Source organism: Ambystoma mexicanum, chromosome 10, assembly GCF_040938575.1.
Source record: "Ambystoma mexicanum isolate Mex_15411 chromosome 10, UKY_AmexF1_1, whole genome shotgun sequence".
NCBI classification, from domain to species: Eukaryota; Metazoa; Chordata; class Amphibia; order Caudata; family Ambystomatidae; genus Ambystoma; species Ambystoma mexicanum.
This window is the reverse complement of record NC_090932.1, coordinates 1,126,717,363-1,126,789,125: the sequence shown is the minus strand read 5'-3', so window position 1 is coordinate 1,126,789,125 and position 71,763 is coordinate 1,126,717,363. Positions and strand designations below refer to the sequence as shown.

General features: G+C 46.9%; 1 protein-coding gene across 3 annotated transcripts; it reads left to right on the top strand.

Moving 5' to 3' along the window:
• Positions 1-32,095: 32,095 nt before the first annotated feature.
• Positions 32,096-56,304, top strand: LOC138492061 (interleukin-1 beta-like). 3 transcript variants are annotated; one of them, XM_069619014.1, is made up of 7 exons: positions 32,096-32,230; positions 33,404-33,470; positions 34,083-34,119; positions 47,695-47,899; positions 54,204-54,374; positions 54,692-54,828; positions 55,635-56,304. In XM_069619014.1, exons 2-7 carry the CDS (start codon positions 33,424-33,426, stop codon positions 55,845-55,847), a joined length of 810 nt encoding a protein of 269 aa, XP_069475115.1. In that variant the 5' UTR covers positions 32,096-32,230; positions 33,404-33,423; the 3' UTR covers positions 55,848-56,304. The 3 variants fall into 3 exon arrangements, with proteins under 3 accessions (XP_069475115.1, XP_069475117.1, XP_069475116.1); XM_069619016.1 differs by lacking the exon at positions 32,096-32,230 and adding an exon at positions 32,267-32,286; XM_069619015.1 differs by lacking the exon at positions 32,096-32,230 and adding an exon at positions 32,298-32,317.
• The last annotated feature ends 15,459 nt before the right edge of the window (positions 56,305-71,763 follow it).

The following is a 71,763-nucleotide window of genomic DNA, read 5'->3' as shown; positions in this document are numbered from 1 at the left end:
ACTTGTCCCATCCGCACCTCCCGCTCCAAAGACAGATTCAGCACCCTCCGCCCCTCCCGAAGTCGAAATTGAGACCGGGGAGGCGAGAGGCGGGGCTGAAGGAACAGGATTTGGACGGGTAACTCGAAGCGCGATCAGCAAAGAAAGAAAGATTGAATTACGGCAAGAGGCAGAAATGTACATAGAAGGAAACGATGTGATGGCAGCATTGGCCTCATTGTATGGGTACCGAAGAAGCAACGAGGGACAGATAGTGTTGGAATGCATGGGGAAATTTTTGGTGGGAGAATGGAAAAAGTTACTTGACAAATTACCGCCACAACGATTGTTAGATTTGAACCAATTAGCATGTTGTAGAATAAAAGATGAAGAAGTAAAGGAACATGTGAATGGACTTATTGATCTTAAAAATGAGTTGGATAATGGATATGCCGAAATGTTTGCTGCACCTGGATACAGGGGTTGGGATATTAGAAGAGATGGGAGAGGGACGGTAGAATCATACATAAAGTGGAGACATTCAATGTCATCTGTACAGAGGGGCGACAAGCTGAAAGTGTGTATACGAGAAGCGATAAAGTGGGTGTCGAATCCTAGTATCCCAACAATGGTCATACATGACATATTTGACGAATATTCCATGCCAATGAAAAGAAAGGCACTGCAATCGATGGCTGAACATTTGATGGAGAAGGATATAAAAAATAATAAGGCCAGCCCACCTGAGATACTAGCGGTATACAAGAGAGCATTCGAGCGAAGTACAGGAGAAACGGGCCTGTCACTGGTTTTATGAATACTATTGAACCTAAGAGAGGGGGGAGGGATCGTGAGTGGGGCATTTCCAATGACAGAGGTTCCGCCCACGTTTGTACCAAAAGTAGAGATCCCTGCGACGGGTACAGTAGGAGCACAGGTAACACCAGCCCATTTCACCGCCTAGTATGTGCATGTCCCCTTTTCCAGGCAAGAGGTGAATACTATAAAACAGACGATTCCCGATATAAGAAAGAATCCAGCAAGTTTCTACAAGGAAGTAGAGTCAACCCTGAGATCAGCAGTGCTTACTATGAGCGATATAGATTTGATTTTCCCAGTCATTTTGCCAGCAGATATATGGAAACAGATGAGGACGGTAGATGACGTGGGGGCTTTTGACGCTACATGGGCGGGGTTACTATTGGAGGACAAAAATAGAAAAGTAGGGGAAAATCCGGGAACCCGCATGGCAGATCTACCAGAACGGATAATGCGGAGATTGAGGGAAATAATTCCAGAAAAAAGGATTCAGTGGGACAAATTATCTGCATGTGTACAGGGCAAGGATGAGCCAGTAACGGATTATTTCAATAGATTTGAAGGAGTATTCACAGACTTCAGTGGGCAGGATTTGAGAACAGCGTCGGGGAAAAGGCTATTTGTTGATAAATATGTGAGGGGACTAATATCACCAATTCAAGGTATGTTAATGACGTCGGAAAGTTCCTGGGCAGCAAAACCGGTGAGTGAGATATTACACATAGGCCAATATTACGAGAACAGGGTAAATGTGGCGAAAGAAAGAGAGGTGAAGGATAGAGTAAATTTAAAAACGAGGGTGTTACTGCAGCAGGTCATTGGATACAATAGAGGTAGAGGAAATGCACAAGGCAGAGGAAATTTGAATAATATGCACCGGGTGTCATTGGGATTAAATCAATGTGCCTACTGTAAGGAGGAAGGACACTGGCGAGCGCAATGCCCGCACCTACAGAATAGAGGTGGGTTTGTTCAGAGAAGGCCTCATACCAGAAGAGCTAAGTAGAGTACCAACTTGTCTGTGGGCAATGCATGATAACAATATAGGATGCTTGAAAATAGAGCCAGCAAAAATAACTTTGAAAGAAGGTGTTACACTACCATGAATTCCCCAGTATAAAATTTCTGTTGAAGGTGAGAAGGGATTAAAAAGTATTGTTACTGACATGGTGAGATTGGGGGTGGTTGAAGAAATTGCAGGTAGCACGTGTAACAGCCCGATTCTTCCAGTTTACAAGAAAGGAGGCAATGAAGTACCCTATCGTTTCATAATTGATCTGCGCGCATTAAACAAAGTGGTAGACCCATAATTCCCTTTGGTCCCAGATGTCACAACGATACTGACAATGATACCGGCCACTGCAGAATACTTTAGTGTAGTTGATCTGAAGAACGCGTTCTTTAGCATTCCAGTGGATAAAAGCAGTAGATATCTGTTCGCGTTCACTCTAGGAGGTCGATCATTCACACGCATTCCACAAGGATACACAGAAAGCCCGAGCATTTACAGCAGAGCGTTAAAAGAGCAGCTAGGCATGCTAGAATTACCCGAAGGTTGCATACTCTTGCAGTACATAGATGACTTGTTATTAGCTGCTGACACGAAAGAGATCTGCAAATAAAGTACTATATTGCTATTGACACACCTAGCGACCCATGGTCACAAGGCGAGTTTGAAGAAATTCCAGTATGATCAGAAGGAGGTGTCTTATTTAGTTTACCTACTTTCGAAAGAAGGGAGAAGATTAACACCAGAACGCATAGAAAGTATTTGTAGTATGCCTATTCCAAAAACTCAAAAAGGAGTGAGAGCTGTAATAGGCATGGCCTCTTATTGTCGGCAGTAGATCAGTGATTTTGCGTTGATTGTGAAGCCGATGATAAAGTTAACTAAAAAGGAAGCAGTGATGCCTTTACAGTGGGATGAGGAATGTCAGAAAGCGTTTGAGCAATTGAAAGCTGCATTCTGTGCTGCGCCAGTTTTAGGCACTCCTAACTATAAAAAGATCTTTAGACTATTTGTGAGTGAGGGTGAAGGATGTGCATTGGCGGTTTTGACACAGGAACAAGGTGGAAGAAATAGGCTGTGCGGCTATTATTCTTCCGCGCTGGACCATGTAGCGCGCGCACTACCACGATGTTTGCTATCCGTTGCAGCGGCTGCTGCGTCAGTGAAACAAACGGAAGGAATGGTATTGGGGCACACTTTAGTTCTGATGGTGCCACATGCACAGACGCAACACCTCACCTCAGCTAGACTGACAAGATAGGAGCTCATCTTGTTTGCACCCCACATCCAAATTATGAGGTGTAGTGCATTGAATCCTTCAGAATTAATGCCACTGCCCATAGCAGAAATTGGTGACACGAATCACCACCCCATGATTGTTTAATGGTCACTGAAGAAGAAACAAAGGGAAGAATTGACTTGAGCGACATCCCACAGAAAGAGCCAGATGGGGAGTTATTTTGTGACGGCTCTTGTTTTAAATTACCTGATGGCACATCAACGGCCGCATATGCAATTACTACCCTAGAGAGTGTTGTAGAAAGCAGAAGAATCCCCTACAATTCGGCACAAGCCGCAGAAATAATAGCACTGACCTGAGCCTGTGAACTCTCTGAGAATTTGAACGTGAATATTTATACTGACAGCCAGTACGCCTTTGGCGTGGTTCATAACTTTGGCCGACTTTGGGCTGAGAGGGGTTTCTTGACATCACATGGGGCCAGGATTCAGCATGGCCCTTTGATTGTGTGATTGTTGTCTGCACTCACGTTTCCAAAGCTAGCTATAGTGAAATGCGAGGCGCATAAAAAAGTAACATGTAAAGTGGGAGAGGGAAACGCATTTGCAGACAGGATTGCGAACCAAACAGCCACATATTTGGGAAATAAAATGATGACAGTACAGACTGAGGAAGTATCTTGTATGATAGAGAATGGAGTTGCCACAGTCAAAGAAATGCAGGCTGAGGCCACGACCGAAGAGATTCAGGGGTGGGCTGAGGGCTCTGCTGAGTTAGATTTGGAGGGATCTACCAGAACGGATAATGCGGAGATTGAGGGAAATAATTCCAGAAAAAAGGATTCAGTGGGACAAATTATCTGCATGTGTACAGGGCAAGGATGAGCCAGTAACGGATTATTTCAATAGATTTGAAGAAGTATTCACAGACTTCAGTGGGCAGGATGTGAGAACAGCGTCGGGGGAAAAGGCTATTTGTTGATAAATATGTGAGGGGACTAATATCACCAATTCAAGATATGTTAATGACGTCGGAAAGTTCCTGGGCAGCAAAACCAGTGAGTGAGATATTACACATAGCCCAATATTACGAGAACAGGGTAAATGTGGCGAAAGAAAGAGAGGTGAAGGATAGAGTACATTTAAAAATGAGGGTGTTACTGCAGCAGGTCATTGGATACAATAGAGGTAGAGGAAATGCACAAGGCAGAGGAAATTTGAATAATATACACGGGGTGTCATTGGGATTAAATCAATGTGCGTACTGTAAGGAGGAAGGACACTGGCGAGCGCAATGCCCGCACCTACAGAATAGAGGTGGGTTTGGTCAGAGAAGGCCTCATAGAGGACATCAGAGATCAAACGGCCCGAGCAGAAATAGCATGCAGCAGCAGCAGGGATATGCAAATGGAGGTACTCAAAACCAATCCAATGGTCAAAACCAAGCGCAACAGAACCAGGCATTGAACCAAAGTGTTTCGAACCAAAATCAGGGCGGGCAGGGCCAACAGAGAAATGATCAGAGTGGAGGACACCGAGGGGGAAATGGGAATATTTTTGACACACAGCCAAACACGTATTATAGCAGCAGCGGTGACTACACATCGAACGATGTGTTATTTTCGCGATAGGACAGCCCACAGCAGGGGTCGGAACCAGTGTCTATTCCCGTGAATCAGAGAGGACCCTACGTAGAAATGAGAGTCGGGAATAAGGAGCACCATTTCCTTGTAGATACAGGGGCACAGAAGTATTCGATAGACCACCACTTGGTTCCGGAGATCCCACTGTCGGGGCAAAAGAATGTTTCTGTAGGGTTCGCAGGTACACCAGTAATTAACCCCATGTCCGAAGCGGTCCCAATTACAATAGGACCATTTACGGAACAGTGTCCATTTCTTTTGACAGAAAATTGTGGAGAGAACTTGCTAGGATTAAATTTGTTGAGAAAATTGGGGGCAGTCATACATTGTACGGCAGATGGGGTGTTCCTCACGATGTGGCCTCACGATGCACCGGTGACAGAATTTATGTCAAAAGCGTTACCAGAAGAGCTAAGTAGAGTACCAACTTGTCTGTGGGCAATGCATGATAACAATATAGGATGCTTGAAAATAGAGCCAGCAAAAATAACTTTGAAAGAAGGTGTTACACTACCATGAATTCCCCAGTATAAAATTTCTGTTGAAGGTGAGAAGGGATTAAAAAGTATTGTTACTGACATGGTGAGATTGGGGGTGGTTGAAGAAATTGCAGGTAGCACGTGTAACAGCCCGATTCTTCCAGTTTACAAGAAAGGAGGCAATGAGTACCCTATCGTTTCATAATTGATCTGTGCGCATTAAAAAAAGTGGTAGACCCATAATTCCCTTTGGTCCCAGATGTCACAATGATACTGACAATGATACCGGCCACTGCAGAATACTTTAGTGTAGTTGATCTGAAGAACGCGTTCTTTAGCATTCCAGTGGATAAAAGCAGTAGATATCTGTTCACGTTCACTCTAGGATGTCGATCATTCACATTCACACGCATTCCACAAGGATACACAGAAAGCCCGAGCATTTACAGCAGAGTGCTAAAAGAGCAGCTAGGCATGCTAGAATTACCCAAAGGTGGCATACTCTTGCAGTACATAGATGACTTGTTATTAGCTGCTGACATGAAAGAGATCTGCAAAGAAAGTACTATATTACTATTGACACACTTAGCGACCCATGGTCACAAGGCAAGTTTGAAGAAATTCCAGTATGATCAGAAGGAGGTGTCTTATTTAGTTTACCTACTTTCGAAAGAAGGGAGAAGATTAACACCAGAACGCATAGAAAGTATTTCTAGTATGCCTATTTCAAAAGCTCAAAAAGGAGTGAGAGCTGTAATAGGCATGGCCTCTTATTGTCGGCAGTGGATCAGTAATTTTGCGTTGATTGTGAAGCCGATGATAAAGTTAACTAAAAAGGATGCAGTGATGCCTTTACAGTGGGATGAGGAATGTCAGAAAGCGTTTGAGCAATTGAAAGCTGCATTGTGTGCTGCGCCAGTTTTAGGCACTCCTAACTATAAAAAGATCTTTAGACTATTTGTGAGTGAGAGTGAAGGATGTGCATTGGCGGTTTTGACACAGGAACAAGGTGGAAGAAATAGGCTGTGCGGCTATTATTCTTCCGTGCTGGACCATGTAGCGCGCGCACTACCACGATGTTTGCTATCCGTTGCAGCGGCTGCTGCGTCAGTGAAACAAACGGAAGGAATGGTATTGGGGCACACTTTAGTTCTGATGGTGCCACATGCACAGACGCAACACCTCACCTCAGCTAGACTGACAAGATATGAGGCCATCTTGTTTGCACCCCACATCCAAATTATGAGGTGTAGTGCATTGAATCCTGCAGAATTAATGCCACTGCCCATAGCAGAAATTGGTGACAACGAATCACCACCCCATGATTGTTTAATGGTCACTGAAGAAGAAACAAAGGGAAGAATTGACTTGAGCGACATCCCACAGAAAGAGCCAGATGGGGAGTTGTTTTGTGACGGCTCTTGTTTTAAATTACCTGATGGCACATCAACGGCCGCATATGCAATTACTACCCTAGAGAGTGTTGTAGAAAGCAGAAGAATCCCCTACAATTCGGCACAAGCCGCAGAAATAATAGCACTGACCTGAGCCTGTGAACTCTCTGAGAATTTGAACGTGAATATTTATACTGACAGCCAGTACGCCTTTGGCGTGGTTCATAACTTTGGCCGACTTTGGGCTGAGAGGGGTTTCTTGACATCACATGGGGCCAGGATTCAGCATGGCCCTTTGATTGTGTGATTGTTGTCTGCACTCACGTTTCCAAAGCGCCTAGCTATAGTGAAATGCGAGGCGCATAAAAAAGTAACATGTAAAGTGGGAGAGGGAAACGCATTTGCAGACAGGATTGCGAACCAAACAGCCACATATTTGGGAAATAAAATGATGACAGTACAGACTGAGGAAGTATCTTGTATGATAGAGAATGGAGTTGCCACAGTCAAAGAAATGCAGGCTGAGGCCACGACCGAAGAGATTCAGGGGTGGGCTGAGGGCTCTGCTGAGTTAGATTTGGAGGGATGTTGGGTGGACAAAGAGACCAAGAACTGGATGTTGCCAAATTGTTACGTAACCACAATGGTTACAATGGCGCATAGCCCTACCCACATTTGCGCGAAGAAAATGGTACAGCATTTATCCACAGTATGGAAAAATGAGCACATAAAAAAGAATGCAGAAAGGCTAGTGCAGAATTGTATTACGTGCCTGCAACACAATGTAGGGAAAGGAACCATGACTCCAGTAGGTAGTTTTGGCCCACCCTCTATGCCATTTGAGGTGATCCATTTTGATTTCATAGAAATGGAAAGGTGCCAGAACTACAAATATGTGTTAGTGGTGATTTGTGCATTCAGCAAGTTGGTGGAGGCATATCCTTTAAAAGACTGTACTGCCATGTCAACGGCAAAAGTAATGTTGAAGGAGTATTTCTCCCGGTTTGGGTTGCCCCGTGTCCTGTGGTCAGACAACGGCACACACTTTGTCGGCGCAGTAGTACTACAAATCTGTGCAGATCTGCAGATAGAGAAACGATTTCACAGTTCCAGGCATCCCAGTTCTGCCGGGCTTGTTGAGAGACATAACGGTATCTTAAAGTCAAAGATAGCTAAAATCTGTGCTGGGAGCAAGTTGAGTTGGGTGGATGCATTACCCCTAGCACTATTGTGCATGTGCACGTCTGTGCAGGCTAAAACTGGGCTCTCCCCCTATGAAATTATAATGGGGAGACCGGCAAATGTATGGTGTGCACCGCAGCCCAAAAGATTATGTGAGGTCGAGCATCCTATGTTAAGCATGTACTGTGGCCTTTTAATGCAGAAGTTGCGTTTGATTCATCAGCAGGTGCAGGAGGCGTTACCAGTGCGATACACCGGACCGGGGCACTCGCTGGAGCCTGGAAGTTGGGTCTTAATAAAGAACTTTGAGCGGAAGACAGCATTAGCACCCATGTGGCGCGGCCCCTACCAAGTACTTTTGGCGACGCAAACGGCCATTCGAGTAGACGGATGGAAGGCATGGATCCATGCAACACATGCCAAAAGATTCCCAGGACTGCTGACATCTTCCGACGACCAGAGAAAGGAAACGGTTTCGGAAACGAAAGAAACTGTTGCCGCCCATTGCCACAGCATCAGCCAGAGCGAGAAGTGAAAGTTGAAACAAAGCCCAAGGGAGAAGTGAAACTCGAAACAGAGCCTGCGGAGGCTGCCAGTAAGGGGAGAGGGTGAAAAGTGCCTCAACGTTGCTCAGCAGAAACAACATCACTGCCGAGCGACACAAACCCTGCATTGCAAACACGAGCAGAAACAACACGTGTACCCCTTTGGCGCCCACCAGTTTCTGCAAATGCACGAAAGCCAAAGAAAGAAACTACATCATTGCCACGGCGCTCATCGCTACCCATCATTGTGCCACAGGCTGACACTGAGCCTGATACTGGAAGTGCAACGGCACTATTCACAGATCATACAATATCAGGAGTGAAACGGTATAATTTGCGGCCTCGACAGGCAAAGTGATCCACAGATCTTTGGTGCTTTTCTTTTGCCTTTGGTTCCACTCACGGACGGAGTAGGAGCCAGGAGCGTAGAGGAGAGAAGTGTGAGAGTTGTGCAAGTCGGACAATTCAAGACTCACGGCTCCTCGGTGCGCTTATAAAAAGTATATGTTTCAGGAGCCAGAGCAGGACAAGCTGGACGCACATAAGTACTAAGACTGATAGAGTGCATGTGTCCTAAGCCAGAGCGGGACAAGCTGGATGCACATAGTACTCTATCAATAAAAAACTGTTCATAAATCGTCTGAGCAGTGGGAGGAAGAACAACTAATCTTGCTCGGAGTGGATAGGTGATCTAGGCTGTGAAAGGGCTGGCAGAATTGAACTGTGACATTTTTCGTTGAACTTTTCTGGCATCAAGAACGAGAGACATTTGCGACGAACTTTGCCAGAAAGAAGAAGGACGATGAAGAACAAATCAAGACCGGTTTCAGCCTCCTCCTGCACCCCTGCTGAAAAGATGATAGATTTAGAGACTGTAAATTCAGGGAAAAGGCATGGTAAAAGGAATAAGGTACTGATTTGGACATTGGTCCTGTGTTTCTTAAGTATGGTAGCACCAACAATAACAGCTATTACACTATGGTTCCTGGAGTCCGCGCACCCATTAGAAACACTTTTGCCAAAAGCAGCTACTGAAAGCCCGGTTCATGTAATCATTGGTACTTTGCCCCCAATGGAAGAAAGACATAGAGAAGGATACGGCAACAATACATTGTTGCTCATCATGAATATGACCCATGCGGTTTTAAAGAAAAAAGATTGCTGGGTTTGTGCCCATTTACCACAGCACAGTGGGAAAGGGATAGGCTGGTATGTACAACCGTTACCATTGGTTTATTCATGTGAAGTATCATTGAGTGCAATGTTCTTTGGGAAAAGGAACAAGAGTAATACGGGTCAGCTAGATGAGACCAATATGAATGAATTTGAGGAAGTGAACATGAGACCTATGGGTTGTTCCATATTCCACAAAGCTCGCGTGTTTTCACCAGATCCCATGAGGAAGAATACACGAAAGACAACAAGACTAGATAGATTACATAGGCAAAATAGACCAACCCCGCCAGCAGAAGAAACATCAGTAATGACATTTCGAATGAGGGATGAATGGAATAAAGATGCTGTGCCCCCTGCCTATACAGTGGATCACAGCCCCGAAACTGCTCCCCTATGTTTACAGAAAAAGGGTTCCTATTTTTTTTTTTTTTTTTTTTTTTTTTTTTATTTACTTGTATATAATCAAAAAAATAGATTTTTACAAGGGCTGAATCCTAACGGAGCGAATCCCGTTGACAGTGTAAAGAGTTTTGACGGTAGTATGAGTCAGAGTTTCAAGTTTCTGTTGACGACTGATCAGCGGCAATGGTGGTTCTTGTCTTTTCGATTGCCAGGTCCAGAAGTTTGGCGGCTGCTGTGTGCCATCGGGTCTTTTCGCCATTTATGATTCGGTTCCACCAGATATCTTCATTACCTGCGAAGGAGGTGGCTGTCAGAGAGCTGAAATAGGCGATTCTGGGTAGATGCAAGGCAGGGCAGCACATTAATAGATGCCTTATTGATTCGGTCTGTTCAGGGTTTTGGCAGAGTCTGCAAAATCTTTCTTTAGATCTCGTTCTAATAGCTAGGATTTCTTGTGTCGGTAGCACATTCAGACGGGCTTTCAGAAAGGTTCTCATGAGAGATTTGCTGGGGGATCTTTTGCAGTAGGCCATTGGTTCTTTCAATTTATTTGTGTTCATTGGGAGGTCGGCTAGAAGTTTGTAGGAGGTCGCTTTATCGATGGTGGTAATCCAGTCCCAACATTCTAGTTTGGTTTTAACCCTGGTAGGGTTGTTCTTCAGATCCTCTTCCGTACAGGCGATCAAGTGGAGTTTTTGTTTTTGTTCCGTGGCCCACTTGTTCATAAAGTGGTTTTTGCCCATTTCAATTTCTTCGGCTAACAAGTGATAGATTTTCAGGCTGTCTGGATGAATGATTTTCCTGTAGAGCTGTAAAGTACTGTGATCTATCGTTGCTTTGAGAGATGTAAGGCCAAGTTCTCGCCTTATCGGCGCTACTGGTGTAGAGTTAGGAAGTCCTAACACTGCTCTCCAAATTAGGGCTTCGAGTCTGAGCCAAAGATGGGAGGGAATTGATGGTGTGGCGTCCATGGCATACGTCAGAGAAGGGATGATTTTTGCTTTGTAAAAATTGATTGCTGGCTGAAGTGAAAATTTGCCATATTTGCGATCGACTGCTTTTAGTTGGGCGGCAAGGTTCTTTGCCTTAGCCCAAAGGGTCGCTTGCATGTTCAGGGCATTCTTTGTAGAATCGAGTTGGACTCCTAGGTATTTAAATGAGTTGACCACTTCGATTTTTGTCTCGCTGAGATGCCAATGAAAACGGTCTGTCTTTTTGCTCCCTGGTTTTTGCAAGATCATTATTTTTGTTTTGGATTTGTTGATCTCTAGGTTGTTGTTGGTGATGTAAGTTGTGAGATTGTTTAGTTGGCGTTGCAGACCGACCTGAGTTTGGTCGAGTAAGATCAGGTCGTCTGCATACAGAAGTCTAGGAACCCTTATAGAGCCTATTTTGGGCGGAAATGATCGTATCTGTTTCTGGCTGTCTTTGAAATCTCCAAGGAAGGATATAAACAGGGCGGGTGCCAGGGGGCAACCTTGCTTCACTCCACGAGATGTTGGTATAGGATTCGAGGTGAGGCCTTGATTGTTCAGCCGAACCTTTATGCTGGTGTTCGTGTGGAGACTGATTATTGGATCCAAAATGTTTTCCGGACAGTGCCAAGACCTCAGTTTCAACCACAGTTTGGGCCTGTCCACTCTGTCAAATGCTTGGGACAGGTCGACGAATGCTAGAAAGATTTGAGGGGCTCCTGCCAAGACTCTTTCCTTTAGTATATTCAAACACATTATGTTGACACTCGTGCTTGCGTTTTTTTGAAATCCTGTTTGTAGGAAATCAAAGCACGTCGAGGTAGAGGTCCATTTCTGGAAATGTAAGAGGAGGAGAGAGGCGAACACTTTCCCGATGACATCGAGAAGGGCAATTGGCCGGTAGTTCGAGGGGTCCTCTCTTGCTCCTTTCTTGAAGATCGGGACGACCACAGCAGTCGCCCATGAGTCTGGGATCGTTCTTTTATCCTGGCAAAGTTTGAAGATTGAGCTAATAAGGGTTGACCATTCATCTGGATGCTGTTTTAGATCAAGGTTCGCTAGGCCATCGGGCCCGGGCGCTCTTGATGACTTCAGTTTTAGAATTTTGGACTTGATGTCACTAATGTCAGTCTGGTCCACCCAGGTTGAGAGCTCTGTGCGCTTTGTTTCTTCAACATTGCCTTCTGCTGGATGAAATAGGGTCGTAAAATAGGAAGCCCATTTTTCTTCTGGGATTGGATTTATCATATGCGAGTTTGGGAACTTGTTGGATTTATTGATGAGTGACCAAAAGTCGCGAGATTTTTTGTTGGTAAGGGCCTTCATCATGTCTTCGGCATCTCGTTGATATAACCCACTTCTAGCGTTTCTCAGCCATTGCCTGAAGGTCCTCGTTTCTACTTCGAGGGCGTCCCAGTCGTTAGGTAGATTTGATGATACTGCCGCTCTTCTCAATTTCCTGAGGAGTTTCCGTTTAGCTACCAGGGTCGGATTATATTTATGGGTGTGTTGTTTGCTTCGAATTTTAGTGGTCTTCCCTGGTTTTTTGAAAGCCAACAGAAGAGGAATGTAGCTTGATCTGGCCACTCCGTTTTGGGATGCGGGTTCTGAAGTCAGGGTGGCAAATTGGTCTGTTAATTTGCGGATGTCGGGAGCGATCATTCGAAGACGAGTTTGCTGCGAATTAGTTTCAATTTGAGTTTCGTAGAGTTGCGAGAAGGTCTCTTGATTTCTGCAGATCAGGCTTAGTAAATTGTGATCACTGTGAATTGTTTTAATGACGTTGAATGACACTAGGTTGGAATACACAGGATCTGAGACGAAGATGTAGTCCAGGGTGGCAGATGACGAGCCACGTTCCCAAGTTGGTATCAGGGCATCGAGGTCTGTTTTGGTGGCTGAGTTGTGGAGGTTTTTAGATTTCATAATGGCGTTCCAAGCGAAACCTCTATCTGAAGCAGAGCCATTAGTAAGGTCTCGTCTAGCTGGAGCGTTTGCTGTAAGGCAGTTCGCGTTAAGGTCCCCGCAAATCACAATGTTCGAAGATTTATGCTTGATGGTGATTTCGTCGATTATGTTGGACACTTTTTCACACATGTTCGCGGTAGAGGTCTTTTGAGGGTTCCAGTAGACGTTGATAATTGCTACCGAGTCCTGGGTTGCGGGATTTGTTGATGAATTTTCGGTGCTCCAAGAGGTCAGAATGGCCAGAATTTCGTAACAGCGGGCAATGACTTTTGTGATGGTTATACCGGATCCAATGCGGGTTGCTATTAGCAGTCCCGACGAGGGGCGACCCAGTGGTCCTTTGGAAGCTGGAGATATTTCAATGTGGTAGCCGTCGAGGGCCGGTTTTTCACATAGCCACGTTTCTTGAAGGCATATGATGTCGTACGGGCTCAGGTCTTGGCTGTCGGAGTTAGTAAGGTGGACGTGGCCTCTGGTGTTCCATGAGGCTATGTTTATGTTTGTTCTCGAAAATGGTTGTTGGAATGCTTTAGATGTGGGTGACGCCTCTACAACATCGCCCAATGGTTGCTATTTCTTTGCCCCTAAGGTCAGGACATTGCGGAACCAGTTCCATTTGTTTAGCTCAGCTGACTTTTCAGGCTCGTTTGGGGTCTGCTTTGTGGTTTTACTTGGGGTTCTGTCAGTCAGAGGGAACTCTTTGCTGGCATGGTATCTCGATCGTGTGGTTGCGGGGTATCCATAATGCCGATTGGAATTGTGATTTTGTCTGCGGTCTTCGTTGTGCTCTGTTTCCTCTGCTCGCCTTGAAGTTTTCCTTCGGCGTGTTGTTGTAGGGCGACCATCTAAAGGCGATCTGTTTTTCGGCGAGCGCTTGTTAGACGGTGATGTGGGGCTTCTGCCCCTTCTCGCTGATCGGTAGAGGTCTTCAGTGCGTGACTTAAATCTATAGTTTTTCCTCGGAGACGTTTTGTGACTGTCTTTTGGTTGTTCTTTGGGGGTCGAGGAGGGGATCTCGTAGAGGTTGAAGCCCAATAGGGCTAGTTCGGCAAATATGTCATGATGTAATTCGTCCAGTGCAGATTTTTTGATATGTAAATAGGCCTTTGCTTGTTTCTTTCTGTGGTATGGTTCAATTAGTGTAAAATCGACCGATTGAAGGTGCTGAAGAGTTTTCACCTGTTTGAGTAATCTCAAAACTGTATTACGGTTTAAGATCATGTACCGGTCGTTTGAAGTTTTTTGTTCGATTTTGAACAGACGGGTTGGGGGAGTGATCTTCCTGCTTGAAGTAACCCGGTTCTCCAATCCGTGTCTCGATATGCTCGGGTTCAGATTTGTCCGTTTTGATTCAGGAGATAGTGCTGTTTGGTGGTTCGAGATCGTTGTAGCCAATGGAGGCTTATTGACTTTGTGGACAGTTGGGATTGACGTGTTGGACGTAGTCTTTTCGGTTCTGAGGTCTTGGTTTGGTGAAGGATCATCAGTTAGGTCCAGATGTTGGCTTATATTCATCAGTGAGCTCTGAGCCAAGAATTCATCGATGGATTTTGGGGAAGAAGAGATGTAGATGGCTGGGTTGTTTGAACTTGATTTTTGGTGTGATGTAGTTTGTATGTCTTTTGATAATTCTTTTTGTTTTGTTCTTACTGCCATCAGAGGGTCAAGGGCCGACACTGTTTGAGCCACAGAGGAGGACGTTGCGTTTGTCGTAGAGATTTTCAGCAATGGTTTGCTGTTTATACTCTGTGTTGCCTTTTGTTGGTTTTCCTCTGGTCTCTGATGTTTAGGCACAGCTCGATTTGGTTGTGTATGCTTTTCCGTTTGACTTTTAAAAATCGGTGCTGGTTGGGGAGAATGTGCCCCGAATTCTGTTTGGATCTCTTTGTCCAGTGCAGCTGGCGAGGTTGCTTTGAGATGATTTAAGATCTCTTCTATTCTACTCAACTTTGAGTCCATCATCGCATTCTGTTCTCTATTTCGTTGTTCTAGGGCTGTTATGAAACCTTCAATGAATATCATTTTGCTGTGCATCATTGCGGTAAGAACATTGCTGTCCTTCAGTGAGTCGTTGATGGCTTCGTAAAGCTTTCCAAATGGGGCTAAAGCTATTGTAATGGCGGACATGAGGATTGGGAGATCAGGTTTTTTCGAGGGTGATGGCTTTGCTTCCGAAATTGTGATTTCGCTCAGTCTTCTATTTTTTGGCGGAGATCTGGATCGTGGGGTAAAGATTGGCGGAGGGTCTGATGGTTGCTGGGGGTCGTCTGTTTGAGATGAAACCTCGTCTGAAATGAAGAGGTGATCAACCAGAGGTCGAGTTGTACAGGGCGTTGGCGATGTGTTGTCGCCCAAATTGAGCGCGCGTAAGGGAGTGGAGAAGACTTGGTTATCTTGTGGTCCCGGATGTTTAGGGGATGGGGACTTGCTTGCGTCAATGATGTTGGTTTCCAAGACTGAAGAGGGGTAGGGGCCCCTTGGGTTCGGGCTCATTTGATCGGAGGTCACTCCTTTTGGATCGGAGGCTTTATTCACAGGGACGCCTGAGGGCACTTCGTTAGAGCTGTTTGATGTTTGTCTTTGGGGGTCGGGAATCCCATTGTGTGGTTCTAGAGCAGCGTTCACTTCTTTGTGCTGGGGGGCATCATTGCTTGGGTTGGTCAAGGCCTTTGACGGCGTCAGATCAGAGCTGAGCGGAGTAGATGTGTCCATTTGTTGATTTAGAGGTAGTGGTTGGGACCAGCCGTGAGTTGGATTCCTCGGCATTAATTTTCTCGTTTTGCTCATGGGTTGGAGGTCCTGGATTGCCTCCAGAATTTCAGCATCAGAAAGTTCTTTCGATTGGTCCAATTTCCTTTTGAATTGTTTGTTTATGAAGTCTTTCAGGGCACTGGACAAAAGGGGGGCTGGTAGGGTCCGCTTCCCTGTTTTCATTTCCATGGTTGCTTTTTTGTTCGTGCTTGTTTTAGACTTTTTGTTTCTTTTGTTGGTTTGTTTACAAGCTTTTTTCGAGTCAGGCGTTTTAGGATCAGGCGTAGAGTCTGTCTCTAGGATGACGTTGGATTGGTCTGAACACCTTTCCGGGGTGAGAGTGGTAGAAGTGCCGCCCGGTTTCAGAGAGGGGGCTTTACAGGTGATGAACAACGCTGCGTCAGCTGTTTCCACATTTGGGTGTATGGGTGTGGAATCCCGGTCTGGAGGTGAAGCGGCCCGGATGGTCAAAGGAAAGGCCGTATTGCTTTGCACTTGGGGTGGGGCATGGACTAGTGCCTCCACCGCGATTGACGTTATGATCGTAGCCGAGATTTCGTCCGTTGGAGAAACCTTCGAAGGACCCTCCGACACAGATCGCGTGATTGAAGGAGGGATTTGGTCTGACTGAACGCCGGAAGCCGACGTCGTAGTGAAGTTCAGGTGCGGCTTGACGAGCGCCAGTGACAAGGGGCAGCTGCGCTCGTTTACTGGCCCCCCCTTGGCCGAAGTCGACTCACTCCTGGAGGAGCAGATCCCAAAACCCTCACCGTTGGCGGACAGCACAGGAGCCTCGACCGGCCGTCCTCCGACAGCCGAAGCCGAGGTGTCCCTCGTCTCGCTAACGAGGCGGTAAGGCAGTGCCCGCCCGGCGGGGGAAGGGCTGCAGAGCAAACTGGAGCCGGACGCCGGGCAAGAGATCTGACGGTCCGTTTGGTGGAACGTTGCAGCAGCTGACGGCGAACCGTAAGTCCTTGTTGCAGGGAAGGACGCGGGAAGAGAATGGGTTGAGGAGGTTGAACGTACATCCGCGTTACTAGACAGTGCTGTTTTAGACAGTCCAGGGTTGAACACTTCGTTTGCTGGGAAGGGTGTAAATTCATCCAAAATGTTTGGGGGGTTGTGGGGATCGTTTGATGAACGAAGTGCAGCATTAGGTACTGAAGTCGTAGCGCCGGGGGGGTCTACAAGGTTTTTGACCTTTCGGTGTGTATGATTTTGGGGTCGGCTCGGGAGAGACACAGAGCAGGCCGTGCTCACTGAGGGTGCCGTAGATGCCGTAGGTGCCGAAGGCAGAGTGCACGAAGGGATGTAAATTGATGCCGTCGAGGGAGGTCTGAGCTCTTTAGTTTTTTTTAAGCATGTCGGTAATTTTGCACTCTTACCGTCGGGTGGTTTTGTGGAGCTCCGTAGGACTCGCAGAGAAGCCTCTGAGGAGAAGTCTGTTTCGATCTGAGCAGGAAGGGTTACGCTTGTGTCGGGGAGCTCCATGGCGCCTGCAGCAGACTGCAGACGACTGCTCACCCTCTGCTCACGCTCCGCTCACCGCTCCGCGTTGGTATGGGTGTTTTTAAGCACCAGTAGAAAAGACAGAGTGGAGAGACTGCAGACGACTGCTCACCCTCTGCTCACGCTCCGCTCACCGCTCCGCGTTGGTATGGGTGTTTTTAAGCACCAGTAGAAAAGACAGAGTGGAAAGACTGCAGACGACTGCTCACCCTCTGCTCACGCTCCGCTCACCGCTCCGCGTTGGTATGGGTGTTTTTAAGCACCAGTAGAAAAGACAGAGTGGAAAGACTGCAGACGACTGCTCACCCTCTGCTCACGCTCCGCTCACCGCTCCGCGTTGGTATGGGTGTTTTTAAGCACCAGTAGAAAAGACAGAGTGGAAAGACTGCAGACGACTGCTCACCCTCTGCTCACGCTCAGGAACGTTTAGCAACTGCCTGAACACAGTGGTTTTAAAGCACGAAATAGAACCCGTGTACGTAGGGGACCCTGTTTACTTCATATGTGGGAAAAAAGCATATCCATGGTTACCTAGGAACTGGGGAGGTACATGCTACCTAGGTCTACTGTTTCCAGGAGTGTTCCTCTTGGAGACAGCAGAAGTAGCCAGACGAACAAAAGGTAGAACTCGAAGGAGTAGCGAGGATGGAATGATAGCAATAGATATAGCCAAATCATTTATACCATTCTTGTCCCAAATAGAAAATTCCTACAATATGAGAAAACTGTCTAGAATATTAAAAAATACAATAGATTCAACAACGGATATTTTATTGAATATGACATTAGAAGAAAAGGGAATAAGACTAATGGCACTCCAAAACAGGATGGCTCTCGATATAATATTAGTTGATCGTGGGGGAGTTTGCAAACTCGTAAAAACTGCATGCTGTGTGTATATAGATGATTACTCCCCTATGATATTTAAAGCAATCCGGAAATTACATGTCCTAAGTTCCACACTCTCTACTGAAGAAGGGGATTGGGGGATAGGATCCTGGTTTTGGGGATTATTGCGGTCTTGGGGATGGAAGTTAATTTCGATACTAATGATGGTACTTGGTGTATTCATAACATGTTGCTGTTGCATACAATGCTTACCAATAGTTTGCACTGAAATAACTGATGGATGTACTAAGGGATGTATGCACATGGTGTCGAGAGGAAAACAAAACGCATGGCCAAAATAACAGAGACACTGATGAAACAAAAACAGTAAAACAATTCATGGCTATAGACATTAATGATGAAGATGATGCTCATAATAGCATGAAAGGTTCAGACATAAATACCCCAGACTTATCCTCATGGGAGGAGGATACAATGAATGAATAAGACGTTTGGCATACGGCCAAAAGGAGGGTTTGTCAATCTGTAAAAGTGAATACCCTTCATTTGAATGACAGACGTAACTTGATGGCCTTAGGCCAACCGTCTTATGCACCGAATTATAGAAATATAGACTGATATGCTTGACCAACAAGCGGCCATTTTAAACGTAGCAAGAATCGCCATTTTGCTTGTTTACCATTGCTCATTGCTTTCTGTCTAAAACTGCTTTGCAGCTTGCAATTCTTGCGGATTCTGCTTACTCTGCTCAACTGTTAACATTGTTGTCTGAATATGAAAGGGCAAGGTCGCGGGACTGAGGAGTTTGTTGAAAACTCCTCATGAGTAGCCCAGAAAGGAATGCTCACGCTCCCTCTCTGTAGCCTTGAGGGAGCGCTGCAGGGCATTTAATCACTTCACAGCTGCCAGCCAGTCTCGTACGATGGTAGAATATGTTAGAATAAAACAGCTAAAGGCTTGAATTATGCTCTTCCTACGGCCCCCCCTTCGCAAAACCCTTTAGAGCGTGTCGGCTCCCAGGACACGAATAGTACCTCATAGATAGCAAAGCATGGAATGTGGCTCTTCCCCCGTGTGCAGCTTGCTTCCAAGAACAGAACCACCGTGTTCTGTTCAACAACTAAAAGATGCCTCCGCACTTTCTAAATTGCACATTGTTACTAGAATAGACATCGAAAGTGTCATAATTGTCATAACAGTCGGAAATGTCCATCGTCATCCCGAGTTCAAAGAAACTTAATAAAGGAGGGTGTTAAACATGACATAGCTGATTGTATGATATGCATTTTGTATATATGTAACTGATGTACGTAATTCGCTCTCTTGCGTCCCTCAAGGTCTAGGAAACTCACGTCGCGGGGCGTGAGACCAGAATTGGCCAATTAGGACTATTTATGCTTGCAATAAACCCTAGCATTGGGAATTTGAACCTTGTGTCTGGCGCATCTTTTCGTGTATGGTTATTGCCTTGTTTCCATATCACAAGGGACCCCTAGGAGCCCCTTTCAGGCCGACCGCCTTAAAGGACGACACAAGCCCAGTGAAGAAGCTAGGAGGAGTGCATTGACAAGCATAAACCAGTGTCCGCCTTAAATGACATTTTCGAGACAGTTGAGCCCCTCGAGCTGCAACGGAATGCACTGCTGACTGTTGTCACGTCACAGTCAATAACGGTGTCCAAGATGCCTCAAACAGTGCTTCAGACTGGCCAACCAGCACAGAGATGATTCTTGACCCTGAGCCACTGTGTAGGCCAGCCTGCAGCTGTTAATCCAGTCTCATTCGACGAACTGCCTGCCACCTGATACCCGCAGCTATCTCCAGTCTTGAACTCTGTTGCAGAAGCTGCAAAGCATCCTGAAACTGACTCTACACTGTCGAGCACCAAGAACTTCTACAAGTACAAGGTACATTTAGATTCTGTCCCTCTGGTTCTTCTCGGAAGGCCCCAAATGACATTTACGACCCATTGCTCCCTTTGTGTTGAAACTAAGTATCCCTGAACTATTGCGATTAATTACTTGACCAACTACCGTCCTATCAGCATCCATAGTGCATCACTTTTTCTTCTTTGAAACTCTCCTCTGCATTCCTTTACAAGGTGGGTTGTATTTTGTAGTGTGCTAGAACTGGAAATGTCTGTTGTGATAATAATAAAGTAGATATTTGTATACAACCTTAACTGGACAGTCCCTTTTATCATTGGGTGGTAATTGTATTTTCGCTGTGTTGCAACTAACCAACGATCCACAGCCTTGTGGAGATAAGCCTGCTGTTCTGTCCACTTTACCAAAATTGGACAAGGAGGTTTATAATTTGTTTGTGTTTCCAATCTGTTCAGATCCCTTCTGGTGTACTAGAGGTGTGGGGCTTATTGATAGTTTAGAAACCGATATTCATCCCTGGACCCACTGGTGCCCCAGAAGTTTATTTGTCACAGCACCAGCGCGGAAAGCCACTTTTTTTTATATTGACCTGTGCTGGGGATTCAAACCTGAGCCCCGCTGGTGACAGAATGGGAGATTATGGTTGGACTGCTTTATTGGTTTGGGTCTCTCACCCCTTAATGGGTCTATCTTTGGAGACACCCCCCCCCCGGCAGCCACCTGGTCTAATGGGAGGAGCTCCTCAATAATGGATTACATATTTGTGGGTCCTTGCATGATGGGGCACTGTTCTTGTTTTGAGGTGATGAGTTTGGCCTTTAGCGATCAATCTCTTTTAGCAGCCTGCTTTGAATGTTTGTTGACAACCTGTACGCCGCTTGCCACCAATTTAGGATGGAGGGCAGCAGTACCCAATACTCATGGGACCCAGTTACATTGGACACCACATCTACTGGCTAAAGCTAGCGCTAGTTTGTTGGAGAGGAATACAACTATGTCAATATGTGCGAAGCAGAATGCTTTTCTCAGCAGAAAAGTTTGAATGCTTTGTATGAAGTGTAATTGACCCGCTTGTAACTAGAGCAGGAATCAAGATGTCGCCCTTAACCTCATCCCCACACATATGACAGAAACGTAGCAGAGAAAAGAAGAGAAGTGAGACATCTATTAAGACACATTAGATCTGATTCCTCACTTACTGTGCAGACCAGGCATGTAAGGATGAAACAAATAGAACAGACTTATAAAAATTGGTTGAGATCATCGAGAGCCTCTCCTCTCCAACGGGATGCAGAAAATATGCTCTCGGTTTTGGTACAGAGGGATTCCAGAACCTTTTGGTCCCTAATTAATTCTGGGGGTAATGCACCCGTTGGAAGACTAGTTAATGCAGTTGCGGAAAATGCTTGGGTTCAGCACTTCGACACTCTTTAGACACAACCCTCTGAAATAGACACCTAATGCCAGATAAGAACCGATTGGAGGCGTGAGACAGGGGTACGTTTTGGCCACCTGCCTTTACAATCTGTACATGGCAGATATAGATCAACATCTGTGGTCAGCCGCCTTGGCATCCCCAAAAGCGCCTACCGTCAAGCCTTTATGACTGGATACGTGGATGACCACCTGGTATTTGACAGCACACCCATTGGTCTACAACGCACTCTAAATGCTTTTTCCGCTTTTGTGAGTGAGAACTCATTACATATGAATCCCACCAAGACAAAGGTTCTGCAATTACCATCAAGCCGGAAGTGGATCCCTTTTTAGTGGAGCCTTCAATCTGACCCAGTGGACAGGATCTGGGCATTATGATTAACTCCAAATCATCCCTTTCTCCTTATTATTACGTTATTACGAGGGCAGGATAGTCCCCAAGTTGCTTTATGGGATAGAGATCTATAGTCCGGTACTCATAGACTGTTTGGAAGGACCATTCGTCTTCCACCGTATGTACCGCATGCAGGTATCCGATACAAACTGGTTATTACCTCTTTGAAGGCCAGAGCTTTCGGGCAAGATCTATCCTTTTATAGGACAAATGATACTCCCAACACCTAACTCCTTGAGGGAGGACTTTGTGCAGGCATGTGAGCGGTGGGGCGAGGGGAATCTGAAGGCTTACAAGACCTTAAGGAGCTATCCCTTCTATCATTGGCTGAAGCAGGCTGCTCAGAGAGTGATCTGATAGAGAACCCTGATAAGGTTAAAAAAAGCCCTCTTTACAGCAGACTGGTCAAATACGGTGACAAAGCTACATTCATATTCCACCCTAGGCCCTTTTAAGGCGGATCATAAAAAGCAGGGATGTTTGCACCTATACCGATCAATTAACTCCAACAAGGCCGCACGAGCGATCTTTCTGAGATTTGGCCTAAATTTTATAAGAACAAAGCATACACTTTTAAGATATGGTTTACTTACGGAGGTAGCAGGCTTTTGCCGATTTTTCAAGAACGAGTCCGTGAGAGAAACAGTAAAGCACGTACTGTACGTACTGTTAGATTTCCTTGCCTTGAAACAGTTACGAGACAAAGTGCTGCACACATTCATAACTGATGAACCCATATGCATGCATCATTGTAGGCCGACCCTGACCCTCACCCGAAATGATTTGTCTCACAACATTTTGTCAAGTGTTGGCAATAAAAAGCCATAGGATTTTATTGTACAGATATGGTTATGCAGATAAACAAATAATCACATATCATAATAATATCATACTTTTGGGCACCGGGTCCTGAGGTTACCCCCTCTGGCCCGAGCCGCCTTCTCATGTCCCACGACTCGTTGTGGACACCGTACAGTGTCCTGTACTTCTTTTCCTTTGTTCTTCTCCCTTATTTGTAGGGTGGGAGGGTTTTGTGGTAAAGAAGCAAAGTGTGGAAGACGCTGAGTGAACAGCGAACCTCCTGTTAGTTTGGGTCCCCATTCAGGGTCCACAAACAGATTGTGTTTTCTTAGAGCATTCTGCTCTTATTTATAAGACCCAGGAAAGCCCTGGGTCTTTAATGTGTATAGTAGTGGGGGCTGTGCGCCAGCCCCCGGCCGGATAGCCGACATGTCTGGCCCCCTGAGGAGGGGGGCAGGTCTTTGAACCCGGGCCCTGCGTGACTGTTGGTTTTCCGTAGGTGCTTAGCACCTTGTTGTTTGGAGGAAGGGTGAGGCGCTTGTTCACACGTCACCCTTCCTCGGCTTTGTGTGACAGCGACTGCGTGTCTCTGTGCTTGTGTGGGAGAGGAGCAGGCATGGGGGCGGGAGCTGCCTCTCTCCTAGCCTGGCGGATGGTAACATCATTTACCCTGCCTCGCCTTGGGCGGCCCTGCGGCATTGCCCATAACTGCTGAACCCATATGCATGCATCATTGTAGGCCGACCCTCACCTAAAATGATTTGTCTCACAACATTTTGTCAAGTGTTGACAATAAAAGGCCGTAGGATTTTATTGTACAGATATGGGTATGCAGATAAACACATATCATAATAATAACATACTTTTGGGCAACGGGTCCTGAGGTTACCCCCTCTGGCCTGTGCCGCCACACACGGGCAGGTTACCAGCTGGCCGTGTTCCCCCGAAAGTATCTCCTAATAACAGCCTCTAGATGCGAGAGTTGCCGAGATTTCCCGAAAGAAATGTTCCATGCCTTGGATTGATAAGTGGGTTCCGTCTTTGTGAAAAAAAATCTGGGTCACCCAGGGTAATGGCCGGGTGTTTTATGAAACCCAGCCCTCTTGCTGCACAGAATTTCTCTAGTCCCCTGTTAAGTTTTCTTCTAGCAATGTCTACGGATTTGTAACAGTGGGCCCCCTGCCATTTCTTTCTGGGAAGGATGGCCGAAAAATATATTTCCGTTTCCCTCCAGTTGTGGGAATTGCCCACTAAGGAGGAGCAGATTTCCTCGAATAGATTTCTCCTTCCTGAGTTAACCAGGTCTTTGCCCCCTAAGTGTATTATGAGGAATTCAGGCGGGTCTCTGTATGCGACCAACTCTGCTAATGTTTTGTGAATGTCGGCCCACCGTAGGCCCCTGTAACCCCACCATGAGGCGATGGTATTTCTAAAATGCGGACCTTCTTTGGTTTCTTCCGCCCATCGGCCTGTCCTGAAGATGAATGAGTGGCCGACAATCCATGCTGAGTTGAGCGAGGTCTTCCCGTCGCCTGTTGGTTCTGCAGGGGGGGGGAGAGAAAAAATGGGGATGGCTATATTAGCTGTGGTCTGATGTATCTTTTGTAGCAATCTGACTTCCATCCCCCTATGTTTTTTAGCTGTGGTGGTGCCAAGCCCCCTTGCCACGCTGAGGTGGCGGCACCTATTCTGAAGCAGTGGGTACCAAAGTCCTCTGGGTCCCACCCTGCATTGCCGATTGCTTTCATCAGCACCCCTTTAAATTGGTAGCGGCTTAGTGCCGAGGCATCTCAATGAATTAAAAACCTCCCCCCAACCTTGGGCCTTTGTGCGTTATAGAGGTTGGTGATACATACTAGGCAGTTTGTTGCATCATCGATACAACAAATGTTAATGGTTCTTTTGGCCCCAGTTATTGACTGTTGGATTTATATGTTAACGCTGTCTTGTCTGACCCTGACCTCTATAACGCCTAAACCGTTTGTGGCCTTGGTGCTGGAGGCGATGAGCTCTCCTACCCGGAAGGCCCCGAAGTAGGCCAGAAAAAATGCTGTTTTGAATAGTACGATCTCATTTGGGTGCCAGCATATGGCTTCCAACTGGTCTGCTATTTTTACCGGCTTGTGGAAATCAAGGGGGTGGCGGGTGTCTACCTGGGGCCCTTCCACTCTAGCCCATCCTTTCATAGCGTAGGAAATGAGGGCGTTCTGGGTGGAATTTGAGTCGCCCTGTAATTTTGAGAAATATGAGATTGCTACTAGGTGTCTTTTTGCCCAGTCCCTCTTAAAGCCTAGCTCATGCGCCCATTTTAAGAATATTCTATGTCTTTAATCGTTATTAACTTGACATGGTTTAACCCTGTGGCTCTAAATACCATTTGCAAACACTTACTGTAATGAGTTGCAGTAGTGATTGCCAGTGCGTTCTCTGCCATCCCGGGCCAGAGTTCGTATTTTCTATGGGCAGCAAGTTGTTGGCACCCGTTTTGAAGGTGCCTGTATCATGTTGGACATCCCGGCCTGGGCTTGCTGGCGTTGATGTCGATATTTTGTTGGCACCCATTTTTTTGAGGTACCTGCTTCTTTCTGAGCACCCCAGCCATTGCTCTTGTGCTGGCGTTGATGCCGTTATTTTGTTGGCCCCCATTTTTGAGGTACCTGTTTTTTGTTGAGCACCCCGGCCATTGCTCTCTGGAACAGGCGTTGGTGCCGTTGTTTTGTTAGCACCCGTTTTTGAGGTGCCTGGTTCTTGTTGGGCAACCCGGCCATTGCACTTTGGTGCTGGCGTTAATACCGTTATCTTTTGGTTCCCATTATTGCACAGCATTCTGCTGGTATTGGCGTCATCTGTTCGTGGGCGTGCAGCACTAGCTCCCGAAATCTTGGCCACTGAAAGCGAGATAAAGCATCTGAAATATTATTGTCTGCTCCTGCAATGTGCTTTGCTTTGACCACAATGTTTTCTTGTAGTGTGACCGCTGTAATGGCATATAGGACTTTCAGCACTACAGGGCATTTAGTGGATCTTCTGTTTATGGAGCCATCCACGGCCATGTTGTCGCACCAGACCAAGAGTTCCGTGTTCGCTAGCTGCCTGCCCCAGATGTGTAAAGTAAGCCAGATGGGAAATAGTTCTAGGAGGGTGATATTTTTTGTTCACCCTGCAGCTTGCCATGTTATGGGCCAGTGTATTGTCATCCATTCTGAGTCTAGTATGGCTCCAAACCCCCTGCTCCCGGCTGCATCGGTGAAAAGGACCCTTTTTGTCGATGTGTTCAATGGCGTACGCCAAAGTGTTGTCCCGTTAAAATCTTTAAGGAAATTCCCCCAAATTTCCAGATCTTGTTTTACCTCTGCGCCTAGTGGGATGTGTAGGTGGGGTTTGGTGCAAGATTTGATTTTTAGTTCCAGACTTCTGGAGAATACCCTCCCCTGAGGGATAATTCGGGCTGCGAAGTTCAGGCTTCCAGCTAGTGACTGGATTTCTTCTACTGTGCCTTTGTCTTTTGTTGTCAAGCTTTGTATTTTTTCAAGGAGTTCTGCTATTTTTGTTTCCGTAATTTTGCATAGGCCCTTTGCGGAGTCTATTTCAATGCCTAGAAAGATTATGTTGGTGGCTGGTTCGGTCGTTTTTTCCGCTGCCAGGGGGATGCCCCACTGCGCGGCCATTTCTTATAACATCGCCATGGCTTTGCTGCATTCTTCAGAATTTGCTGGCCCAATTACCATTCAATCATCGAGGTAATGTACAATCCTGGACCCTGGTCTCTTTCTTTGGAAGGCCCATTGAAAAAAGGAGCTGAATTGTTCAAATAGGGCGCAAGATACTGCGCATCCCATGGGGAGGCACCTGTCTACATAAAACTTGTTTTTAAAAGTGAAACCTAGCCATCGCTGGGAGTCTGGATGAACTGGTAGTAATCTGAAAGCGGATTCGATGTCCAGTTTGGCCATCAGGGCGTTTGTGCCGCATTCCTGTATGAGTCTTACCGCTTCTTGAAAGTGTGTGTATGATACCGTAGATTCCGTGTGCGGAATGCCGTCGTTTAGCGATTGTCCTTTGGGATAAGATAGGTGAGGAATTAGCCTCATTTTCCCAGGTTCTTTTTTGGGGACAAGTCCTAGGGGGGATATTATGTACTCTTTGAGGGGCATGAGGTCCCAAGGTCCCGCAATCCTGCCTAGCAGTAATTCCTTCTTAATTTTGCTTTCCACCATTTGCTGGTTATTCCTGGCTGACTTCAGGTTATTTGGAACATTCTGGGACCCGATGCCCTTGAACGGGATGATAAAACCCTGGGTGAAACCCTGCCGGATTGCTTCGCTGGTTTCTCTGTCTGGGTAATTCATGAGGGCTTCTCTAAAATTGTCTGGATTGATGGGGGAGCGGCCCGGAGATAGGCATTGGGTTGGTGGGTGTATTTGACGCTATTCTTTTGTATTTTTGACTGGTATTCTGGTGCAGTTACTTGCCGTCTGGTCACCGTTGCAGTTTGTGCACGTCTGTTTTGTACCAGCATTCTTTTGCCCATGTGCACTGGTTTTCCCCAAAGTTCTTACATGGGGTGTTGGCTTTTTGAGAATGGTTTTTATTCTGCCTCTGGGTATTAGATTTAGCCGCCCATGGCTGGTTCTTCCGAAAGGGCTGCTCCCCTTTTTTGTGGTTTTCATTGTCAGAGGGTCTGGAGCCTGTGAGTTTTTGCTATTTTTGGGGGTTGTCTGCGCGGTCTCTCCTCTGAAGCAGGCTCTGCGTTTAACATGTATAAGTCGTTCTGGACCTCGTCCCATTCTATGGCTGGCCTCTCTGACATGCTTCTCCTGAATCCAATATCGTATGCTAGCCAGGTTTTCCCTTTTTGAGAGATTTTCACTTCTCTGATTTTGTCCACGTATGCCCATAATTTTATGCCATCGTGGGGGAATTTTTCTTCATAAATAGTTGCCAAGATGGCGAAAGCCTGTAACCAGTTGTCCCAATTCTGTTCTACCTGGGCGTTTCTGGCTATGGCTTTCTCCTCTATCTTTTTTGGATCCCTAAAAGCACCCTTCCCTTTGTGTTGGGCCTCTATCAGCGAAAAGATTTCGATTACTCTTTCGCCCATATGGCTTCTTTGAGTGTTATGTCAATGTTCCATGCTAAACACCTTTTGTATCTGTTCAATAATTCTGTTTGAAAAGATTTAAGTTTTTGGTCTAATTGGGAACTACTAATCATTACCGTTTCTGGTGGGTTGCTGTTGCTTGTTCCTGACTGTCCTGGGGTATTTTATTGGGGACTGACCATGCTTTTAAAGCACCCCTTGTGTCAGGAGCTGTCGTTGTTGGCGTAGTTAAAACTGTGGCGGCTGTTGTTGGTGTTGTTGGGACCTATGTTATTTGTGTTGCTGGAACTGGTGCTGCTGTAGCTGTTGCTGGTGGGGGGGTGGTAACTGTGATATCGGGACTAGTGGTAAGGTGGGGTCTGCATGCCTGGACTTGGCTGTGGGAAGTGTTTGTTTGCCCCTAATTTCTATCAATAATTGCTGCATCTCACTCATGTTCTCGTACAATTTAGACAGTTTTTTGTTACCTTTTCCCAGGCCTTCTGCAGACTTCCTTCTCTTTGCTGGTGTCGTCTCGTCCTCATGACTGGTTGGTATGGGGACCCCTTCTTTTGCTAAGCCGTACATATTTTCTCTGACCCAGGCCTTCCGTAGTACTCCGCTGCCTCCATGGCTGCTAGCAAGTGGGGTGATTTCGGTTTCTGGGACGGTGCTGGAGGTTCCTGTGATTTTCGCTTGGGACTCATGCTTTTTTAGGACTTTAAAGCTGAAAACGTTCGTGCTGGCCTTGCGTCTTGCTTCTACACGTGTACTCCGCGGGGTGTTTTCTGGTTCAGCGCGGTTTCTCGCCGTTCGCCTGTAGTTAAAAGTTTCTGAACAGTACAATGTTCAAAGGAGGGGAGAAAAGACTCTGCGTAAGCAGTGAACTTTTTAAAAGATTGCTAAAGAAGCAAAGTGTGGAAGACGCTGAGTGAACAGTGAACCTCCTGTCAGTTAGGGTCCCCGTTCAGGGTCCACAAACAGATTGTGTTTTCTTAGAGCATTCTAGTCTTATTTATAAGACCCTGGGAAGCCCTGGGTCTTTGATGTGTATAGTAGTGGGGGCTGTGCGCCAGCCCCCGGCCAGATAGCCGACATGTCTGGCCCCCTGAGGAGGGGGAAGGTCTTTGAACCTGGGCCCTGCGTGACTGTTGGTTTTTCGTAGGTGCTTAGCACCTTGTTGTTTGGAGGAAGGGTGAGGCGCTTGTTCACACCTCACCTTTCCTCGGCTTTGTGTGACAGCGACTGCATGTCTCTGTGCTTGTCGGGGAGAGGAGCAGGCATGGGGGCGGGAGCTGCCCCTCTCCTAGCCTGCCGGATGGTAACATCATTTACTCTGCCTCGCCTTGGGCAGCCCTGCAGCATTGCCCATAACTGATGAACCCATATGCATGCATCGTTGTAGGCCGACCCCGACCCTCACCCGAAATGATTTGTCTCACAACATTTTGTCAAGTGTTGGCAATTATACAGATAAACAAATAATCACATATCATAATAATATCATACTTTTGGGCAACGGGTCCTGAGGTTACCCCCTCTGCCCGTGCCGCCACACACAGGCAGGTTACCGGCTGGCCCTGTTCCCCCAAAAGTATCTCCTAATAACAGCCTCTAGATGCGAGAGTTGCCGAGATTTCCCGAAAGAAATGTTCCATGCCTTGGATTGATAAGTGGGTGCCGTCTTTGTGAAAAAGATCTGGGTCACCCAGGTCAATGGCCGGGTGTTCTATGAAACCCAGCCTTCTTGCTGCACGGAATTTCTCTAGTCCCCTGTTAAGTTTTCTTCTAGCAATGTCTACAGATTTGTAACAGTGGACCTCCTGCCATTTCTTTCTGGGAAGGATGGCTGAAAAATATATTTCCGTTTCCCTCCAGTTGTTGGAAATGCCCGCCAAGGAGGAGCAGATTTCCTCGAATAGATTTCTCCTTCCTGAGTTAACCAGGTCATTGCCCCCTAAGTGTTTTATGAGGAATTCAGGCGGGTCTCTGTATGCGACCAGCTCTGCTAATTTTTCGTGGATGTCGGCCCACCATATGCCCCTGTAACCCCACCATGAGGTGCTGGTATTTCTAAAAGGCAGACCTTCTTTGGTTTCTTCCGCCCATCGGCCTGTCCTGAAGACGAATGAGTGGCTGACAATCCATGCTCCGTTGAGCGAGGTCTTCCCGTCGCCTGTTGGTTCTGCAGGGAGGGGGAAGAGGAAGAGAAAAAATGGGGATGGCTATATTAGCTGTGGTCTGATGTATCTTTTGTAGCAATCTGACTTCCATCCCCCTATGTTTTTTAGCTGTGGTGGTGCCAAGCCCCCTTGCCACGCTGAGGTGGTGGCACCTATTCTGAAGGAGTGGGTACAAAAGTCCTTTGGGTCTCACCCAGCATTGCCGATTGCTTTCATCAGCACCCCTTTAAATTGGTAGCGGCTTAGTGCCGATGGCATCTCAATGAAATAAAAATCTCCCCCCAACCTTGGGCCTTTGTGCATGATAGAGGCTGGTGATACATACTGGGCAGTTTGTTGCATCATCGATACAACAAATGTTAATGGTTCGTTTGGCCCCAGTTTTTGACTCTAGGATTTCTATGTTAACGCTGTCTTGTCTGACCCTGACCTCCATAACGCCCAAACCGTTTGTGGCGTTTGTGCTGGAGGCGATGAGCTCTCCCACCCGGAAGGCCCCGAAGTAGGCAATAAAAAGCTGTAGGATTTTATTGTACAGATATGGTTATGCAGATAAACAAATAATCACATATAATAATATCATACTTTTGGGCACCGGGTCCTGAGGTTAACCCCTCTGGCCCGTGCTGCCTTCTCATGTCCCATGACTCGTTGTGGACACTGGACAGTGCCCTGTACTTCTTTTCCTTTGCTCTTCTCCCTTATTTGTAGGGTGCGAGGGTTTTGTGGTAAAGAAGCAAAGTGTGGAAGACGCTGAGTGAACAGCGAACCTCCTGTCAGTTTGGGTCCCCGCTCAGGGTCCACAGATTGTGTTTTCTTAGAGCATTCTGCTCTTATTTATAAGACCCAGGGAAGCCTTGGGTCTTTGATGTGAATAGTAGTGGGGGCTGTGCGCCAGCCCCCGGCCGGATAGCTGACATGTGTCGCCCCCTGAGGAGGGGGCACGTCTTTGAACCTGGGCCCTGCGTGACTTGGTTTTCAGTAGGTGCTTACCACCTTGTTGTTTGGAGGAAGGGTGAGGCGCTTGTTCACACCTCACCCTTCCTCGGCTTTGTGTGACAGCGACTGCATGTCTCTGTGCTTGTCGGGGAGAGGAGCAGGCATGGGGGTGGGAGCTGCCCCTCTCCTAGCATGCCGGATGGTAACATCATTTACTCTGCCTCGCCTTGAGCTGCCCTGCGGCATTGCCCCAGAATCAAGGTTACTTGTGATACTGTAGCAGCGTGGTATTGCTGCTTTTCAGGTACCACCACTTCAACTGTAAACACTGTTGTGTCTTTCCTTGATTTAGTGATGCTTATCATGAATGTTGATTTACTTATTTCAATGGATATTTAAACCTTGATTTGAGAGGTTTTTCTCCTTTTTTATGCAGGTTTGTTTTTGGGACAAACCTTTTAGGAATAATGAAATTCAATTGTGTTTTGCCTTTGGTTGTACCTTGTTTTATTTGTAATATGTGAGAATATAATTGTTTAACTGTAAGTTGCTATAGGTTTAATACATTTTTCACCGATAAAACAATTTTAAAAAATAGATAAAAAAGAAAAAGCAACCTGACCGTGTGGAAAGACACCTTTATTTAGGCCACTTTGCAAGGAAGATGTAGTGGTGCATAGATTATAAACAAGAGATTTCCTGATGCAAACTGCAGTGGGCGATTTCCCTAGTTTTATTAATGAGTGTGCAGAACATGGTCCCCTCTTTGAATTTCACACATTTAATTGACACAGCCTTTAGTTGATGCCTTCCTGGAGACTCTGAGCACACCATCAGATGTACCTTATGGTTTGTCCTGTGGCAAAATACTAAAGCAATGCGGAGAGGGGGTGAGTGGCTGGGGTTTTTCAGGGGTAGGTGTATTGGCCTCTACACAGAAGAATAAAGAAAGGCAGCAAGTGAGTATGGAGAACCCCTAAATTACTACTTAAGAAAAACTATTATGCTTTGTCTCAGTCACAAGGTCCCAACCTAAGGGCCAATTGCAAAGGTTGAAAAGCACAAACGCTGGGCCTGTTCAAAGTACTGGAACCCAAACACTGTTGTTGTAAAAGGGCAGAGGCTGCCTGCCACCCGTTACAAGAGGTCTCGTTGAGGAGTTGTTTGGATTCTATAAAGTGAAAAGTATCAGAGCTCAGGGCAGTTGCCCCCTAGCACCGAGGTTACCCACCGACCAGAGTCAGACAGGACAAATAACACCCCCTTATACCAAAAAAATAGGGCCCATTTGCAAATCGCAGATTGTCCTCCTGTTGTGAGGTCATGTGGTGGGATCCCGGCCTCCTTTGGCACTATACTCAGTAACTGATGAGAGTGGCGGATAATTTCCCGGCTCCTTTTGTTAGTTAAATTGAGTGATAGGTTTGGGCAAGCCGCGTTTTGCAACATCACTTCCTCTTCCAAACCGAGGGCAGGGCTCTGCAGCTATAAGAGGGGGAAGCAGGCCTCGGAATAATCCTGACAGGGGCGTGTGGGAGACTAGGCCGCAGGTGAAGAGTCCCGCCCAGGCCGCTTGCAAGCTCTCCGTGCAGGTATGGCGGCGCTGCTCGTCAGGGCCATTTTACGACGCCTTGACTTCTTTGCGAGGGTAATCGTCGGGACGGGCTCCACGTAGAGAGGTGCTTTGAGGGGCGATATACTAGGCTTTAGAGTCACTGCACTCCTTGGAGGAGACATATCGATAACTTTACTTCTTAAGTTTCGGAAGAGGTGATAGTAATTTTCTGAGGCAGGGAGCACTCCTGCTGGGCCTCGCGCTACGGGGAAAGATCGGCTCCCCCCTCAGGAGCACTTTTTCATAACTAAGGCCCCCTGGGTATGTCGCACCTCCGGGTGATGGCCAGCTGCACTGGCACCCCGATGCAAGCATTCTGACGGGAGAACCGTAACTACGAAACACGGTTCAGTTGTTAGGATCCTGTCGTTTAAAAACAAGACCCGGTAAAGCCAAAGAAGGGGTGGCCCCGAGAGAAAATGGGGGCGGGGGAGTGGGATTGTGTTAAGAGCGGGCTCGGCTCCAGTCACTGTTCCGCGGGGTCCTTCAGGCGAAGGCTGCATAGGGGTGTGTCAGAGCAGGGGGGGAATGGGGCGCAGGAGTCTTCAACTAGAAGAAGCAAACGTGATTTTGCAGACATAGCAAACCACCCCCCACGTGACTGCGGTTACTATTCTCGCGTATAGTTGGGGAGTACCCGTCTCATGTAGTCAAGTGACCCTTTAAACTACAACTCTCAGAATGCAAGCCACTTTGAAAGATTGCGTTTCCTTCCGCGAATTCGTTAATTTTCCCTAAACGACCACGACCCCTTCCAGGATATTCGCGCGTAGATTTATACATTTTGCCAGAAAAAGGGATAATATTGCTCCAAATATCTGAGTGTTGCGGCCTTTGTGAATAATAATTATACGTTGCCGCTAAACGTTTAGGATTCCATTTCTAATGCCCTTATTATAGCGCCTCCTCCCACAGAGGGAAGTGCTTTATACATGGTGTTTGGGGCTATGGCCAATAGATGGCAGCTGTTGACATCGATTTCTCTCCGACAATAAGGGGCACATTGTTAGAATCCTGTATTTTGCAACTTTTTAGCAGAATTTTAAAAATTACATATTTTGCGCAAAATCGCTATACGTTATACCTGGATGGCGCATGCAGCCCTAATTTCATGGATGCTGTTTTGTCTTTTTTTTGTTTATGTAAATAGTGTTACTCGCAGGAACCACGATGTCACTGGCACCCGACATGGTCGCGGAGCTGGAGGAGAGCTACAGGTAAACGCCAAACTGAACGCGCATTACACGCATTGAGCTGCAACCGGTTTCTCGCCAAACCATCTCCTGCTGCCGCTTGCCTGCGCATGCCCCGTTCCAGTCAGGAGATGGGAATGCAGACCTGTTTTTTTTTTTCTTCTTTCCACTCGTTTCCAGATTTGCCCATTATTAATCCAAGATTACTACAAATCCCATAAGGCAGGGGTAAAACCAGGACTGGACTTCGACCCCTCACTGGCATATGCGTGAGAAACTTCACGTGTTGGACAGCTCTGGCTTCCATCCACCACCGAATAGATGGGTGCCACTCAGAGTATGACATTACTGGGCGGCTGGCGGGCACTTGGAACAGTGTAAACGCACACTGCGAATGGGCTCCATTCCTCGTGCTCAATTTCGGGTGGATAGCTCCGCGGGTTAGTGCACCTGTAGTAGGCGCATGTGCAACGCCAGCATGCCATGTTAGAAACTGCTATTAGGGTAGTTGCTTAACAGTGCATAAATGTGGTTGGATCATCCTTCGGTTCACCAGTGGTTGAAAAATGCGGGTTCTTTGCTACAGCAGTGATGCAGCAGGATAAACTCAAATACACTTTTTTTTCATGTTTACAGTGAATCGTATGAAGAGGACTCTGTGTGTATAATGGAGGTAGGTGATTTTGACAGTGTAATTAAACCCCCTTTTGCTGATTGTTGTAGCAGAGGACTGTGCACCCGCGCTCGCTGCTTTCACTTTCCTCATGTGAACCGATGAGCCAGAATCCTATGGCGGCACCTGGGGCAGTGTTGCCAGGTCAGAAGGGGAAAAATAAACTGAACGCCCCTTCAAAACAAGTTGACTCCCAACCAAATAAGCTTTAAAAAAAAACAAACGCACCCACAAAACACCTTCTCATGGGCACTCTTAGCTCTCTTTAAACATGCCTTAACCTAGTCTGCCTTTAGCCAATCCTGTTAAACAGTGGCAAAGCCAACAGTTTTTGGCTTGAGTAACATATTGGGCATCAACAGCAGTGCCTGGCAATGGCCTTTCCCATGCCTACACAAAAGCCCAAACTATTGGCATTGCCACTACTTGTTTCCATCAAGACTAAACTTTGAAAGTGTTGCCTTGAATGCCCTGTAAGTGTTTGCCTCTTAGGTAATATCATTGCACAGTGCCTCCCGACACCTACAAAGGGCGTACTGGTGGAAGAAGGGAGTACTTGCTGGGCGCTAAGGGGCTGCAGACAGCACCGTCCAGGACGCTGCATGTGGCTTAGCTTTAGAACTGCAATCAGCCCGAGCATCCGTGTGTGTTTAGCCCGAGCATCAGTGTGTGCTTAACTAGATAAGGGAGGACAGGATGCTCGCCTTTAATATGCATTTGTTTCCATTCTCTTTTGTATGTATGTATTTAATTTTTTATATAGCGCCGGTAGCCCGAGGGCATCAGGGCGCTTGTACATAAAACACTGGTACTACAAGACGGACAACACGTATGAGACGGACGTATGAGATTTGTGAATAGAGCCAAGTCGGACAGGGACTGGCAGACGAGTGGAACAATATGTGCACAATGGGGAGGGGGGAAGGAGGGGCTCAGACAAAAAACTGCAACAAGCGACCTGAAAATATTAAAAGCGACTTTAGGCAAAAACCAGTCCAAGTCGTTTATAGTAAGCGGACATGGCAACACTGCTTGGGGGGGTTATCAGAAGTGGTGCCGCCAGGATTCAAATTTAGGTGTGTGGGCACAGAGGGGGCCACCTACAAAAGTAGGGTTGCGCCTATAAAGGGAATGTGTGATGTCGCATGTCCTCCTGCAAAAAGCTTTTGTGCACGCAAACTACCACACCCCACTACCTCCCCTCCCATCAGAATGATATGATGGGTTATTTATAACACACTTAATACCCAGAGGTTTCTAAGCGCGGACCTGTGTTGCTCCGTGTTGTGCTTCCAAGGGTAGTACGTTGCCCCTGAGCTATCCTATTAAGGCCCAATTGGCAGGTTCCTGCGCCACATTCCGATGGGAGGCCTGCAGGAGGCAGTAACTAGTTTTCATTGTAGTGCGGCAACATTACGGCCGTGTGTGCCTTGCAGGCGGACGCCAGGCCGCACTGCAGACAGTGCGGAGAGTAGAGTAGGTGGGGGCGGGCAGGGCTGGGATTTCAGATGGTGCTGCCTACTCTAGCAACCATTGGCTGCCACTTCTACACATGCCATACTGTCGGGGTCCACTCACGAGGGCAAGTGATGGGTCTTTCTTGGTTCGGGATGGGAGGGTGTGGACTAGGTGGTGTCCTCTAATGTCCCCCCCTTCACCCTGCACAGCCCCATCACTTTTATTCCAAGGCACGTGCTTTATTTTCGTTCTAGAGCCTCCTGCCTTTGCCCAGTGTTGCCCAATACACATTCTGTAAAATTGCACAATGTTCATCCCCATTTCCTCCCACAAAGTTCACCTTGGCTTCTATCCAAAACATCCAGTACAATCCGTCCTGAAAAGGAAACCAATTTTTTCAAAAATGTTTTCCCTGTGTCCAAATCGCCCAATTTAAGAGGTTAACCAGTCCTGTGCAAAACTGCAAATATATCCCTCTATCAGCAACTGACACACACAAGATATACCCTCCACTATCGGTTGTATACGAGTTGCTCGCACTACGATTGTAATTACAATTGACCTTTGCACCCCTACTGTTTAAAAAAATGTGTGTATGGTCAATTGTGCAAAGTCATTCGGACCCTTGACTTTCGGTCAATTGGATAATTCGAACAATTTGGGTATTACCTCCACCACCAACCCTTCATGGGGGTAGGGGGGGAGGAGGGGGGCCCGCGGCAGGCATACTGGCCAGTTCAGGGGCCCCCTCATCAGATCCTGGTCTCTAGCTCCCACTACTCACTCGCCTAATGCTGAGGCGCCATACCAACCACCGGTGCGCTCCTTCACGGACTATACACACTGGAAACTCAAACAAGCAGTCCATGCCGGTGTAATGTCTCTACCATGGACCCAAAGCCGGCACCCAGGTATACTTCAATCACCCTCTAGTATGGGAAATGCAAGCAGAGTTGCCCTTTGTCTCCAATTTGCTGTGGAGAACGTAATGGAATGTACCACTGAAGCCAGCCCTCCGGGCCTAGACACGTGGAACCCTAATGGCTTGGGGCAGCTTAGGGCAGACTTAATTTCTTGCCGTCTACCCCCCCCCCCCCAATTCGATTCCTTGCACACCTCTCCCTAACCACCTTCCAAGTTTCATCACGTAGCCCTCTTGCACGCGCCTCAGCAGGAGCCCTGCTGTGTCCTGCTTCTAGGTCAGAAAAGGGCCGCCCCACCTATTACTCTAAATGCTGCCAGGTCAGCTCCTGCGGCGTTGCAGCAGGACTATAAGAAATGCATGCATTGATGCTATTTGTCATTAACACGAGCTGCCCGCCTGCATTTCTATCTGCTGTGACGTGGGGAAATGGCGCTGGAATTGCCTGTGCGCCCTGTTATGCCTTTGGAAGACCATGTCCCTTAAAGGGCCATGCGATACACTGTGGCAAGCACTGTCCCCTGAGTTCCCGGCTCAACATGTTATAGGGTATGAAATTCCTTCTCCGTGTGCACTCGATGCTTGCCAAGCAATAGGCTTGTTGTGTGGGTTCACTTTGCTTCTCTTACCAGATCCCTACCTAAGCAATACATTGCAGACAAATTATGTGTATGGAAAAGTTGTAGGCCGTAGGCATTTTATTTTCTTACATAAAATACAACACTACAAAATAATTACACTGCCATATGCTTTTGGGCACCTTGTGTCCAGCCCCGAAGTGGCCCAATGCTCCTCCTGAGTCCTTGTTATCCCTGGGCCTTCGTTCCTGGGCTCATGCTGCCTACGACATGTCTTGACCTTGTACCGAAAGAGTACTCAGCGTTCCTCCTTCTGCCTGCTCCTTCTTTTCTTGGACCGTTTACCGAGAGAGTACTCGGTGTACCTGCTCCTGCCTGCACCCTTCTTCTGTTATTATAGGGTGGGTTGGGTGGCAAACGTTTTTCCTTCCCCTTATCCAGGCACTAAGAGCCTACCCGAGAGGTGAGCTCTTACCTGGTTTGTGCCGCCTCTCCTTTTCCAGGCTTACTTATACCCCCCTGGCCATTTGTTCGTCCTTGGGGGCAGCCGGGTTACCCCCCTGACCCCTTGCTGTTACATTTAGCACCTTCCCAGGTGCTGTTTCCTGCCCCTCCTGGGCTTTTGTTTCCTGTGGTGCCGTTCAGACGCCCCTCCCTACGCTTTTGCGCCGTTTTCCCCACCCCGCGCCTAAACTCCCAGACCCTCTATCGTCCCGCATTTCATGCGGCCCGGGGCCTGGGTCATGTGTTAAAGAAGGCAAAGTAAACTCTTCTATCGCACCAACCCACGGACTGCTCGTGGCTCACGGGGTTCGCTATACTTGTATGTGACCCCATGAAGTACAGTAATGGTACTCGTACCACCTCATTCTACTGCATATAGGCAGAGGCGTAGCCAGGATTGTCTAACATGTGGGGCCTGACCCACATCTGTAAATGACCACACCGCTGCTGAGTCAGCATTTACAGGTTTTGGGTGGGCCTTGCCCGCTCAGGCCCTACCCTGTCTACGCCTGTGCATTTAGGCCCCCCTAAGCATTCTGGCTTGTCTGTACCAACCATGATCCTGTAAGAGGATTCAATTCAGCACTACAGCTAAGTTAACGCCTAGTCTAGAATACTGAATGAAAACCCTTATTGATATATCTTTAGGTCCAGTTCATGCGTTCTGGATGACTACCCCTATATAACACCCCTCTCTTGGAATCCCCCTGACCCCACTGAGCCAAGAAGTAGTTCTGTTTTGCAAGTTTAAAAGGTTTATTTGATAATTTAAAATATATATATATAGATCACACTTTATAATAAATTAATAATTGAATAGCACACTTAATCTGATATGATAAAGAACAACGGAGAATCTGGCACTAGCACACTTCTTTATAATTACTAAGGAGTTGAGATGAAATGGATAAGGTAGCACACTGGTAAATAGGTACAGAAGTATAATGTGGTAGAAAATGCTTTATAGGGTTCAAGGAAATGCAAGGTTGAATGAATGAAATACAGTATAGAAAATACTCAATATGATTTCAACAAAACAATGTAATCACTTTTCTCTGGCTATTCACTCCCCCCCCTCTTTATGCAATGCAAGGGAATGGGAGGAAAGCACAGTTCTCAGAAATGCAATCAATGTAATCAGTTCAATCCCCCCCAAGCTTAGACAACAGAAGTTAAAACACAGATAGGAGTTTTGAAAACACAGGCCCAAATGCTTTGATATGTGCTGTCAATGAATGAGAAATGTGCTGGAAACGCTTTTAATTCCCTTTCAGAGGTTCAGGGTGAGTGGTATCTAGTTAATATTAGTCCAGGCTCACACTAGCAATGATGCAGGGATAGTTAGCAGGTTAAACGAATTTCTGGCAAATGGAAAGCAAACAGCAGCAGTTTTTACATGTGAAGAAATTGCAAATCGCGGTAAAATTCGCGGATGCGTGTTCCGCGATTGCGGTAAAACTATAAGGGGTAGGAATGCGGTTCTTGGTGCGATTCAAAGCTACGATTCTAAGCTATCAGAGGGAAGTTACTGCAAGTCTCTAGCCCAAACGGTCGCGGAGATATGAGCGATTTAATAAAGGTCGTTTTTGGGTTTGCAAATTTCAAAAGCTCAAAATGACAAGTGCAGCTTGCAACTAGAAATGACAAGTGACAGCTTTACAAATGACAGGTGACAGTTAGGAGGCAGTTCTACTTAGATTAAATAGATTGAATTATATTATTTTAACTAAGAGATTGGTTCTGCACAGTTTTCTAGGTACTCACACTATATTCTTGAGTGAAATGGGCCTCATCACGGATCTGGTCAGGGTTAGACTGGACTCTGGTCTGGTCTGGCCTCTGCACTTCACAGTGATCTGGGTCAGCTCTCTCTGCTGGTCTGGGTCTTTCTGGGTACAGCACTGCTTTCTCTCTGGTCTGGTCTCTTAGTTCTGGATAGATTGAAGTCTCTAGTTTGGCTTTCTGGAGGTTGATGGAGGTAAAGTATGGATTTTTCCGGCAGAGCGTCCCGCTGCAGATGGATTTGGAAGGTCCCTATCTGTCCTGTCTGTCTGCTTTTATGTGTTTAGAATGTGGGTGTGTTCTAGCATCACTGACCCTACCTCTCTCTCAGCTTCTAATTGGTCAAACTTCCATTTATCATTTGATTGGGGAATGAACTGTGAGTCAGAGGGATGTCATTTTATGGCTTGCAGATAGGACACTCCTCTGTCAGATTGCACACATTCTATATTTGATAATAAAAGACATATTTCAGAGTTACACAGTTGTTTGAAATTACATATACATGGTGTGGCTGAATTTAGCCATGTCTCTGTCCAAATCTGCTGTTTCTAAGAGCTTGCATTCAGAAATGGCACATATTTCACTTTTTAACTGATTTTTCAATTTCTGACATTGACCCAACTTTACATACATGTGTGCAGGGAGTATGGACATTAACTGAAGAAGTTTCAGATTTTTAACATGCATACAGTTAGAGTAATATCCATTTTTTCCGCTAAAACCCCCCTGAACATGCCACCGGGTCGAAAAACCTCTTAAAATGTGGGCAGAAAAATCACAAGAATTATGGTATCATTTATAAAATTTTCACATGTCCGCTCTATGAGTTATTCATCTTTTTAAAGTTATGTTCTGGCTCCAAAGGGGTGTGGTTTCCCAGGTCACATGGTATAGAAACCAGTCTTTCCAGTTTCTGCCAAGCCAGCTTGCTCTCACAGGCAGTGCTCCTCCCAGCTCCTGCCAAGAGGAAGCTACATTTTACGACTGCGGTAATAAAAACCTTTGCCTGAGTGAAGAGGGCTTTGTTCACTCTCTTGCAGAGCACAGGTAATTCAATTATCAGATAGATGGCATATCCTTAGTGTGGGCAGCAAAAGGAAGGTTGGCCTGGGAACACAGTGGTGACTCAAGTTTCACTGCTGATGGGGGTAGTTGCCAGGCAGAATCAAGTTCCTTAAGCCAGACTTTCAGCTACTGTCATGTTATTTGTTGCTTTTTAAATTAACTTGCAATTTTACACATGCAGCTAGAATGCTGATTCTAAGTGCAAAACTATGACATTTAAACAATTGCAACCTATGTGACACTCAAAAGTAGGTCACTCAGTCAATTTAAACATTTTCGATTTTAGTGTCTTTAAATCCAGTGCAACTTAAACTGCTGACTCCATAGCAGTTTTGTTATAAGCATTGTTTTGGGCTCTTCATTTCCCAGATTTTGTAGGCACACAACACTCCATTCTACCAAATGTCTGCTGGTGTCCAGTGAGTTTTTAGATGTGTTGCAATGTTTAAAATAGACAGTTTGAGCCTGCCTTCAGAGAAACACAGGGTGGTTTTAAACTGCCGGCTTTTGGATAGTGGTGAGTACTGGTACTGCACCCATTTTTGGGATTTAAGAAATGAATCCCCCACAATTCTAGGTTGCATTTGGCAATCAGCATTGCCATTCCCAATGGTTTCAGACTACTGTGCGGGTAGTCCAATGGTGGTTTTAGGCAGTGTCCTTCTGTGCCCATAACATCGGCAAAAATGAGTGGCAGCCTATTCTTCATGCATTTCCCTGTGCATTTTCTGGGAAGCTCTGGCCATCATGATGTTTTCCATGTCAGTACTGCACAGTTTTGAGGTAGGGCTAGGATGCATGGGTAAATACATCCCACAATCCCTGCCCCAGTGATCCGGTATGAGCATGCAAGCCATCCTATATCTGTGGCAACTAACGGTTGAACCAACTCTGCCCCCCATGCCCAGGAAATAAATGCTTCAGTTATGCACTGGCGGAGGGCCCTACCTTCCTCATGCATACGCTGAAACCTGTGAACAAGCCCCCAAAGAGGGGGTAATGCACCACACTATTTGCAAAACTGTACGTTTCTTTCCCCGTCCCCAACACAAATTCACGCACCTGCACTGACACCCATGTAACGTTCTCTGCCCACTCCGTCGACCTGCGCCAGAAGTAATCTGGATAACTGGCCCACCACCCAACACTGCCCACTTGCTGTGGGCTTTGCCTGCAGCGATGCAGACTGTGGATGCACCAGAACTGAGTCACTCTTCCAACACCCTGTGCCATCAGCAGGCCGACTGGGCTCTCCAGTCCCAAGCCCCTACTGCGCCTCAGGGACGTCATTTGGGGGTCTCCCTTGCTACCCCTGAACGTTTTAATAACTGCTGAACCCAAATGCATACATTTGTATTGGCCGAGCCCCAAAACCTTCCCCCAAAATAAGTTCACAACTTGTGTCAAGTGTTGGCAATAAAAGGCTGTAGGATTTTTTTATTGTACAGTTGTGGTTATGGCATAACAATATATAGTATCATACTTTTGGGCACCGGGTCCTGAGGTTACCCACTCTGGCCCGTGCCGCCTTCTTGTGTCCCACGACTTGTTTTGGGCACCGTACAGTGCCTTGTAGTTCTTGTTCTTCTCCCTTCTTTTTTTGTAGGGTGGGAGGGTCCTGCGGTAAAGAAGCAAAAAGATTGGAAGACACTGAGTAAACAGTGAACCTCCTGTTTGTTTGGGTCCCCGTTCAAGGTCCACAAACAGATGCTGCTCTTATAAGACCCAGGGAAGCCCTGGGTCTTTGTTATGTAAGTGGTGGGGGGCTGCTGTTGTCACAGCCACCGGCCGGATAGCTGACTGTCTGGCCCCCTGATGGGGGCAGGTCTTTGAACCTGGGCCCTGCCTGACTGTTGGTTTCCTTATGGTGCTTAGCACCTTGCTGTTTGGAGGAAGGGTGAGGTTGTCATTCACACCTCACCCTTCCTTGGCATTGTGTTGCAGAGACTGCGTGTCTCTGCAGCTGAGTGGTGGGAGAGGGGCAGGCTGAGGAAACAGTGGGGGCTGCCCCTCTCCCAGGCTGCTGATGGTAACAGCAGTTACCCTGCCTCGCTTTGGGCGGCCCTGCAACATTGCCCATAATTTTAGCTATTGGGTTGTGGCCAGTGCCATGTGGATCTTAATTTGTGGAGTGGCTGGCTTTCTTGTTCCGGCCTTTGAGCAGGGACCCCAAAAAATAATTTTGTCTTAGAATTATATACAATAATTGCTAGACTAATTAAAGCTTACTTCAGGCACACTGCAGGAGGTGAGTCACTGATTTAGTCTATTCTTGAACAACTCAACCTTTCATCCTTCAGAGGTTGATAACTGGTTGGGTGATATACAATATGTTCTATAACCCATCATCATTTGGCCTTGGACGTCTGCTTGCATTCGCAGTAATTTGGTAATGTGGGCCTATACGCACTAATATTAATGATGCATATGGTGATCCCTTCCTGTATGAAATCACATACGCACTAATATTAATGATGCATATGGTGATCCCTTCCTGTATGAAATATCACATTATAGTGATATTGTAACTAACTTTCGTAGTGTACTTGGGAACAGTTATATGATGCCAGTTCTTGTCAAGGGGTGAAAGGTCATGGGCCATCGCTTATGTCACTTCGGGGTGCAGGGTCCAATTACATCACTACCTGTCATCTGAGGTTGCATGATGTCATTTCCTCTACCCCTAGCATTTTGGTGAAGTGGCGTCCCTGCTGCCCCTCCACCGGAACCACAGCGTATTCGACACACCCAATCCAAAATGCAGAGACAACATGAGGGATGACTGAGAAAATGATTCAGCTAGATATGCATGACTGACAAATCAATTGTTGCTCACTCTCCCCTTCCTGAAGGGCAATGCCGGTGTTGCAGCCGCTACCGAACCCGCTTCAAAACAAAATGCTGCCTTCACAGCTCATCGGACCCGGGCAAGGCAAAAGAGGGGGACACGCACCCCTCAACGATTCCTGGTCCTCCGCTCGGCTTCATCCGAGTCCCACTGATCGCCTAGGTACGGTTCATCAGACTCATAGTCCACAGGAGCTTACACTTCCCCACTGACGTCTCGTCTCAGATGGTGGAAGTTCCTTAAAATGGGACGAGTTGCGGGTGACCGATTCTGTTGACCCTTGGGCCGTTATCATCGACCCTTTCTTGTGCGTGACGAGAAGAGGCTCCTCTCTGAAAACCGCGGTGTGCTTGTGGGTTACTGGTTGGCGAACTGCTACCACGTCACCTACTTGCAGCGGGGATGGATGCGCCTGACGGCGGCTGTCGGCGTACTCCTTAATCAGAGCCTTGGCTGCCTTGTCTTGCTCGCGGACCTCCGGGTCCAGTGCCGGTCGCAGGCTGATCCCTTTGGCCTGAGGGATGAGTGTTTGGGTGTTTCGCCTAAAACATGAGCTTGGCTGGGGTCTTTCCTGTTGTGCTGTGAGGCGTCCTGCGTTAGTCCCTCAACAGCTGATTCAATACCTGTTCGTAGGGCTGTTCTGTCAGGTGAGCAACTTGTAAGGCTCGCTTGAGATTGGCCATGAATCTTTCGATCATCCCATTTCCTTGAGGCCACAATGGAATGATCTTTCGGTGATGGAATCCTAGGTATTCTGCGAATTGGGCAAATTGATGTCCACAGAACGGGCCCCCATGTTCCAGTCTTGAGTACCTTGGGGACTCCATATGCTGAGAACATGTGGTCTAGTGCTGGGACAACGTGGTGGGCGGCCGTGGATGATATGAGCCGCACATCAGGATACCGTGAGTACTCGTCCATCACAGCTGAGGCATATTTCCCCCCCTTTCAATGGGTCCAAAGAAATCTGCGACGGCCTCCCATATGTTTTGCGGGAGCTCGGACATGCGCAGAGGTTCTGGGTGTCAGTTCGGTGTGATGAGGCAGCTGGTGGGACATGCCTTGATGGCGGCCACTACTCGGGCGTCCATGTTCGGGAACCATACCTTTTGCCGGAGCATGCACTTGGTGGAGACATGCCTCTATGGGTCTTGTGCGCTAGTTTGACTTTCGCTCTCATGGCCTCCAGGATCACCAGTCTGCAGTCTTTGAGTAGTAGGTGATCGTCCGACACGGCCAGCTCCTCCTTCACCATCAGGAGCCGTTCCACGTCTTCCCATACTTGGCCTCCCGCTGCTTTCCCCCTTTCTCGGGCTCTTCGCCACTGTCCCGATTCTAGTCCCTCGAGGATGATGCGGCAAGCCGGGTCGCTCTCCGTCTCTCGGGCGAGTTCCTCCGAGTTGACACCCTCCAGTGTGGTCTGATGGACCAGGTATCTTGGGTATCGGTCAGCCACAGATGGTTCTGGTGCGCTTTCTCCCCTCGATAGGAAGTCAGCTGGGTTCTCACCTTATGCTTTCCATGGCCTGTGGATGTCGAATGCGTAATCTTGGAGTCTTGACCCCCATCAGGCGATGCGTGGCGGCATTTTTCCCTGTGGGTTGCCATAGAGGAATAGCAGCGCTTGGTGATCCGTGACGAATGGTTTCCCATACAGAAACAAATGGAAATGTTTGCATGCCCATACGACTGATAGCCCCTCCTTCTCTGCCTGGGAGTATGCCCGTTCGGTGGTTGACAGGCTGCGGCTGGCATAGGCCACTATGTTTCTGCCACTGTGTTTCTGCGAGGGATCTCACGGGTCGAGTTGTTCCAGAATGGCCCCCAGCCCCACAGGGCTGGCGTCGACTGTTAGTTCAGTTCTCCTGTTGGGGTCGTAGTTCTCCGCCTTCGTGACCCTTTCTCTTATTGTCTCGAAGGCCTTGACAGTCGCTGGACCACTCAAACATTTCGTCTTGATGGGTGAGTTTCCTTAATGGCTCGCTGACTGATGCAAAATCGCAAGTATCTGTTGCAGTAACTGGCGAGGCCCAGGAATGATCAGAGCTCGGACACATTGGTTGGGGCCGCGCAAGTCGTTCAAGGCTGACACTTTGTCAGGGTCTGGGGTCATCCTTGATTCGGAGAAGACGTGACCGAAGAATTTAAGTGTGTTCTTGCGGAATTCGCATTTGTCCTTATTTAGCAGGAGATTGGCGTCATGTAGGGCCTTGCATAACTTCATGAGACTCGTAGTGTTTGGAACCGACGTGAACAAACGCGAAGATGTCATCCAAATAGTTGAGGCAGTTAGGGATGTGTTTATGTTATGGACTTCTGCTTGGAAAGTCTCTGCGGCTGAGGACACCGCGAAGCTTAGTCTTTTGTATTTGAAAAGGCCGACGTGGGTGACAAACGTAGGTTATGTTGCGGCTCTCGGGATGCAATACCAACTGTTGGTATCCCTTTTGTAAGTCTAGTTTGGAGAAGACCTTGGCCCCACCAATAGGTGGATCATGTCGGTGATTAGGGGCGCTGGGTACCTCTCTTGATCGCTTGGTTTGGGCGTTGCATGTCGAAGCAAAGTCTAATGGCCTCAGACCCCTTCTTCGGGACAGAAGATTGAAGAGACCCATGTGGTGGGTCCGGTGGCCTTTTCGATAATGTGGTGTTTCCTCAGTTCATCCCCCAACTTCTTTGAATATTGACTGGGATTCCGCGGTATGGTTGGGCCACGGGGCGTATGGAGTTGTCCACATGAAGTTTGACTTGCCGGTTCTTGAGTTTTCTGATGCCTTTGAATATCTTGGGGGTATAGATTATTTATCATTTCCGCCGGGTCAATGAATTTGTGGACCATTATGTTGTAGAGTATGTGTATTAGGCCCATGTCAGCGGCTGCCTTGAAGGTCAGAACACAGCCGCTGTCTGTCTCGGTGGCTAACACGTGTATATGGACTCATTTCTTTTCCTTTGTAGCGACAGAGCCCACTGAATTGTCCCACGCATTTCAGCGGGGTCTTGGCCCCGTATGCATAGATGTCGACTGTGGCCAGTTGTAATTTGGGTTTCTGGGTTAGCTCTGAGTATACCTTGATAGTGGCACCAGTGTCTATGAGAAACTGTCGGTGTTCCTGTAGTTTTATGATGAGTGTTGGGCTGTGGGCGTTTGCCGTGGACTTGGGCCTTCTTTTTTTGTCGCTCCCTGATGAGCTGGCATCTGATTCTGTAGGGGATTGCTCCACCAAGTAGTGCACATGACGTCTTGATCTCCGAATGGGCCTCGCCCGTATCACAAATCTTCTTTCTCTTCGTCTTTGCCGGTCGTCTCCAGAGTCTCGGTCCCTTTGGTCACCCTGGGGCTGATTCTCGGCGGTGGAGGGAGTTGGGTTGGTATTGGATGGCCCCCCATAGCGACTTCTGGTGCGAGGCATGTTGTCTTTGGGTCGCTCTCTCCCTCAGAATAGCCTACATACTGCCTTGAAGTGTCCTTCGCCGCGGGATGTGCAGCGCTGTCCGACGGCTGGGCACGTCCATTCATATGGATATTCAAATCCACACTTGCAGAAGTTCTTCTGACTTCTTCTCTAGTTGTAGTCGGTTGAGATTCTCTCTGGCACTTCCAAAGCTTTCTACTTGGGAGTCATCGCCCTTTCAACTCTGGCCAGCGCTAGGATCTCTTCTAGTGTGCAGGATTTCTGCAGCAGCTTCCTGCAGAACACTTGAGACTTGCACCCGGATATGATTTGTGACCTGAGGGCCTCTGTATTTGAGTAGTTTGCAAAGTCAGTGTTTGAGCTTGGTGCGTAGTCTCATCACGTAGGCATCCATAGTCTCCCCCTTTGCCTGTTTTGTGCTGTGAAACAGGTGTCTCTCCTTATACCTGCCCAGGACCCCTTGGCTCTCTACTTCCGGCGGTGCATGCCAGTGACATTGCAGCGCCTGTTCTTGGCCCGTCTCAATCAGCTTCTGTGGCTAAACACCAGAACTATTGACTGGTGTTGCTGGCGGAACAGAAAGGACACTCAAAAGGTGCAACAATTGCGCCTGGAGAGCTGCCCGTGCGCAGGCACAGCTGCACACAGTGGCACTTTCTAGTACTTCTGCACTTAGGCGCTGTGGCCACCGCCTCTGTCAAGACTTGGTCCATCTCCTGCAGGTTTTCCAACCCTGAGGCACACACCTGCATTTTACCGCCCAGGTTAGCCAGCCTTTTTGCTCTGACGGTCTAGCACCCGTCCTAAAGCCTTAGGTTCAGCAGCTGTGAGGCAACCGGAGGATTGCTTGAGATCCCTGGTTTTGATGAATGAAGATAATTGTGTATTTTTCAGGAATGCTTCCTTTGCCTGAACCGCAGTCATGTGATGGCTTCACAATCTCGGGTTGTAATTGCTTGGTTCTGGGAGCCATGTCTCATGCTGTCTTTCTACCCACAGCCATCCATACCAGACTCCTGCTCTGGGGGCGACGGTGAATGGCAGACCGGTATTCAGGTGACTCTGACTGATGCCAAACGTACACCAACCTTCCGCCAGGCAGTGGTGGTCGTGGTGGCGCTGGAGAAGATGAAGCGAGCTGTACTGGACCGGTTCTTCAGCGACAGTGACATCCTGGAGCTACTTGGCAGTGTCCTGGTGGAAGGTAAGGTGACACCTCTATTGTGAGTCCATATCACTTAATATCGTTGGTTAACATTACAGCTTGGATTCATTTGTCTTATACCACCAAGTATAATTGGAATAAACACAAGTTTTCTTTCTAGCGCTTGGAATAGGCCCAACGATTTTAGAGGAACCCTGCATAAATACATACCTTACATGAAACTAAACCAATAGTCCACAGTCCGGGGAGTCCCACACCAGTTAAGCTTTTGCCTTTTGACGTGAGGTCTGCACTTTCCAGTTAAAATCCAGCAGCGCCGACCTAGCCATTAACCCTCTGAAGCTGAAAGAGTATTGTTAAAAGATATTTGCCCGTTCAATCACTACCGAGTGGCCCCCTTGCGCTCTGGTGGCTCTGAAAAGGGAAGGTGGGTGAGTTGGTGGGAATAAGCGGGTGCAAGAGAGCAGTGATGTGCTGTTGACAGCCTCAACACGGTTAAAACCGTTTGCTGGGCTTGGGGTGTTTTTCGGTCGGTAGCTGTCTTTTGTGCGAGTCTGTGTGGCTTGTTTTGTTGCGGTGTAGTGAAGTTTGTGCGCTTTGTTGTGCTATAGGGTTGTGTTTGGAGTTTGTTAGGTGTCTGCAGAGGTGTGAGGTTGTTAGTGGGTTGGTTATTGGCATCTGTCTGGAAGCGATGTGGTGAAGTTTCACGTTCTAGGTGTGGCGCGTGAAACTCTCTGCATTTCTGTCTCGATATGGCATTCGTGGATATTCACAATCCCTTCCATATATGAAGCCCACCAGTAAACACCTGTCTAAATTCGGCCCCTGCCCACCTCTGAAGCCTGTCTGTGAGGCGAGTAAGTGTTCCAGATTCCATCGAAATTTGGCTTTGATAGCATTCCAATGCACTTCAGACGCGGCATCAGCCAACAACCGCTAATCTATTCAGATGTGGCAATAGTCGGCATTCACAGTCCTGTCCAGCTGCGCATGCAGCTCATTCATGCTACCGTTCACACCCCATCCGGCGTGATACATACCAACACCTGCAACTACATCCGGGTGCAGCACCTGCCATCATTCACACCTTTGCCCGGCTCTTTCCAACATCCACAACTCCGTCCAAGTGTGCCTACCATCAACACTCAGAATTGCATCAGAGTATGGCACTTTTGGTAGTGTTCATGGAGTTGGCAAGACTGCTAGATAGAGTTGGGCAGGGATGCTAATTTCAGTCCTCATGGGGTTGTCGCTGGTGTCCTATTCCACCTAGCATTGCCCATTTTGTTATAGTGGGAGTTTCCCTAAGTCAATTCTAGGTTTGTCTGTCATGCTATATTCTGTCAGCCTGTTCTTTGCTTTTCCTGTTTGTTTAGTTGTTTCAGTTCGATTCTGCTATGTTGAAGAGCCAGGTTTTGAGTAGTTTTCAGAATTGTAGGTGGTCTTTGTATTTCTTTCAGGGTGATCCAGGTTTTTGCAGCCAGGTGAGAGAAGCATGAGTCCCCTAGTTTTTTCGTGATGTACGGTTTTGGTTCCAGGCGGATTTCATTGTTGATCAGGAGTCTTGTTGGCTTTTAGATTATTTCTCTTTTGTAGGTATGCAGCTGACTGCTCTGTGTGTTATGCACATTGCGGTGATGCAATGTTTGACTGTGAGCCAATGTAGTATTTTTAGTGCTGAGTGCTTCTGGATAGTTTGAGATGTCTAGCTGCTGCATTTTGTGTTGTAGTGTCTTCAGGAGGTATTCTGGCATCCTGTGGTAGTCGGTTTGCGTAGTCGATTCTTGACATGAGGGCGACGATTGAGTGTTTTGTGGGCGAAGGGGAGGAAAAGATTATTGTTGTGTGAAGGAGGAAGAATAATTTCTTGATTATTGCATTTATTTGTGGTGCTAAGGTTAGGGTGTTCATCAGGACTCCCAGATTTTTTTACTACCTTAGAAGGTGTGGGCGTGGTTCCCATTTCCGTTGGCCAGGGAATGTAGAAGTTCTCTTGGTTTTTGGATATAATGAAGATTTGTTTCCCGGATTAATTTTTCAAGTTTGGCTTTCATCCAGTTAAAGACTTCTTGACACTCGATTAGGGTTGAGTGATCGGCTTGAGTGTCTTCTTATGTCACTGATTTGAGTGTTTGCGTAGTTGTAGCATTTAATTTTGTGAAGATTCTGATTACTGGAGTCTGGTAGATGTAGTGGTGATCCCTGTGGTACTCCAGTCGTAACTCGTGGAGTAGATTTTATCCATACGGTTTCTGTTCTGTCTGCTAGGAATGATTTAATCCAGGGTAGTGCCACACAGTGGAGTAACTTTGCTGAAAATGTTGGGGGGGAAATGACATCTGAAGAAAAGGTGCCCCAGCCAAATGAATGGGGACAAAATGGTGTGCCATGAAGTTGGAAGGGGGGGGGGGTGACAAACAGCCCCGTTTCTCCCCCCCCCTTAAAATTACACCCATGATGCCACATCCGTTATGCCTATATCTTCAAGTCTTTTGGTTAGGGTGTCGTGGCTTACTGTGTCGAATGCTGCAAGAGGTCTAGCAGAATCGGAGCTGAGGTTGTGTTGGAGTGTGCTTTTGTTCTTAGGTCGTCCCAGATGGATAGTAGTGCTGATTCTGTTCCTCTTGTGGGTCTGAAACAGACTTGTGCTTGGTCTAGCAATTGGTGGTGTTCTACATGTTTGGTTAATTTGTGTTCATTAGGAGTGTGCCGGGTAGGGAATGTTTTAAATCGGACTGTAGTTGGAGAGGTCCTCCACATCGCCATTTGGTTTGATATATGCTGATTTGAAGTATCGTGGTACAGTTCCTATTGTGAGATTTACGAGGTTTCTGTAGTATTCTGAAGGCGTTTCTTGTGCGAGGATTGATTTGCTCAGGGCGGCAGGGATCCATGGATCCAGCTTTCTTGCTGTGTTTTACCAACTTGGCGAATGCTTCGGCTGATATTTCAGGAAAGGTTTAGAGTTTGTGCTGTGGCTCTTCGTTGGGTCCGGTTGGTTGAGTTTTATGGTTGGGTCTGTTTTGTATGATTTGTTGGATGTTCTTGAAATGCTCTCCCAAGTCATTGCACAGTTTGTCTGAGGGGGGTTGGAGTGTTTTTGCAACCCGTTGGGTTTCTCATATTTTTAATTAATGTTAGTTTCTAAATAAAATTTTCAAATATAATACATTTACAATCCATATACACACTAAAATGTATCGGCACTTCATGTAATGTACATACTTAAAAGATTTAATAGTTTGTCAGGTGTACTGCATCCAATCATAGTACTCTACTGTGTTGTATTTGAAGGTATAGAAATGTAAGTCCCTAGTAGATTCTCAATCACTAGCCAACGTTTTACATTTCTTTTATGATCATTTCTTTTTGTGTTGGTGGCATTGGTGCTTCTGTCATCATAATGCTTTCTTTGCCTCTTGAATTTCCTTCTTACTTGCGTGTATTTGTCTTTGAAACCGTGTTTTCTTGTCTTGGTTGTATTCTTTCCTCCATTTCAATTCCAGCTTGTTCTTAGTCATGGTGCTTGGTAGTGGAGTGAACCATTTTGCCATTGCTTTTTTATTTTGAGGGGGTAAATGGTTTTTCCGGGGGATGGGCGATTCAAATCTGCGATTTGGAGTAGCACAGCTTTCCCATCTAAGTCTGCCAGCTCCAGTTCTGTAGTTGAGGGTTTGGTCATCTCCAGTTGTTAGGTTGCTTGCTTTGACAGTTTTCGAGGTTCTTTTTGTGATGGTTGTGAGCTTGGGGTGCGGCACAGGGCTGGATGCAGACTTGATTTGGTAGTGGGATCACGAATGGGATGATGAGATGGCCGCTCCACAGTATTTGTTTCAGTGGTGTCGTGCTGATACTTTTTTTTCCCTTGGTGAATTGCGTCAAGGGTGTGTCCTGGTGAGTGTTGCCCCTTTGACCAACTGTTGTAGTTTAATGGTTTTTAGTTGCCTTACTAGTGAGTTTTGAGAGTTGGCGTGTTTTTCTTCAAACCAAATGTTGAAGTCCCACTTTATTAGAGGTTTGTGATCGATGTTGGTGATGGCTTCTATGAAGTTTGCATTGCAGGTCGGTGGTCTGTGAATGGTTTTTTTTGATTCGCTGAAAGGTGTAGGACCATGGTTTCGCAGTTGATAAGAAGTTTGCCTGTTTTTATTTTCAGGTGTCCTTTGAATGCTATTGCTTTTTATGTTCTAATTCTTTTTTAACCTGAAGGCATTTGAAGTTGGTGGGGAGGCAGCTTTGGAGTGGTCATCCAACCATGTTTCTGTGATGTCCATGTTGTCGCCTCGAAGGTTGCTGCTCTGTTGAATGTTTGGACATGGATCTTGCATTTATTAGATTGCAGTGGATTTTAAAGGCTTAGTTTGGCTTGTTTGAATGTCTTGTCAAAGTCTTGTCGATCTCTTGTTGAGGTGTTGGTACCGTTGTTTGTCTAGGTTCAGGCTTGGGTTTTTGTTTTCATCAGGTTCCCTAAGTTTTGTGGCTGTCGAGTGGGAAGGTCCTCGTTTTGGTGATGTATGGTGTTAGTCTGTCAATGTTTGTTAGCATTGTCCGTTCTTCTGTGTCTCATCTCACAAGGCATGGGCCAACAATTACAGTATCACTCAGTGATGCTCTCTAGATATAAATTGGTCACTGTGTGCTGATACAGTTCTGATATTGGGACACAGGTAAATTTGGGATTCCTGTATATTGGCAGGGGGGGGGGGGAGGGTGGTGGAGGTAATCGGTGTATGTAAGTTTGAAGGTGGACTAGTTTCTAGGCTTCTCCTACTGCACTGGTCCTACTAGCGGCTGGCTGCTGCAGCTGATACTGCAGACACAATCTGGAGCCGCCCTTTGCCTTGGGCCTTTCGCCACATTGGCTGCATAGGCAGATCTGGGAAGGTGGGAGGGCTTGAGAGGATGCGGTGCACACGGGGATGCAGGCACGGCCTAGGGGCCTAAATGGAACCACAGGCTCGAGGCTCAAACTAATGGGGGCTGAGCGATATTCTGCGCCTGAGAGGGTCTTTGCCAAGCGAACGCTCACCTGCTTCTTCGTGGAGCAGACAGTATTCTCTTCACTGGTCCACATCTGATCCCTGTCAAAATGAAAAGCCTGTCTTAAGCAATGACTAAGCAAGCACATGTGTACAGAATAGCAATGTTAGCATTTACTAAGCCCTACCATGAGCTGTATAGGCCACACAATGTAAATTCGATAGTGCTTGTATGGTGATTTGTAAATGTCCAGTAATGTGCAATGCAAGTAAACCTTTAATAAGACTGTATAATTTTAGAATCATGAATTAGTGCGGGAGTGGGCAGAGCCTACAATGATTCCTTGGGAATTCAGGATGAACATATGCACCCTTAAGGGGGATCCAGCTGCTTGATAAGGGCTTGAGAAATGTTCTTCATCTAGGGATGTTTAGAATCTGTTACTTCATGGTGCTAAACTAGCTGAGCTTGCAGTCTTAAATATTATTCTCATCACTCCCCCCCCCCCCCCCCCCTCCTTTAAGGTCAATCCAGGCTGCCATGAACAGGGGTAATTTGTTTTTGTGAGACTTAGTCCATTGTCTGCCGCTCTCTGCATAGATGTGCCCCACTGCTAGCAACTGGGCAATGAACCACCACGTATGGGTCAATGATTTAAATTTACAGTGCGGCTGGAGATACTGGGCCTGGTGAGGGAGGCATAGTACAATATTATGTTAAATTGTGTCTACTAGGGTTACAGAAGAGGACACATCTTGCTAACAGGACGGTCTTAGGTTTTTTTCTGTCGTGAGGGGGCGCTCCTTCACCAAGGGCCGATGGTGGTAGCTGGTGGGACTTTCAAACTGAGGACATAACCCACCCAACCTCCAGCTGCAATGAGTAAGTCGAGCAATCCTGAAGCACCACAGTAGAGTCTGAGGTGGATTTACACCTCCGCCCCTCAAATGTGGAGATTATTTAAATGTATCCAAAAGGCATATTATGCAAACGATACAAAACATGCAATGGCAGCCACTGTACAATAGCAGTACTCCAAAGAGGAAATCATGGGTGTGCCCGTGCGCTCTGCACCTGATGAAAACTATGCATGCGCAGTACACTGTGCCACGGCACAGAAGTAGAGCCAGATGGTGTGCCACCAACCAGTAAAGCTTGGCACCACAAATCCTAGAATATTTAGACATTAAAGATACATTTTGAATCTGAACGTTCTGTGCCCAACTGCTTGTCGTATGTGACATGCATCTGCCAAAAGCTCGCAGTTTGGAGCAACTTTTGTGCGCAAAGCACTTCCTTCTGCCTCCAGAACAACCTGGCTCTCTCCAGAATTCTTATTGACTGCTGCGCTCCTTCTTTCCAGAGAACGACTTTGAGGCTTCGTCTATGACTGAATCGGTGCCCCTGCAAATGTTCACCAGCAGCGTGAGTCGGGTCACAGACACTGCCAACAAGCGCATGGTGCTGAAGGAGTTCTCCGGCCAGGCCCAGCTGGTAGCCCTGCACCTGCAGGAGCACAACATAGATTTGCAAGGTAAGCAATAGCTCACAGGCCTATGAACGTGGGCGTATTTCAATTGGGGTGGGGGGGGGCGGGGGCAGGGAGAGATCTGACGGATAATGTAATCACATGGTTTGGAGAATGTCTCAAGGCCTGATGGGCAGTGAACTAAGCACCTGGAGACTGCCCCTGGGTGGTAGCGGTGCATGGTACAAGTCAACATAACCTACTTCCACTGACGCGCTACTATGTGTTTGGCTTACAAAAAGGATTTAGAGACTTGAATGCGTGGTTGGTCTAATGTGGGAACAAACTTGATATGTACAGCCCTCTACCATTCCTCTTTGCAGTGAAGCTGAATATGGCTTTGTACAGAGCATCACGCTCTCCAGGGGCTGGAAAGCTGCCAGTCACTCTGGGCATTGTTGGACGGAACCTCTACCTTGCCTGCATGATGGTGGGCGGGAAGCCTGAGCTGCATCTAGGGGTAAGTGCATGTGGCACTCGTGGGCGCATAGCAATCCTGAACAATGTGTACAATTCATGTACACCCCTATGCTACTCTGCCAGTCCACATGCTGGCTCACCTGATCTCGCTGCACTTTGATATCCACGCTTGTTCCCCTCACCCTCTAGATCCTGAATTTCCACATCCACCCTTTGATCGATTTCAAGTGCTGTTCCTGGCCGCACTACATCTTGAGGCCCAGCCTTTAGCTGACCCCGTCTCAGAAACGTTGCCACCTCTCTGGTTTGAATTCAGTTTGCATTTTTGGGGGGGGGGGGACCACCCCAATAGGGAGCAACGTTTTGCTCTGATGGGAAAAGCTTAATATGCCCCGATTTTGGTTTGAACAAAGCTGGCCTGCATCCGTCCCAACTAGGTGCCCTTCAAGGTGTCACTCGGATGCGACCACCCTCCCCAACTCCTTGCACCTGGTTATCTAGGCTTCAAGTGCATCCAACCACTTCTGCCCTTGAGGACCAGGCATCGGGTGCCTTCCTACGTTGCAGGCGGTGATGTCCCCTTAAGACTTTTCTCTTGAGGTGTCTGAGCCACAGTGCAACTTTGGGTCCGTACGTCAGCTGTTCTGTGATTTAGTCTGCTCCTAGGTGCTGGTTCCACCTACCCTGAAAGTCCACCTCCAGGGCCAGGCCCCCACATACTCCTGCCCCATTTTCCACATTTATGGAATATCAATGTTGGGGAGGGTTCCACTCGGACTCTAAGTCTGTCTAACCTGCCTTTTTTATTTTATTAACATGCCTTTTTTATTTTTCCTCCCCTAACAGGAAGTAAACGGACCGTTGGATTCCATCCGGACTGACCTCCTGCGCTTCCTCTTCTTCAAGGTAGACTCGGCCAGCAGCGGCAACCCAAGTTCCACCTTTGAGTCTGCCACCTGCCCCAGCTGGTACATCAGTAGCTCACAAAATGAAAATGAGCCAGTGACAGTGACGCGCTCGAATGACCAGAGTGCCATCCAAAATTTTAAGCTTTTCTAGGAAGGTTTTACTCAGATCGCTCAATGTATGTCCAAAGTACAGAGCAAGTGAAGGCAGTGAGCTATTTTGCAGTTCCATAAAATACAGACTGTTGGCGTATGTACCAAGAACACAGCAATCGACAGCTCCTCGGAGGTTGCTGATCCTGTGTCAAACCTACAGCTCTAGGGACCGGAGGCATATATATATATATATATATATTTTTCTATGAATTATGATGTCCGAAGAGGAAAACAGTTTTTGTTGTCCTCAAATTTCTAGCTTGAACTCGTGACAAACATTCTTCAGCTTTCTGACCCACCCTAAATCCCTCCGCCACCCCAGGACATTTACTGACACTTTCAAATAGTATGTTTTTATAAAGATGCCTATTTATAGACGCACCTTCTGTTATAATTTACATTTATAACCACGTGCTTTTTATAATGGGTAATGTTTAATAAATATGTACGTATAATGGGTTGATTGTTACTATATTGGGGCGCTGCACCGCAGAGTACGAGATGTCACTACTTATCAGTGTTGGTGGCGTTAACTCGCCATCACTAGAAGTGGTTTTGTGTAGCACACTTGGCAGCCTCGTGATGCATTATTCTAAGGGAAGAGTCAGTGCCGGCGTAGTTGGCGAGAGGCAGGTACAAGGCCTGTGGGGTTGTGTGCAGGCCTGATGCACCAGAATTCTCAGTTGCAGCAAAATCCGATGTGGTGGTGACTATGGGGTGTATGTTTATCTGGAAGCCAAGGTCTCTTAGCTGCCAGCACTTGCACTTTGGGAGGGCGTGTGCTAGCATGGCTGAACTGTACAAACCTTCATCTCCTCAATTAGGTTTTTTATTTTTTTTGGAACAGCTTTCTGCTGTTGGTGCCAATGCCTTGTGTTTCGGACAGAAACCTGACTGGTGGTAGACACCAATTCCTCTAAATATGAGCAAGTGACTATTCTCCATGTCACTGGGCCTAGTAAGATGGTTGTGTTTGTTTTTGTTCTCCCTTGTGGCGCCCAAACCCTGTACGTTTGCATAGCATCACGAGCGAGTTGCTTACAGTCTCATTCCTTTGTGGCACAAAGAAATGGGCAACTCTGATATAGTGTTAAGCGTAATACCCAAGGATTCTCCCCGACCCAGGATTGTCCAACTCGAGGGTCGGGTACATGTCGGATATTCATGATGCTTATTATATTCAAATTTTACATACAATGATTCTAAATGTATGCTCATTTTTCCTCATGAATATTCATGAGGGATGTCCGGAAAACCCGTCAGGTTTCTGGCTCTCGAGGTCTGCTGTTGGACAACCTAGCAGCTTAACAGGAAGAAAAAGTAAAAACTCAGTTCACATAAGCTGTTCTGCATGTGATCACGGGACCAATTCCGCAGGCCCTGCAATTCCCAAAGCATAAGAACCATGGCGGTAAGCATCAGCCATATGTGTGACAGATTACCACCTGACGGGAAAGTATTTTTCCCCAGGCATCTAACAAGAAGGGCAACATCCTCCATCTTAATGCCAAAGCAAGCAATGACATTAGCCAGGTCCATGCTGCAAACCCACTGCCCTGCTTCACTCATCCATGAGCCGAAGGTTCCCTTTCCAAAGCTAAAGGATGCCATCCCATCCCAGGCCACTTCCACTCCTGATGCAGGCGCAGGCCATATCTGATGCATAGCTGTATTTGACCCATTGCCCTCCCTTGAACGTTTGGCTTAATTATGTGAAATGGTACACAAAAATGAATTAAGCTGCAGATTACCAAGCTCTATGGCTAGAAGATGACCTTCCCATATAACAAAATACCACAGCAGGGTGGTGCTGTTCCGCTGCGCCTCTCTGAGTTCTTCAGTCCCGGAACCTCACTAAGACTATAGATGACCCGTAATCCAACCACCCAGTGATTTATTTATTTTTTAATTTAAAAAAAATATAATAAAGGGTTTCGGAGTGGCTCAAGCACAAACTACCAAATACCAATACTTCTAACCCGCTGTGTCCTAGGTGAGCAAGCTGCACTTTGAGTGGGTCATACTGTGGTTGCGGCGGCCGCTGGGGTGCAGCTTGAAGTCCGGACGCTGTGTTAGATCACCCGTTGCACCCAGCGTCAGAAGCTGGGGTGACGACTGCTGTGACTACCAGGTCGGATGTGTGGCACAGCGGTTGATGTAAGGAGTGGCTGGGCCCTGAGGGTTACCTGGTGTCGACCCACCATCTGCCACCTCATTTTCTTGCTTGACTGGCGTTGAGAAGCTGACCGGGGAATATATCCTAGACCCTGGCAGAGACATTTCTGCTGAACGTTGGGCTTGCATGATGGCCCCTCCGTGTGTAATACCGTGATTCTCCATGAGCTGCCATATTAGTATAACCATCCACTAAGATTGTGGGCCGTCTTGCTTCTGTCATCTGTAATTCCAGCTATCATCGGGCTTTGACCTGTGGAAGTGCAACTTGTGAGGGGGAGCTGGCCTTGGTGGATACCTGGGACGACTTGAACCCTATGGTGCTCTGCGCTGTTTTGGCTGATATCAATGGATCCTTGTTTGATCTAGGACCTACCAGGTGCTAGTGGTGATCTAGGATTGGGCAACAGCCTAGCAGTGACCATGACGAAAGCTGAGTGGCGCCCACAAGAAGCAGGGTAACGGACTCCTTTACACGACAAATCACAAAGTCCATTAATGATGCTGGAACAAGGATTTACGGCACAGCACACTCCAGACAAGGACACTTTCCACTGGCAAGGAATGTGGCACACAATAAAAACGCTACTAATCTTTATTGATTTCGGATTCCACTTTGAGAAGGCACCCAACTAGTCTCACACCCACTTTAACAAATACCCTGTGTCGCAATGGACCATGAACCAGTCCGTGTGTAACAATGATTTTTTTTTTTTATAATGCAAATGAAAAAATCAGAGCAAAACTAAATTCAGGACAGCAGCCACCACGGTGTGGCAATACAACTGCAAGGTTGATAATGCAGTTAATTCAACTTTCTAACATCCTCTACATAAACCTTTTAATAGAAGTGGAAACAGAAGCACTTTTCTTGACAATCACAGATGGCACATAGGTTATGCACTCCACCTGCAACACTTCCCCCAACACCTGCTAACTAAATTCTGTGTGGATGGAAAGTAGTGGCAAGGAGTCAGAAAGAAGAGGGGAGAAATCTGTTTATAAATTCGACCCACCACCCCAGTAAACCTGCAAAATGGCATACTCTGACTTCACTGGCTACTTATGGATCAGTTACACTTGCGGTATGATCCCTAGGACAGAAGTTCATGTGGCTGCACTAAATAGACGAGGAAGTTGACTGGCTACTGATCATGGCACTAAAGCAGTGTGAACACTGGTGAGAATATATTTTGGGAGGAAAACCATGTCACAGAAATCACATGTAGCAGAATTGCAATTTCTTATTTCACACAGGCTTTAAACTGGCAAACAGCTAAGAAAATGGGCTTAGCAGTCAAAATCGGTTTTGGGATGGGGAAACAAAGGTACAGAAGAGACAGTATACCGAGGGGAAGGGATGAATCGTTATAGGATGATAGTATGGGTTTATTATGGGAAACGCAAGTCAGATTTGAAAGAAAAGCAAAATACATGGGCAAATTCGGTTTTGTGAGCACAATGATTACTGAGACTAAATTAAGGCTATAATTAGTAAAAACAATTGACAAAATTAACTTTCGAAGGGCAACAATAATGAACATGAATTTTCAATGGGGAATTAATGCATTATTCTGAATAATGCTAGGGACTTAACAGGTAACTGAAGGAAAAATAAACAGATCTAGACAACAGATTCTTCTAGGGAAAGGGTGAACAGAGGATACTGGCAATTTTGGAAATGACTAGGGTTTTCATGGGATTTTAAAATGATTTGAACAAGATGCAAGGTAAAAGAGCGGGATGTGCAGTTTTTGGGTGATGTGATACTTAAAAGATACACTTCAGTTGAGCAATTGGACAGCCAGCAAGGTCTCTGGACAGCAGGGCCAAAGATTTGGTTACGGGCGGCAGCAGCAGGGGTCAAGAGATCTGGTTACTGGGTCAGCTGGTCTCTCCTGGATGGTAACAGCTGGGCAAGGTCTGGTCACTGGATTCTCTTAACGGGGATCAGTTGCCTTTCCTTCTTTCTCCCTGGATTATTGGGTATGTCTGGATAGGTGGTTTTGCCTAGATCTGGAGTCTTGGGATCTTGAAGAGTGAATTTTGAATGTTGAATCTCCCTGTGTCTACCCCTTGTATAGCCAGGATGATGACATGGATTTTTACAATCTGGGCGGAAGTACCCTGGACTACTTACCCCCTGAATGGGATATGCCAGGCTATTGTGGCGCCTCCTCCCTCCAGGCTGATTGGTTCAAGGGAAGTGACCTCAACTTAGGTGTGTGCATTTTATGATGCCTTTTGTCTCGCAAGCCTATTTTTCACAAAAATGAGTTATGAAACAAAACCTATGTACAACAGTCACCGTCATAAAAATCAGATGGCTAGATCCCATATTTCACAAGGAGTATGCCGGTTCGAACGTCAATTGTGTGCAATGTTGCCTTGTCCCTTGGAACCCATGTTGCCGTTTTTGGGAGGAACACTCAAATTCTGCAGTCCTGCCGGTCAGTCTGGTAGAACCTGTAATTATCACACTGTCAGTGCCATGAGAACAGAGCACATGCCCCTGCAGCCTTCGTCACTGGTAGGTGTGAAATTAGCCTTGATGCCACAACTGGTTTGACAGGATTTCCTGGGCCCCAGCTAGCTGTTGAAGTCCTTTGCGGAGGGAGGGGGGGGGTGGAAGAGAGCCTAATATATATAACTTTGCAGCCCTTCTACCTGCATATTCCATTGTTTCTGTGCGAGCAACAGTATTTCACATTTAGCTTTCAAAGAGCAGTTTTCCCCTTTGCAAAAGCAGATTTAAACATGTTCATTTTCTTACATGTTGATTTCACAAAATGTGATTTCTACCGCACAATTTGCTTTGCATTTACTTCAGTAATACTTAGAGGGTCAGTTTCTGGACACAGATATGCTGCAAATTTCTTGGTAAAAGGGAGCTACGTTATAACTTTCCTTGGCAGTAATTCACGTGCACTAGTTTATTTCAAAGTAAATCTAAGCTGTGTGGATTTGAAACAGACTTCTTTGCTTTTCCTGGACTTTATGAAGGAAAACAATGCCGTCCTGGGAGGGATCGTCTGATTTTCTGGCAATTGAATTAAATTCACAGGCAGGCTGTGTTTTAATGTAGCAAACTGTGTGATCATTTAAATGAAATGAAGCACAAGTGCGATGCTGGCTTGAATGCAGGTCATTTTTTTGCGCAGCCTTGAGTCGCATTCTGAATTTGGTTATTTTCTCTGGATTCACATAAAGGAAAACAAAATGCAGCCATTCTTGGGGTGACTGTTCAAAATCTCGCCCCACATGTGCTGAGCAGACAAAGCAGCTGTTTTTGGATGAATGCTGAAATGCAGTTTTGTGATGCAGGCAATTTCTTTTGGGGCTGGTAAATGTACCCCACATACATCAGGAAAAACCTCTGAGGCGACTGCCCCGGACATGATACAAACAATGGGAGAGCATATCGGGCTTCTCAACAATGAGTAGTAACCTTGACGATATCAATGCCAAGGTTGCATCATTCAAGTACTAAGACAGAATGGAAGAGTGCCAGGGTCATGGAGGCCAACCTTGGATTGGGACGGCAGACAAGACAATGACATTGAGCTTAAAACACAAGTAAATGTCAAAGGATCTTAAACGTGCCCTACAACATTGCGACGGCCTTGAATCGCGTTCTAGTTGCAATAACGTCTGCAAAGTCAGCTTCCCTGAGGGGTTGGGCAAGAGCCCTATGGAGGTTGCTATAGAATCACTTGTTAGAAAGCTGCTGGGGGAGGGGTCGATTCTCATTTGTGGTTGAGGCTGCACAGATCAGCAGCACTTAGACCAAAGCCCAGACCTAGTCTCGGGAGGATAGCTTAGGGGCAACGTGCTCGCCTTGGAAGCAAGACGACACGGAGCACCACAGTTTTGATCCCGGGTCCGTGCTTAGAAACCTCTGGGTATTAATACCCGTACTGGCCTGTTTGTTAACTGACTTTATCCTTCGACTCGGCAGAGAGAACAGTCCCCTCTGCTATGAAACATCCACCATTCACATCTACCTGGACTTCTCCGTGGCTGTTCAGCTTCAACGTAAAACATTTGCGGGGGTGAAGTTGTTACGTGACAGATCGGTGCAGTATGCTATGCTTTTTCCAGCATGCCTAAGATTCCAACACCAGGGGAAGTAATGATACTGGAGGAAGATATAGCGTACATTGAGGCAACTATTGCCCCTTCCTTGTGGTAATGAGGGGGATGAGATGGGTGGTGCAGGGGCTCACCCCTGCTGAGATTTGTTCTGCCACGGTGTGTTAAGTTGTGTTGCCAGTTGCTGACAGCTAATTACCTGGTTGTATTTATTCTCCTTATGGTTATCCTAACTGGTTGGATCTACGGTGTCTCACCATGTCAATTTATCCTAATAGCGGGAGGTGGAATCTGGTAACGTGGGCATAAGGGAGGAACAGCGACCACTCCCCAATGCACATTGTTATGTTAAATTGTAATATTGGGGTTTGTCTAGTTCACGGACTGACCCTGTATGTTGGGATGGGACGGGACCGCGTCACCCTGTTTGGGGGTGACGGTGGTATTGGGGTGGTTCAGTTGGTGGCTTAAAATGGTTTTGGCAGACCTATTGCCATTGGAAAGTACTAAAAGAAGGTTGAAGTTATTGCACTATGAATGTGGATCCCCTGTATGGACTGTTATTTGGGGCTCGATTGGGGGTTGTTCATCTTTTGAGCTGCAATGTTTGAGGTCTGGGAAACTTCACAAAGGCCAGATGGATAATGGCAGATATGACTAGACCTAAGGTTTAGATTCTTTACCGTTTAGCGCCGTCTTGGGGTCTCAAAAAAGTCTTCACGACATACTTGCCTCAATCCAGAGGGATCATGATAATGCTGCACAAATCACTGAAATACTGACCCAGAGGGGCGATACGTGATCGTACATGGTGTGCTGGAAGTGTTGCTTGTTAACACCTATGGCCTGAATGTAGATTTGTATGACTTGTTCATTCGCACAGATGCCTGTACTCTGGGGGGGATGGGGAGATATGAATTGTATTCTTAACCAAGACCTTGGTTGTTCAGGGACTGTCCCCAGGGTTCGGTCGAGAGCTAGCCATAGCTTGCCTGACTAAATGGGTGTGCTGGAACTAAGGGCCATTTGGAGACTAATGCATCCACAGGACTGCCAATATACATTCATTTTCTCTGTTCACGGCATGGCCTCCGGAATAGATCTAATATTAGTTACATGACACTGTATTGGCAGGGTTCGGCAAAGTGTTATTCTTCCTCGCACCCTTCTGACCATTCCTCTGATGTCGACGACCGATATGGGTGAGGGGAAATGTTACACGATGGCGTTTTAAATCCAAGACTCAACATGTGGTCTTCCTAGCTGACATGGAGACGACATCCATACTTTCTTTTACCCATAAGCCAGAGTCTACATCATATACTGTATTATGGCAAACTTCAAGGCGTACATTGGGGGATGGCGATATCCAGGGAATTGGTTGGGGGGGGGGGGTGTCGGCGGTGGAGGGGTGTGTTTGAGGACTATAGAGTGCGAACTGGCTGCCAGTGAACTCCGGCTGAAGTAATTAGAAAATATATATGCAACTACTTCTGATCCTGGGACTTTGGCTAAATTGCACTCCCAGTTGGATCAATTTCGGGCCCTTTCACATAGGGAGATTAAAGACTTTGCGGAAGGAGAGAGGACAAGTAGGACACTGTCTGATGTTAGGGGCTGAGAGCGTCCTGTGTATGACAAAGGAGTCCTTGATGAGCTCAGGGTTTGTAAACGCACTGACAAAGAGATATGTCATTTTAGGAACTATTTTATACCACCGTTTATAGGACCGCCCTGTCTTGTGGACTGGACAGGATACCACTATCTAGATTTTCTGTGAGTGCCAGGGAAGAAATAAATGGTCTGTTTACCAATGAAGTTCTCTTGGAGAGATAGCCAAAAATAAGGCCCTGGGCCCAGATGGACTAACGGCTGAATTTTATGCAATGTTAGTTGCAACTGGTGCCTCAGTTACTGGCAGTGTGGGAGGAATGGCTGAAATGCACGATTCTACCTTGGACACTCTGTGAAGCCACCATAACGCTCCTTCTAAAACTAGATAAATCTAATGAATGTTGGGGCGGGTGGGCTTATAGGCCCTTTGTTTTTTGCTAAAATCATAGCAGATGGACTACTCACCTTTATGCCGCATCTGGTGCACAAAGACCTGGCTGGATTTAGACCAGCGAGGTCCATGGCGCTGAAATTCTGCAGGCTGTTCGGCATCATTGCCAGCCTGTCCCCAGAGACGTCTGCGGTAGCCGTGATATTAGAGGCACAAAAGGGCTTTGACATTGTCTCCTGGGAATACATGTTCATCATTTTAGGGAAATATGGCTTTGGACACCATGATAAAATTCATTTAAACTTTTATACATGCATCCCTCGGCTAAAATCTTAGTCAATTCAAAATTGTCAGATTCAATAAACTTGGGCAGAGGCACATGGCAGGGGTATCTCCATTCCCCATTCTTGTTCACTCTTCTAATTGAACCCATAGCTGACATCCGTGAATGGCATGGGAATCAGATTATGGGGTGCACCTGATGTTTCATTATATGCTGATGTCTTATAATTTGGAGATTCCAGCACCAACCTGAATCCAATAATAAAAGATGTAATGGTATTTGGTGCTTCCTCGGGTTGTATGATTAATTATTTGAAGTCTGAAGTGTTTCATTTTACAGATCGCACACAGAGATCAGTCGGGACATGAAGTGAGCACCAGATGTATTCTGTTATTTGGGTGTCCAAGTGACCAGAGAAAAGGCATCTCTCAGCTAGGAAATATAAATCCTATGAGACCTGTGTTGCGGATAGGCTGCTTCATTGGCGGTCCCTTCCGCTAGGGGGTCAACTGGTCTTGGTTAAGATGATTCTTTTACCCAAACTGTTATATCTATTTACTAATGGGCCCATTTGGCCAGGTAGGATTTTTTTTTTAACCAAACTCCATAATACGCTTTGGTTGACATGAAGATAGGGTGGGGGCACAGGTTGGCAGCGCCCAATTTTGAAGTATATTGGCTTGCGGCCCAATCTCAATTTATCATATTGCTATGGAATTGAGGACGTGCCTCCCCACGTCAGGTTGGAACAGTTAGCTGCTGGAAATGCAGACATCAGGACTCTTGCTAGATGTGAGATGCATAGATGATTGCCCTTTTGCCCCCGTTGAAGACTCTCTGTGGGCATGCCATATTTAAACATACAGGTGGTTCCCAACCTTATAGTTGGTTTGCAAATATGGAGGTTCCTGGGGCTGAGCCCGACATAGGATAGCACACTTAAAGGGAGATGGGAAGCACTGGGATATCTGGTAATGGGAGACCTATTCCCAGATGGAAGATTTATTACTACGCAAACATGGAAACTGGGTGAGAGGAGCACTGTCTGACACTTTACAGCTCTACAGGCTGCCACCTCAGCGGATCCTCCGGCCAATGAGTTCCTTGTCTACATGTTCAACTCTAGTGGATGTCGCAGGGTAGTGGTGGAATTATATAAGATGATACTCATCAAGATGGGTGTGAAATGGCCTGCAGCCTGTGATAAATGGGGTGTGGGGGATATGGGGATGGTAATTGATGATGATCAATAGTGCACCATGTGTGCATTGACTGAATCCGTATCCCTAAATTCTAGATTTAAATGTATCCAATTTAATATACTTATACTCCTGAGAAACTTTGTGATCTAGGTCTGATAGATGTCCCAGGTGCAAAGATAAAAAACCTAACAATGCAGATCTATCTTTCAGAAATTAGGCACCAATGATTTAAGAAGACTTTACCTGTTGGGTCATAACAAGAAACCCAACCAAAGCTAGCCAGGATCTTGGCACCAACAAGGATATTATCTTAAAACAAGTGGACGAAGGAGGGAAAATAGTACTGCTTTCAACAGATTACATCAACATGGCCAATGTAGATCTGCACGACCATAATTGCTATGACAAACTATCTGAATCCCCTGCCCGCACTAACTGAAGAATGGACTATCATGAATAATCATTAGCCCTATCCAAAATGGCGGAAGGCATGATGACATCACTACGTTGCAATACGACGCACCGTGTCATCATGCCGTTACAAATAGGTGGCCGTTTTGTCTTTACTCCGTGCAAAGCTGCGGTTATCATGCCTGAAAGATTTACTCGTCCTCTTACAAACAAGGAGCTTTTCCAAACCCATATATTAAGGTAAGGATTCACTTTAAATCCTGCTAAACAAGCATGTTTGAACTAGACATACAACATGCACAAGTTCCAACTCGACCCTTAATGAAATTATGATGTTTATAAGTACAACGTTAAATTCAATCAAGTAACTTGTGGGATAGATATCTACAAGAAAGGCAACAGAAATACCCAATTAAGCAACAACATTCTCATTGATATAGAGCAATAAGAATCATTCCACATCGAACCTCTATCACGCATCTCAAACATGTGAGTAATTTTACTTTACCAAATCCCATTTCTGCTGGCAACCAGACATCAACAAGAAACCCTAAATTGCTGTGTCTTCTGCATGTTGATTCTGATTTTTACTTTTGAAAAAATACATAAACTAACTGTGTAGAAAGTCAAAAATGTCTTATACATGTCACGTTTTGTTTGCAGAACTATATTATAATGTCTAAATGTTAGTCTCACCCTCCTGTGGAACCAAATGATTGTCTATGGAGAAACACATGTTGAGGGCTATTTTTTAAACTAATGCCTTTAATGTGAAGTTAACTACAAACCAGGATTATTTTTGTAACACATGTCTTTGATGTGAAGCAACATCAAATAAGGTGTAAACCCAAGAAAATCAAAACATCCAAGTAAACATAAATACTCCTGAACTAACGAAGCATGAATGAAAGACCATTACTGCAAAGTCAAATTGAATCCATAGTGGGAAGGTGCAGAATACCAAGAGTGACTCTATATATGTCACACCGCGGCCGTGGAAACTCTGGGCAAGATGGAGGCGGTATCGAGCCTCTGTGCCGGTCCGCTTGACGCGCTAGTCGTCTTGGACCGGCAGGTATAACAAGAGACCACGCCCCCTGCAACTCGCGTTGCAACTCGCTTTCGTTAGTCTCTTGACTTTCGCCCGCGCAGCAGTGCCCCGTCCAGGGTGCATTATTTCTCTTGCTCCCTCTGGTCCTTTGCTATCCTGACCGCTCCGACTGAGTATTTCTTATGCTCGTATTCCCTGTCACCCGGTCGCGGTGTGTTCTGTGTCCGCGACTCCTTACTACGTTCGTGTCTTTCACTCTTTCTCTCTCTCCCGCTCGCTTTCTCTCTCCCGCTCGCTTTCTCTCTCGCTCCCGCTCGCTTTCTCTCTCGCTCCCGCTCGCTCTCTCACTCTCTCTCTCTTTCTCACTCTCTCTCTCTTTCTCTCTCTCTCTTTCTCTCTCGCTCTCCCTCTCTCCCTCGCACTCGCACTCTCTCTTTTCTCTCTCTCTCTCGCGCTCGCTCTCTCTCTCTCTCTCTCTCACGATCTCTTCCTCTTTCATCGTTCACTCCTCTCTTACCTTCCTCCAGAGTTCTATTGTGGCAATCCTTCCTCTTTAAAGCCTCCCGTCTGGAACAGTTCCTCGCTTCCAGTGATAGGGCGAACCCCATTCTCTCCCAGAGCTTCGCTTGGAACAAACCCCTTTCCGGGGAATTCAGACCTTCTGTTAACTTACGGTTTCAGCCGATACAGGACAACGCCAGCCTCTCCAGTCTCCAATCTCCAGTCTCCAGTCTTCACATCGGATTTGCCAATACCATCAATTGACACACAGGGTTTTTTCTGCCTTAACAGGCTTTTTCCCTGTTTGAGGAGCGGACTCCCCTGGGTTCACCTGACTGCCAGATCCATCGGCGGGCAAGGTGGCCTCGGGGGGAGACCGTCCCTATCTCTTCGAACGGAAGAAGGGAAGAAGGACTAACCAGTCAAACGACAAAAGAGGGAGTTCCCAGACAGAAAGAAGGAGACCAAAGTCATCAAACCCTGCTGAAGTACCAGGTGAGGAGTCTCAGGGGGACGGAACTTTTACACACTCTGACAGATTGCAACGCCTAACTACCGGCATGGCCTCACTGGAACAATACCAAGAGATGGTGACAGCAATTCAGGGCCTTCAAGCCGAGGTTCTGAATCTCCGAACCGAGAACACTAACCTACGCCAACAAGTAGGAACACGAGAAGAATCCCGAGGCGACTTACCTCCCCTGGCTTTTTCTTTTGGGAAGTATGATGGCAATCCGAAACTCCTAAAGGAATTCCTGAACGCCTGTATGGTTTATTTCACATTTCGACCAAGGGCATATGAATTAGATAGAACTAAGGTAGGATTTCTTGTTTCCAACCTTGCTGGTAACGCACTGGCTTGGGCAACTCCACTGATAGCCCTCGCAGATCCTGCCTTAGCGGATTACTCTGTTTACTCAACTGCTGCGTACCAGATTTGAGAGACCAGAGGTCCAATATTCTTCTTATGAAACCCTTCTAGATCTCCGTCAAGGCTATCATGATGTACAGACTTATGCTTCTACTTTTACCAGATTGGCCACAGACTCTGGATGGCCAGATACGGCCCAGCAGACCCTATTTCGCCGAGGCTTACAGGATGAGCTCAAGGACGAGCTAGCCAGGATGGCGCGTCCCACCTCCTTTCAAGAGTTGGTTACTTTATCCCTGCAATTGGAGTACAGATTGCAGGAACGAAGGTCAGAAAGAAGGAGATTCAAACACCATCCTCCAGGAGGGATTCCCACTGCAGGTTCTCCTAACCGACCACAACAGGAGGAGCCTATGCAAATAGGAACAACCCGAGGCCCGTTGACCCCCGACGAACGCAAGAGACGCAGAGACCTAGGTCTTTGCATGTACTGCGGATCCTCGAAACATTTGCTCCGGAATTGTCCAGAAGTACCCCCGAGACGTCCGGGAAACGCGCCTCCCCGGTCTTGAGCAGGGAAAAGAACCGGGCAGAGTCGAAGAATCCCTGCAATTCCACCCACCAGGATCCTTCTGCGGACAATAACAGCCTTATGGTGTTTTCTGTGCACCTTACATTTGAATCCTCTCCTTCTGTAGAAGTCCTAGCAATGCTGGACTGTGGTGCGGCCGGAAACTTTATTGATATCCAGTGGGCTAAAGAACAAGGTATACCCCTACGCCGGAAGGCCTGCCCTTTGCCAGTAGAAGGGGTAGATGGAGCTCCCCTTTCATCCGGTCCCATCATTAAGGAGACAGTCCCGGCTAACACGTCCTTGTCTCAGCACCAAGAACGGATTGTCTTTGATGTTATAAGAGCAGCCCATTTCCCAATCATCCTGGGCATACCCTGGCTACGTAAACATAATCCCAGGATTGATTGGTCGGCAAATACCGTCTGTTTCTTGTCACAGTACTGCACGAAGGAATGTCTACCACAACCCTCTCCTTTGATGAGGAAGGGGATCACACTCTCGACATCCACCACAGTGATCCAAACGATTCCACCGCATTATCAGGAGTATGCTGAAATCTTCGAAGATAGGCTACCTCGTACTCTACCCCCACACCGCGCCGAGGACTGCGGTATCGAGCTAAAACCCGAGGCATCGGTACCTTTTGGTCGTATGTACCCTATGTCTCTCCCGGAAAGAAGAGCCTTGAAGGAGTACTTGGATGCTAATCTGCAAAACGGCTTAATACAAGAATCCCGTTCTCCGGCCGGAGCCTCAATGTTCTTCATTCCCAAGAAGGGGACTACGGAATTAAGACCGTGTATAGACTACCGTGGGCTTAACAGCCTGACCATCAGAGACAGGTACCCTATGCCCCTCATTAAGGAGGTACTGGAAGCAGTGGAAGGAGCCTCAATCTTTACAAAGTTAGACCTGCGAGGAGCCTATCATTTGTTGAGAATAAAGGAGGGAGACGAGTGGAAAACGGCATTTAGAACTCCCTTGGGACATTTTGAGTATAGGGTAATGCCCTTCGGACTTGTGAATGCTCCTGCCATGTTCCAACGTTTTGTAGATAAGATCTTCTCAGATATGCTATACATCTCAGTGGTGGTCTATTTAGATGACATTTTGATCTTCTCTTCCTCCCTCTCTGAACATCGAAGACACGTCACGCAAGTCCTTCAAAGGTTGAGTGAACACCAACTACTGGTTAAACCCGAGAAATGTGTTTTTGAAGCCTCCTCAGTATCATATTTAGGATTCATTCTTTCTAAGGAGGGGGTACAGATGGATTCGGAGAAGGTTACAGCAGTTCTTCTATGGCCTACTCCCAAGAATCCCAATGATATACAGAGATTTCTGGGATTATCTAACTTTTACAGAAGATTTATTCCTAGCTTCTCGGATATCGTTCTACCAATCACCCGTTTGCTTAAGAAGGGTCAGAAGTTCGAATGGGATAAGGAGGCGGATCAGGCTTTTCTTTTACTTAAGAGGACTTTCACCACCGCTCCTATCCTAGTGCAACCAAATCAGTCTCTTCCTTTTGTGGTAGAGACGGATGCTTCAGGAGGTGCCATAGGAGCTGCTCTCCTACAATCAGGCAACGATGGAGCAGAACATCCGGTAGCATACTATTCCAGAACTCTTACACCTAGTGAGCGGAACTACTCCGTGTTGGAACGAGAATTACTAGCGATTCGTCAGGCATGCATTGAGTGGAGGCATTTACTGCAGGGGGCGGCTCATCCATTCCTGGTTCGCACAGACCACCGGAATCTTAAGGTATTACAACAGATGGAATGCCGCAATTCTCGCCACGCCCGCTGGGCGTATTTTTTTTCCCAGTTCGACTTTGAAATAACCTACCTTCCAGGAAAGGAGAACACCCTAGCTGACGCTCTGTCCCGCAGTCTGGAGCCCAAGGAAGAACAGGGCCTGGGTGAGATACTCTCGGGTAAGAGAATCCTAGGAATGATCAACTCCTTCCTACAAGAAGTAGAGTGCTCGACCAGACCCTCTGAAGTCTCTCCCGACCACATGACCCTCATGGAAAGGAGAGGGAAGCTATTCTTTCATCAAGGATCACTGTATTTACCATCTGAGAAACTCCAGACGCAAGCCTTGTTCTGGTGCCATGACCTTCCCTCGGCTGGACATAAGGGCCAAGAGGCAACACTCCATCTGATATCCAGATACTTCTGGTGGCCAACTATGGATCAGGACGTCAGAACTTATGTGAAGGCATGCCCGATATGTGCGGCTAATAAACCCATTACTCATCGACCCATGGGGTTGCTCCAGCAAGAACCTCTACCATCACAACCCTGGGAACACGTTTCCACTGATTTCATCGTGGATCTCCCTCTCTCTATGGGATCCACCGCAATTATGGTTACGGTGGAAACATTGAGCAAGATGGCTCACTTCTCTCCCTTGCCTGGCTTGCCTTCTGCATCCGAAACCGCCGAAGTGTTCCTGAGTGAAATAGTCAGGTTGCATGGTCTACCTCGGACCATAGTTTCCGATAGGGGTTCCCAATTCACATCCCGATTCTGGTCAGCCTTATGTAGCACTTTGGGTATAAGGAGAGCCTTATCCTCTGGTTATCATCCCCAAAGCAACGGACAAACAGAACGCCTCAATTCCACCCTCGAACAATATCTCCGTTGTTTTTGTCATCAGGAACAAGAGAAGTGGAAATCCTTTCTAACATTAGCAGAATTCACCTACAAAAACACCAAACATTCGGCAACAGGCTGCAGCC

Bases quoted from the DNA above. Each gene is read 5' to 3' on its own strand.
- LOC138492061 (XM_069619014.1), top strand. From the start codon at position 33,424: ATGTCACTGGCACCCGACATGGTCGCGGAGCTGGAGGAGAGCTACAG. The intron at 47,900-54,203 runs GTAAGGTGACAC...CCTTCTTTCCAG, and splicing joins TGGCAGTGTCCTGGTGGAAG to AGAACGACTTTGAGGCTTCG. The intron at 54,375-54,691 runs GTAAGCAATAGC...TCCTCTTTGCAG, and splicing joins GCACAACATAGATTTGCAAG to TGAAGCTGAATATGGCTTTG.